Source organism: Vicia villosa, unplaced genomic scaffold (genome assembly GCF_029867415.1).
Source record: "Vicia villosa cultivar HV-30 ecotype Madison, WI unplaced genomic scaffold, Vvil1.0 ctg.001753F_1_1, whole genome shotgun sequence".
Classification (NCBI taxonomy): Eukaryota; Viridiplantae; Streptophyta; class Magnoliopsida; order Fabales; family Fabaceae; genus Vicia; species Vicia villosa.
Window position 1 is genome coordinate 180,662 of NW_026705716.1, and position 72,089 is coordinate 252,750.

The 72,089-nt window shown below is 35.1% G+C and overlaps 2 protein-coding genes across 2 annotated transcripts; one reads left to right on the forward strand and one right to left on the reverse strand.

The window, feature by feature from the left end:
- Nucleotides 1-25,468: 25,468 nt before the first annotated feature.
- Nucleotides 25,469-33,890, reverse strand: LOC131636468 (fatty acyl-CoA reductase 1-like). The gene is made up of 8 exons (XM_058907073.1): nt 33,798-33,890; nt 33,055-33,257; nt 32,857-32,957; nt 32,590-32,791; nt 32,330-32,491; nt 26,071-26,152; nt 25,719-25,988; nt 25,469-25,630 (listed from the first exon to the last, which is right to left on the reverse strand). The coding sequence occupies exons 1-8, from the start codon at nt 33,822-33,824 to the stop codon at nt 25,469-25,471; spliced, it is 1,209 nt and encodes a 402-aa protein (XP_058763056.1). The 5' UTR covers nt 33,825-33,890.
- Nucleotides 33,891-47,140: 13,250 nt separating this feature from the next.
- Nucleotides 47,141-56,769, forward strand: LOC131636469 (fatty acyl-CoA reductase 1-like). Its single transcript, XM_058907074.1, has 10 exons — nt 47,141-47,242; nt 47,331-47,434; nt 47,571-47,773; nt 47,872-47,972; nt 48,076-48,277; nt 48,398-48,559; nt 49,198-49,279; nt 56,048-56,305; nt 56,392-56,519; nt 56,613-56,769. The coding sequence occupies exons 1-10, from the start codon at nt 47,164-47,166 to the stop codon at nt 56,767-56,769; spliced, it is 1,476 nt and encodes a 491-aa protein (XP_058763057.1). The 5' UTR covers nt 47,141-47,163.
- The last annotated feature ends 15,320 nt before the right edge of the window (nt 56,770-72,089 follow it).

Consider the following 72,089-nt stretch of genomic DNA (forward strand, 5'->3'; position numbering starts at 1 on the left):
CATGGTATTGGTGCTATTATTATCACTCCGCAAGGTTCACATGTTCCTTTCACTGCAAGGATATGTTTTGACTGTACAAACAATATTGCTGAGTATGAAGCTTGCATCATGGGACTTGAAGAAGCCATTAATCTGAGAATTAAGATTCTTTATGTTTATGGAGATTCTGCGCTTGTGATTAATCAGATTAAAGGAGAATGGGAAACTCGTCATCCTGGTTTGATCCCTTACAAAGATTACGCCAGAAGGCTGTTGACGTTCTTTAACAAAGTTGAATTCCACCACATCCCTCGAGATGAGAATCAGATGGCTGATGCATTAGCCACATTGTCCTCCATGTATTTGCAGTTGAGGAATCAGCAAATGAGAAGCCTTGGTACTTCGATATTAAGCATTTTCTTCAGACCCAAGAGTACCCACTTGGGGCATCAAATAAGGATAAGAAAACTTTGAGGAGACTGGCTGGTAGTTTCTTCATCAATGCTGATGTTTTGTATAAAAGGAATTATGACATGGTTTTGCTCAGATGCGTGGATAGACACGAAGAAGACATGTTAGTGCATGAAATCCATGAAGGTTCTTTTGGTACTCATTCCAATGGACATTCGATGGCTAAAAAGATGCTTAGAGCAGGTTACTATTGGCTGACAATGGAATCTCATTGCTTCAAGTTTGTAAAGAAGTGTCACAAGTGTCAGGTGTATGCTGCATGATTCATGTGCCTCCGACACTTCTCAATGTTATTTCTTCTCCATGGCCTTTCTCTATGTGGGGTATTGATATGATTGGCATGATTGAACCCAAGGCTTCGAATGGTCATCGATTCATCCTGGTAGCAATTATTTACTTTACCAAGTGGGTAGAAGCTGCTTCATATGCTAATGTGACAAAGCAAGTTGTGGTAAGATTTATCAAGAACAACATCATCTGCAGATATGGTGTACCGAGCAAGATCATTACTGATAATGGCTCGAATCTGAATAATAGTATGATGAGAGAACTGTGTGAAAGTTTCAAAATTGAACATCACAACTCTTCGCCTTATAGGCCAAAGATGAATGGAGTTGTTGAATCAGCAAATAAGAATATTAAAAGGATTGTGCAAAAGATGGTTGTTACGTACAAGGACTGGCATGAGGTGCTCCCATTTGCTTTGCATGGGTACCGCACATCTGTTCGTACTTCAACAGGGGCAACTCCCTTTTCTTTGGTTTATGGTATGGAAGCAGTGCTCCCTATTGAGGTTGAGATTCCATCGTTGAGAATTTTAATGGAAACCAAGTTATCTGAGGCTGAGTGGTGTTAGAGCAGGTTTAATCAATTGAATTTGATAGAAGAAAAGAGAATGACGGCTTTATGCCATGGTCAATTGTACCAGAAAAGAATGAAGAAAGCTTTTGATAAGAAGGTTCGACCTCGTGTATTCAGAGAAGGCGACCTCGTGCTCAAAAGGATCTTGTCTTTCACCTCCGATTCAAGGGGCAAGTGGACTCCTAATTTCGAAGGACCCTACGTTGTTAAGAAAGCCTTCTCTGGCGGTGCATTAATTCTTGCAACTATGGATGGAGAGGAGCTCCCACGTCCCGTGAATGCTGGTGTAGTCAAGAAATACTTCGCCTAAAAATAATAAAAGAACAACTCGCTAAGTTGAAAACCCGAAAGGACGGCTTAGGCAAAAAGGAGCGTCTCGGTGGATTGAAAACCCGAAAGGGCGGTCCAGGAAAAAATTAGAGACATAAACAGAATAAAATACCCGGTGGACTGAAAAACCGAAAGGGCGGTCCAGGCAAAAGTTAGGGATTCATGGCAAGTAACTACATCAGACAAGACTTGATCATCAGCAGTCATCTGTTTATCATGAAGAAGTTCAACACATTTCAACGGAAGCCTTTGCTTAGGAATTCCAAGTTGAGAGAGAGGACGGGGTCATTACATTTCAATGTACCTTTTCCACAAAATTACCACTTTCCAAACTTTGTAATCATCTATGGGGTCTTGCCTTTTGCAAGCTACCATTCTATTAAAAAAGTTTGAGCCTTTACCCTTTATTGGCAATCTTATTTCTTTCATATCTCTCAAAATGTCATTTATTGTTGATAGTAATTTTTGAAACAAAAAGAAAATTGATCTCAACAAAATCTTTTTGAAAAATAAAAAAGAAATTTTGTTTTGATTTATGAGTGCATTACAAGGAATGGATATGTTGATGTATTCATATACAAAAGGGGAAGAATATAGCCCACCTAATGTACTTTTGGCCTGGTTCGAATATGATGAAGAACTCAGTTATTTTTGTTCTCTCAGCTCCAATGTTCCCTTAGTATTGGGTAGCATTTATTCCGAGGCCATCAAAAGACTGTTATAGCAGTTTCTGCTCTAGTGATTCAGCTCGAGACATGCTTGATTGTTATTTTGTACTCTATCTCTTGAGTTACTCCTTGTGCTAAGTTTTGGCAGCATATGCATCATTAACATGCATCAAAAACAGTCATGCATTCACATTTGATATCATAAAGTTTACTGTCAATCAGATTGCTCTTTCATTTAGAGTGTCTTAAGCAGAAAAAGCTCACTTTCCTTGAAAATCCCCACTGAATTTGTTTCTAGGTGGATAATATGTATCAGTTATTCTGTTCAGATGTCTACAAACAGAAGACCAGTGAGTTTTTCCCTCACTTGGTCCAGTCTTTTTGGGGCAGCTTCTTTCCATTTGGTCATGGATTGAATTTTGGTTGCTGGACGATGAATATTGAGATTATGCATGTGTGTTTGCATCCTCAAATCTTTGAAAAAGTATTATTGATTGCTCTTCACCATCAGTGATACGAAGGGGCATCTCTTTCTACCTCCAGTGGGACATTGGTAGTTCACCTTCAGTGGAACGTTGGTGTATTTTGTTATCTTCATCGTCAGTGGTACGTCGATGTATTTCTCTTCAATACCTTCAGTGGAACGTTGGTATGTGTTATTGTTAGTGGTACGGCGATACATCTCTTTCTACCTCCAGTGGGACGTTGGTAGTTCACCTTCAGTGGAACGTTGGTGTATTTTGTTATCTTCATTGTCAGTGGTACGTGGATGTATTTCTCTTCAATACCTTCAGTGGAACGTTGGTATGTGTTATCGTTAGTGGCACGGCGATACATCTCTTTCTACCTCCAGTGGGACGTTGGTAGTTCACCTTCAGTGGAACGTTGGTGTATTTTGTTATATCTTCATCGTCAGTGGTACGTCGATGTATTTCTCTTCAATACCTTCAGTGGAACGTTGGTATGTGTTATCGTTAGTGGTACGGCGATACATCTCTTTCTACCTCCAGTGGGACGTTGGTAGTTCACCTTCAGTGGAACGTTGGTGTATTTTGTTATATCTTCATCGTCAGTGGTACGTCGATGTATTTCTCTTCAATACCTTCAGTGGAACGTTGGTATGTGTTATCGTTAGTGGTACGGCGATACATCTCTTTCTACCTCCAGTGGGACGTTGGAAGTTCACCTTCAGTGGAACGTGGGTGTATTTTGTTATATCTTCATCGTCAGTGGTACATCGATGCATTTCTATTCATATCATCAGTGGAACGATGGTGTGTTCTCTGCTAACGAAGGATGGGTATTCTGATTCCCCAGTGAAAGAGGATGCATATTTTCTCATCCCCATTGAAAGAGGATGTCCCCTTTTCTCATCCCTAGTGAAAGATGATGCTTTGACCTCTCTGGTGCGAAATGCTTTCCTCAGTGAAGTTTCTTTCCTCAGCAGAGTTTCGTCTCTCCAATAGATTCTTATCTTCCCTAGTGGAATTCTTCCCACAAAGACATTTTGTGTTCCCAGTGGATTTCCTTTGCATCCCTAGTGTTACTATGTTTCATCATCATCATATGCATTCATTAAACATTGCATTGCATCTTAGGATCAAAAAATGTGTGTTTTATATATTTAAGTCTCTTCAATCTCGTCAAAACGAAGATTTGCAATCATCGTACCTCCGGATCGAAGAAACCTAAATAGGGGCATCTGTCATACCCCAATTTTTGACCCTAAGATCATATATCATTCATATCCCAATCATTAATCAAGAGCTTCACTTGGAAGTTTTGTTTGTGGTGTTGCACTCACCTCATCAATAAGAGGGACCATCAAGCACCATTGATTGTTTATCTTGTATGCATATTATACTAACCCAAACACCAAAAATATTGCTTTGTTTCTTTGTAGGCTTTTGTTTTGTAGGTACCAAGCCAAGACATACAATAAACAAGGCATTTTCCACATTTTGGACTGATGAAATCGATTTCCCTCTTGGGTAAATCGATTTCCCTACAGCAATTTTCAACAAAATCACATTCTGGACAGCATGAAATCGATTTCCCTCCTGGGTAACTCGATTTCCCTAGTGTATTTTGCGCCAAATTCTCTTCTGGAACAGAGTGAAATCGATTTCACTCCTGGGGGAAATCGATTTCCTTAAGGCGAAATTAAAACAAAATAGAGAGGGAAGCTTGATTTGATTTTGGCACCTATTTTCTTTGACCATTTTTGTCATTTTACCAATTTTCCACCTCACCAAAATAATTCCCTTCATTAATTCCATTTTAACCTCATTTTACCATTTTTACCATTTAAATGCCACTTTAATCACCAATTAAACACAAGTTAATTAACCAAGAGAAAATGACCAAATTGCCACTACTCTTGCTCTCATCCTATAAATAGAGACCACTACTCTCTCATTTCTCAAGCTTGGAGAGCCAAAAAAATGCTTGCAAATTCATTTCTCACCCTTTCCAAAACCCTCACCCAAAGTTCATTTTCATAAGATTAGTGAGATTCACATTGAATCTTGCTAATTTTGAACTAAACCTCCTACATTTCTCTCTTTTCTTTGGTTGGTCATCTCCAAATTTGAAGGATCTACACACTTTGTGCTTGCTCTTGAAGCTACTCCAAGATTTTTGTTCAAGAAGTGGTAATTTGCTAGATCCATGATGTAGATCTTTATTGCTTGTGATCAATGCATCTTTGATGCTTTATTGATGATATTTGCTGGTTTTGTGATGGAAATTTCGTGCTCAAGTTGATGTGTGATCATAAGGTGTTTGTATATTTGTTCAAATCAAGTTTCATGCTTTTAAATGATGTTTTTGCTGAAATTTACACTGATGAAATCGATTTCCTTAAGGCTGAAATCGATTTCCTGCTGAACGTAACTTGTTTTTTTTTAAAACTGCACTATGGAAATCGATTTCCCCCTACATGAAATCGATTTCCTGCTGGCAGAATGTGGTTTTTTGCCTTTTTTATGCTTGTTTTGGCTTCCTTCTTCCTCCACTTCATTAATATCATTGGATCTAGGATGTTGATAGGTTTGAAATGACCTAATCCATAATATTAGATGAATGATATTAATGATAGTGTGAGTTGATTATCTTTTGTGAATTTTATTCTTCTTCCTCCACTTCATTAATATCATTGGATCTAGGATGTTGATAGGTTTGAAAGGACCAAATCCATAATATTAGATGAATGATATTAATGATAGTGTGAGTTGATTTTACTTTATGCATTTTATCTTCTTATTCTCCTTTATTTCTTTTGATCGATGAAAGTCTTAACACTTTAAGAATTCTTAGTAAAGACTAGATCGTTACCTATTCTCTTTTTGTGCGGTATTGCTTTCGGAGAATGATCTACATATCATTTCTCTCGCATGCATTAGCACATAAAGTTTTAACCGGCCTCGTTGTCGGGTGATTTCTACATAAATCACTTGGCGATCTGCTTAACATAGCGCAATATTTCGTGTCCCGAATAAAAAAAGATCAAACATGGAAGAGAATTGAATGCGGTTGATTTAAGACTTATGGAGGTTTATCGTGTAGTCGCTATGATTTTATCAAGCTTCTGATAAATGTCCATTGAATTTAAATCCGAGAACATCCTTCACTCAGCATCGATCTTCATTACTAACTTTGATAACATACTTGACATGTTTCAAGATGGTTATCTTTAACATCTCACAACTAACTTTAATTTCCGCACTTTATTATACCGCTCTTTATATTTCTCGCTTTATCGCTTTATTTTATCATTTCATCATATTTACATTCCGCTATTTTTCCTTTGTCCATTTGGACGTTTATATTCTGCTATTTTCTCTTTGTCCATTTGGACATATGTTTATGTTTCCGCCATTTTCTCTTTTGTCCGCTTGGACCATACTTTATTTTTATGCTAAAACACTAATAATAACAAAAATCTAAAAAAACACTTAAGGCTCTCTTTTGGACTATTAGTTACTATCCCTAGCATTTTGGAGATTCGGACTTATGGACTTAAGACCTCTGGACCCTTATTCTGTTGTTACTCTGCTGTTATTCTGTCTGTCTGGCATTGGATTGTTGTCTGTTTGTATGTGCAGGTATTTCCTTGAAAGCCCTTGATGGTTAATTCCAAGACATTGAGATAAGGATTTTACCCGAAAACAGCCGTTACTCTGCCCGATTTTTGTCAGAATTTTAATGTGCTTAATGCAAAGTGGTGCTAAAACAATAAGTTCATCTGGATCCCCAAGTGGTAATGTGTTGGTTTGGTATTGATAAGTCCAAAGGATGGGAAATATAGCTTGACTCATAATGTCGAGTGTTGGCTTCTTCTTCGGTTAGACCGTTTCTTTCCTTAGCTTTTATTTTACGCAATAGGATAGCCTCTTCATCTCCTCCCCTTCTTTAATTTTCAAAATCTTCTCCCTTTTTCAAAAACCTTTTTATGTTTGCAACCTTTTCAAAACCTTTTCTTTAAAAAATATCTTTTGCCCTTAGTGGCCTTTTCCTCTTCTTCTTCAAAAGTTTAGACACTATTAGTTTTCGAAATGAGTGGTTATACCCCACGATTTTGAAATTGATTGATATAATGAGATCTTTTCCGCGTGAGAGAGCTAGTGGCATGCTCGTTGATTTTATCCGAGTTGGAGCCCTTCTTTCATTTGCGAAGCAAAGAACTCATTTGTTCTCATGCTCAAAATCAATGGCTGAGTATTTCTCTCCGACGATGATAAAGTGTTTATTCGTTTTTAAAACGTTTTTCCCTTTAAGCGGAAGTGCATTAGCTCTGACTTCTCCATTGCACCGAGGAGGTATGTAGGCACAAGACTTAACGTCTTGCCGAGCTTATTTTAAAAATAAAACAAATCTTTTTCTAGCACACACGACACAGATTTTCAAAATGGTTCCTGTGGAGTACCACAGATATGAGGGGTGCTTAAAACCTTCCCCTTGTATAATCAACACTCGAACCTGAGTTCTCTTTCTTGTTTTAAAAACAAAACTTTGGGTTTTTCGTTCTTTTCCCTTTTGCTTTGAAAAAATAAAGCGCGGTGGCGATTTCAAACGAAATATTGATTCGAGTCAATCCCATGGCTTCGATATCAGATTTTCCCCGCTACACATGTATGCTTTTCCATATCTTTTACATGTATATGTTGTTCATCATTACTCATAATAGATCATGTTTAAGCATCCAAATGGTAAAATAAGCATACATCAAACATTCATAGGTCTATCCATTGCAATTTTAACAATTTTAGACATTTTAGGTCGACCTTCTATGCATTTGAGTCGACCTGTTGAAGCAATTTTAAAAAATTCACAAAACAACTTCCAGTTACGTCGACCTACCCATTTTTTAGGTCGACCAATTTCTGAAATTTTTCCTATTGCTTCTGCTAGGTCGACGCAGCCTTAATGTAGGTCGACCTACTGAGACATAAATGTGAAACATTGGGCCTTTAGGTCGACCCGACCCATCCCCATACATACATATGCATCCATGTTCATTCTCATTCACTCTCAAACACTTTGTCTACGGCCAACTCTAATCTTCCAAGATCAATTTCATCAAATTCTCATCAATCTCATTCAAAATCATCTCAAATCATGCCCCCAAAATCCAGAAAAGGGAAGGAAGTTGCCTCCGGATCATCCTCTCAACCGGTAAGTGCTCTAGCTCTTGTTCATCCTGACTGTAGAGACAATTTTGAAAACTGGCAGATGAAAAGAAAAATTATCAAACAATATGTGTATAATCCTAAGGTAGCAGACCGTATGCATATACCCGAAGTTACTACTCTGATTAGGCATCAAAATGTCCATCCACTATTGGAATGTGACACTCCTTACTGTGAGAATATTGTTAGAGCGTTTTATACGGGGTTACAAATGGGGGAAGGTGGTTGTTTCAGATTCAAAATGGGTTCTAGAGCGCACGTGGTTGACAAAAGAGTTTGGGGCAGTATATTTGGTCTTACAATTGTAGGAAATGAACTCTGCATCGAAGACGGTGAGGTTCCAGCCAACTATGACCACTTGGCCTACATGAGATCAATTCTCAAAGACCCCTCCGTTATGGAAAAACCAAATGAAACGATAACAGCAGGGCACTTGAAAAGAGATCCTAGGCTCTTGAATTGGATCATCTCAAGGATCATTCGACCACGAGCAGGCGGATACTCTAGAATTGAATGCAATGAAATTCTGTTAATGTATCTACTTCAAAACAGAACCCGAGTGAACTGGCCACACTTTCTCGTGAACAAGTTCTACGAGGTAAAGCAGAAAACTACTGCTCTATGCTATGGATCAATTATCCAAACAATCGTTAATCATTTCGGTATGAAGCTTGATGGACCGCCTTACATTAGAGTCAAACAGCCTTAAGATTTCTCTCAGACTACCTTAAATCTCATGGGATATCACTGGGATCCTTATAGGCAAACCTACTATCTCATCCAAAAAGGAACTGGAAAAGTTATTTACAATTATGATGATCCAGCAGAATTTTGTCATATTGGTGGTAATGAAGAAGAAGAAGGACATGATCATGACATGCCAAATGATGATGATCACCCAATGGAAGATGTTCCTCAAGATACGGACTTAAATTGGCAATATGTTCCTCCTCAAGAAGAGGAAATCCCTTAGGGATACACAGCCCCGCCTCAGCCGGATCAATCCAACACCATTTCCATGTTAGAGAACATGCAGCTTCGTCAACAACAAAACTTTGAAGCACAATAGCTTCAATTTCAGAATATGCAACAGCTCCAAGAGGATCGTTATAATGCTCAACAACTCCAGTATGAAAATCTTCATCGCTTGGCTCAAGAGAACAAAAATGATTTTGAGACCTTTGCATCCAATATGATTGCAAGACAGAATCAGTTTGAAGAATCAGCAAACAATCGGCACGCCAGTTTGAGCCAACGATTCAACATTCTCAACACATCCGTCTATGAACTGATGGAACAAGTTGAAGAGGATCGTCCTCAAGGTTTCCAAAGAGGAAGAGGAAGACGGGGCAGACGTTAGCGACCATTGCATTACCTCATTTCATTAACATTGCATCTCATTTCTGTCATGACATTATATTTTCACTTACATTTCAGTTTGGTGTGTTCCTTTAAAACATGTTTGAATTTTGTGCTCTATGTCTTTATTATTATGCTATGCAAGACTATGTTTTGGTTTATATTATTATGTTATTCTCGTCTACTATTCTCCTGCCTTCTATCTTTTGATGTTGTCAAAGGGGGAGATAAATTGAGAGAGTACGGGGGAGATAAATTGAGAAAGTAAGGGGGAGCTTAAGCATACAAGTCCAGGGGAGCCTTGGTCATTTAAATGTTTGCCATCATCAAAAAGGGGGAGTATGTAAGTACAAGCTTACACTCACTAAGGAGATTTTTTGACTCATGGCAAACAAATACAAAAGCACAAGTGTATGACTCAAGGAAAAGCAAGCTTTGGCCATCTTTGCATCTGTTAGGACGACCTAGTTCATCATCAGGTCGACCCAAACTGAAGCAAATAAATGATATCTCTGCTAGGTCGACCTAGCCCACAATCATGTCGAATCAAACTGAAGCAAAAACAACATGTGTCTGTTAGGTCGACTCATTCACGTTCCCAAGTCGACCTAAACTGAAGAAAAGTCTCAAGAATGGATTCTAACTGATTTTAGGTCGACCTAGACTCCCAACAGGTCGACCCAACTGGCAACAAATTCAAACTTGCTTAATATACTCCATTTAGGTCGACCTAATCAATGAAGTAGGTCAACCTATCTCCTCAAAAAGTGCCAAATTGAATGTTTGCTCAGCACCAACATACCAGCTCCTTATATATCATCTTACGTTAATTATTTTCTCATCGAACACCAAAAACTGAAAGACACACAAAGGCTTCTCATCTTCGATCTTTATCTCCACTCCAACACAACTACACACAATCATTTTTGCATTGAGGGTTTGCGATCAAGAACGATAACGTCCATGGAACGGAATTGAAGATTCCTAGTGGGTGAAGATTTGTGGGGTTTTTGGTGAGTAAAATCTGCGGATTTTGTCCTCCAAGATTGGTGAATTTTGGGGGTTTTTATCAAGAGGCTTTATCACAGATTCAGCTGAGTGTGAAGGTTGAAGAACAAGGGAATCAAAGTGAAGCTCTTGGAAGATACTTGATCTGGCTCAAGATCAAGGGGAAGAAGATTCAAAGGATCAACATATTTGGTTTATCATTATCGCTTTGTTATCTTCTTTGTATAAACTGTTTTCAATCATAATGAAAGACATCCCAATTCCCGTTTGGAATTGGGGGCAGATGTAGTCGTAGCGAGGACGATCAACGAACTGCCTGAACAAATATCGTGTTCTTACCGCTTTTATCTTTTCGTTTACATTTTGCTTTATTCTGGTTATAATTGCAAATTGATCAAAGGTTCAAGCGTTAAACTTGTGTGTTAAAACCTAACGCAAACATCACAAGTCACCACACATTGAATCATAATCAATTTGGTTATTATCACCAAGTGTTTGATATATTGCTTCAACTATTATCAAGTCATTGCAAACAAGTTAATCAAGCGAGTAGTTTAATCGATTTACATTAGCATAACTATTTGATTCTCTAAGCAATATCTTCATCAATAATCCTTAACTATTTTGTGGTTTTATCACATATCCGATTCTTTCAATAGAGGTTCGGAATAGACGCAAGTCGATCCCGATACGCTTTCGCCTAAGTTTGAAATAATTCTGAAAAATTCTGAGGCATCTATTCACCCCCCCTCTAGATCCTCAAGCCTAGCGTCTAACACATACAAGAACGCATGCTTTCATGTTTTGAAGCTTGGTCTATTTTTAGAGCTTGGTATGTTACCGTTGGAGTTTAGCCGTTGAGATTTGAATATTGCTTTGAAAGCCTTTGTCTCGATTTGCTCATGAATGACAAATGTTGCTCTTGGCAGAACCTTATCTTGAACATGATGATTATCGTGGATGGCGTGTTTCTTTGTTTAAGCTTGTCTTTCCAATGCGCTGCATGTGGCTTGCTTCTTCAATCAAACTTAAGAGTTTTCCACTTAATATTGTAACCATTTTGCTTATGATGAATTTTCTAACGGCTCTCCCTTTGATTCTAAGCTCTTTGTGTTTTATTCAATTTGTATGTTGAGCTGTAGATTCTTCATTGGCTTGTACGTGACTTTTACTGATGTTTATATCTGCGTCGTAGCATCAAAGCTTGTAACTTCAGATCTTCTGATCTTTCTGCGTGCGTGATATTCTAATGTTGTAAAGCTTCTTGTAATGATCTTCCTTGTTCATTTCCATGCAGCTTCTAATGTACTTTCTGATTGAGGTTTATTTGATATGATGACTTTTAGCTTTCTTCCATCTTCTGAATGTTAGATTCTTCTTTCATATTTGATTCAGTTTCTGATATAGTTTTTGTACTGTGATTCTGATGCAACTTGTATAAGACTTATAGCGTAATATTTGCACACTAAATGAAACCATTAGTAATAAAATTATTACTCACAAAATATGTGCTTGTTATCATCAAAACCAGATTCTGAACATGGATTCCCAATCTTGTTCTAACAATCTCCCCCTTTTTGATGATGACAAAAACTATGTATTTTAATGGAACAATTTTATGAGAGGATAATAATTAAGCAAGTAAACTTCATCTCATTTTTCATGTTCAATTAAGCAACTTTATTTTTCATCAAAATGTACTATTCTTTCTCCCCATTTTTGTCATAATCAAAAAGTGTTTAAGAGGGTTGGATGAATATGGTGAATTAAGGTGGTATTCTCCTCCTGAGCTAGATTGTCCTATTAATTTCTGAAGTACAACTCCCCCTGAATTAAGTATTCCTATTTGTTTCTGATTCAGCTACTCTTGAGTTCTAACAATCTCCCCTTGATATGAATATTTGAAAGGAAAGTATGCTACTGGCTTCTTGAGTAATTTTCTATTCTGCCTATTTCTTTCAGAAGATTGTCGGATATAGCATTTTATCAGTGCACAAATCTTCTTTAGAAGTTCTGTCAGGAATGATGCTTGGAATACAAACTTCTTTTAACATAGATTTTTAAACATAGATAATATTTGAAAATTTTAATTTTACTTGCGTCATGTCGATGTGTTACTCATAATCAGGTGATTCTGTTCTGTTATCACAAATAAGGTATGTTGTAAGCATTTAAAGGTATTCAACAGGCAGAAAAACAGATTAAGCACATCAATAGATAAACATACATTCTGTTATATTTTGTTCAGAGGATTATGTGATTAGAATATGCATGTGGTTTTAGAATATGCCAGGAATAAACTTTAATAGACTTAATTATAGTTACAGCTGAGGATGATTATAAACAAACTCTTCACACTTATATCTAGACAAAATGTTACTCCTAGCTAGTGCGGTTTGCCTAAGATGGGTGAGAACTTCAGCTTTCTCAATTAACTCATAAATGACTCGCCCATAAGGTTTATAGCATGTCTCCTGAGAATTTCTTGAAATTCTGGTCGCTTCCTTTAGGTGAGAAAAAATGAAGGCTGGCAAATTAATCTTGTGACTTTGACGAAAACTGTTTACTAAATATTTATCACGTTCGGATAGAATATTAAGGCAGGTTCCTCTCGGCATAAGATTAGACATTGAGAAGTTTACCCAGGCTCTAAAGATGGGCTTCAGGTTTTCAGGGTTGTTGGATTGACGTCTCAAAGTCGCTGATAATTTTGTTCTTCTAAAGAATTGTTGTCTAGCAACATAATCCAAGAATTCTAATGGCATGCGACTTGGATCAGATGGACATTTAATGGCTTCAGCAATGAATGCTTGAGTGATGGTTATATCATGGCTGGGTATGCTAGATGAGATACGGTATCCATTATTGCTGACAGATGCATGCACCAAGAAACTTTTGCCAAGATTTGGATGGATTGACTTGTTTAGAATTTCCTTGTTTCCATTCCATTCTTGGTATGCAAAAAAACTGTGAAGATAGTGTTTATCATTTGATTCACTGATGCGTTTCTCGTTTATGATTTCGAGCATACTTTCGTTTCCATGAAAAATTTTGACAGCGATGGAGTTGGTGTTAGATTTGGGTAAGGGATGAAATAGAGAGGTTTTGGGTGGAGAGGATGGATACGAGTAATGAGGTTTTAGATTTGGTTATGAAGGCTTTTTATAGAGATGAATAGGCAGTGGAACCGTTTTATGGAGAGATGTTTGAGGTAGATAATTTTCAAGGGAGACGAACCTAGAGTATAGTGTTAATTATTACACAGAGACGCATGGAGGAAGTTAAGATGATTTTTCAACTTTTGTGCTGCTCGAGATCATCATAACTAATATCTTGCATGGTACCTAGGAAGGACCATTACTCGCTGTTGATTGTGTGTTAGTTTAGAAACACTGATGTGGTTGGGATTTTCTAAGTCTTCTAAATACTCTTTTTATTTTTGAACTCTTTCCAGGCATTAGATAACATATTCCCATGATTTTAAATTTTTGGATGGTATAAATATTGTGAAGATGAATATTGAATTAAATCTTGATATATTCCTATATTGAGTTAATCTAATAGTTTTAGACAGAAGGAATGACTTAATCATTGATTTTACTAAGAACATAAGGTACATATTTGATCATCAGACCACTATAATCCTAGACTTAGATTAACTCTTCTTCTTCTTCTTCTAGTCCTGGTTGAGCATATTATAATTTGAACTTCAACGTGAACTTCTCCGTGAGAAAAATTAGTGCTCGAGTTCTTCTATCTTTTCAACCCGATCACATCTTTCAGATGTGAGTGCTCTTTTTGGTCCGGCTAGACTAACAAATCTAAAGATATCATCGTTCATGATTAGCTCAGAATTTACTCTTCCATAAGGTATGTGAAAGTGATCCTGATTTTTGGATATGTTGATGGCGTCTTTAAGGTAACTGGAGATTATTTTAGGAAGGTTAATCATGTGATGGTGTGTCGGTAGAAACACCAATACTCGGTCATTGTGGGTCAGGACATCCCTAACTAGAATTCTAGGACGAAGGTTTGTTAAGATGAATTTGAACCAGATTTTTGGATAATGGATAAGGTTTTCAGGATTGTTTGGATCATAAGGAACATAATCATTGAAAAAAATTTTGAAGACTTTAACTAATCTTAAATCTGATTGGAATTCTTCAAGGGTGACTCTAGAGGAGACACAACCTATAGCTTTGACAACAGATGAAAGGGTAACATAAATTGATTCTAGCAAATTTCCAGAATTCTTTTACCAGAACATGGTAAACAGGACCTCGAAGCATGGTGAAGTAATTTTCCCAGTTTTCAATTTGAAAGATTGATATGAATTCTCTTGCATCTTGCAGGAGAAAGGAAAGATTTGGATCCTTCTCGATTATGACCTTCAGATAGTTTACATCTCCATTGTAAGTCATAGTTGACATGTTTGATAGATATGAGAGAGTTTTAAAGAGAATTTTGTTTGGGAGAATGAGAGGTTTTGATGAGAACAATTTAGGTCAAGGTTTGTATGTGTAGGGAGTGAAAAAGGAAATGTTAGTCATGATGAGACAGGGTTCTGATGCATACTTTAAGGTTTAGTCTTTTCTTAATATCTTGTGAGCATGCATGAATAGATGAAAGATTCTGGCAAATGTTAGGTTCTAGTTTGACTAAGAGTAGGTAACTACAACTATCCTATTGTAAATCTCCTAAGGTGTATGGGGAGCAGAGCTGATGATAAGGTAGGTAAGTATGTCTGTACAAGAATCCTTTATGAAGACGCTTAGAAATGATAAATGCATTTAATACACAATATACAAGAGAAATTTTAAACAATAAATAATCACACATATTACCAGGATAATAAAAAGGTAATGTTTAGAAAGATCTGACCATCGTTGAAAATAATCCTTTCTTCTGAGTATGAGTATCTTTTGATGTAGAGGTTCTGTCTTTTTCTTCCTCTGATCTTTGTCTCGAAGTGTCTTCATTTGAGGAGACGCTCTGTCTTTCCTTGCTTCAGAGTTTTCATTCTTACAATCTTGTTCTTCCTTATCTTCTTCCTCTGATTGGCGCTAATGAGTCTAAGATGATCTCTTGTCATGAGTCATCTACACTTATTCATCTTTAAATATTTCCATTGAGCACATATTCTTCATTATGATGTCTTGAGCTTTGTCGAATATTATTTTGTTGATTTTCAAACTCCTTTTGATTTTACTGAGTGTTGGAGTATGTCATCTATTTTCAACTCAATGTGGTTCTTCTCTTTCTTGATCTCTTTACACGGTTAAGTGTTTGATCTTGAGATCAATACAGAGCCATGCTCTGATACCAATTGAAGGTGAAGAAAAACACAAGAAAGGGGGGATTGAATTGTGTTCTTTATCAATTAAAATTCACTTTCTTTTTATTTAACGTCTTTTCTTTCTTTTATTTTATCATCTATTGGATTATGCTTTTGATGTCGCGGAAGCATGAAGATGTAGAACTACATAACCAATAAGATGTTCATTTTAACTTCTAAAAGATATCAGAACTTCTGACTTGCTAAGTACAGTTCTGCAGGGCTTTTGCTTGATGCTTCTAAGTTAAAATGAATAGTGCAGAAAGTAAAAGACACATTCATTTTTATCCTGGTTCACCTTCTGAATAAGGCTACTTCTAGTCCACCTTCTTCATGTGATTTGCCTCTCAACACAGGCCTTAATCCACTATAATCAAATCATGAATACAACTGCACGATCCTTCGTCGTGACTATCAACTTGCACAACCAACTGCTGTGACTAACCCTGCACAAGCTACCCGCGAGTGACTAACCCCTATATGACTGAACCGTTTGGTGATCCCTTCTAGATATAACATTCATCAATCTAGTAACCTGCACAACAACGCGTTGTGACTAACTCCCTGCATAACTACCTACTGTGACTGACTGCAATGGACTATTCAGTGATCTCCATGAGATATAACATCCATTGACTCTTGGACTATATCATCACTCGCGTTGTAGAGTATCATGCTGATAACGTGTTATGGAATTAACAAAAACAATATAGAGATGAAGTAAAAAAAAGTAAGAGAGAAAGTGATATTCTATTAGCTTCTTCAAGAAGTATTCTTTACATTGGAAAGTGGACCTTATTTATAGTATATTAGGAAGGTGAAAAATCATAACCTTACTATACCATTTAATAGGGAATATGAAGATGAAAGATAAGAATACATATGGACATCCATAATAATATTTATTCATAACAGTTTTTTTTATAATAATTGTATTTACAATAAAATTAGTGGGAGAAATTAAAATATACTTTTATTATAAAATTAGTGAGAGAATTTAAAATATATCTCTAATTAGTGAGGGAATTGAAATATGTCACTACTTTGTGAGGGAATTGAAATATGTCACTATTTAGTGAAGGAATTGACATCTCTGACTAATTAGTGACAAAATTTTGAGAAAAAAAGTTATAGGTTTTGTCATTATTAAGTGACGGATATTTTATTTTGTGATGGCTTACTTCCGTTGCAATTTGTGAGGGATTACTAATTCCCTCACTAATATTTTGCGACTTTGAAATTGGAACGAATTTTGGGTCGTCGTAAAATCCGTCATTAAAAGCGTTTGTGACGGAATTCTAATATATTTGTGACGTATTACTTCCCTCTCTAAATTTGATTTTTTTAGTAGTGAATGACTATTGCATTTCCATGTTCTTTTTTTACACAGCTACTATATATAGATTCATTTCATCTATATTATGTTTTGTTAATATAGATTTAACAATCCTCATTCGAATTTTTAAACTTCTTTTTTTGTGTTTGTAATACATTATTCATCTTAAGATTTGACTTATCCGTGCGGACGTAAGGGTCTTCTACTAGTTCATATTAGTAGTTATTAAATAAGTTGTCTATCCAAATAAGACTTACGTTTGATTTCATCAAGAAAAATGTTGGCAATTGCAAGGTTGTACTTTCTGAATAACTAAAGAACTAACATAAGATGTGGCTAGTGGTTATCATTTTGAAGTATAAGTAATCAACAATTGATAACACTATCGATTTTAAGTCAGTTAGAGTCGTAATTGTCACTTTGAGTATTAGTTGTATGGAAAATGTGTGTATCCTTTCATCTATGATTGTCTCCTTTATACAATGGTATTGATCTACTCCATATTTAAAACTCATAAAGGCATTTAAGTGATTGTCTTCTTTTGATGGATCTTAATGGTAGCTCTTAATGCCATATTTCCGATCATATTGTCCCTATTGATTTGAATTGCCCCTCCATGTTGGTTCTAGAGCGGTCTGGTCTACTTTGCTAGATAGTTTGCCCAAATCAGTCATGCACTTCTGGATAGGTTAGAAATTTGGGATGTTGTATTTGTCACAACTTTGCTTCATCATCTATTTTATGGGATTTTATCATAATATTCCTTTCTTTGTAAACCATAAAGTAAATCGCCTGAGATCTTGGTCTTTTTTGTTCGCTCTTTATCTCTAATGAGCTGTAACAATTCAGGTTGGATCGCTTGCGGTGGTTGTTTTAAGGCGCAAAGACCTTTAAGAGGTGGTAGAAAATATATGCAGGACATTGCACAAGTAATTGCCTTGAACATGGTAAATATCTGCATGCCTCTTGATTAGCCAGGATGGACCTGAGATTTGGAAATAATTTTTGGGATTTCTTTGCTTGTAAACTAATATGTTATAGTATATACTTGTTGTTCTTTGTTGGAAACAGTTTGTTAGATAGAATAGAAGCGTTGTTGATTCAAACGAGGGTTATGTAGGGGACTTTTACTCACCTACCCACCAACAAGCCCTTTTGTTCACACCGTCACTCCCCTTTGCCCTTGCACCACTATCGAGTACAGAATATTTATCAATGTGACTTTAGAGGGATTACAATTTTCTTTCCTATCATTATGTTCTAATGGGGCAAAGTATTTCTAGTGCAGGTTATTGGATTATCATCGAATGGCATAGACAACTGGGGACATGTAAGTGTCATACTCTAAGTTTGACCCTAAGAATCCTCAATCATATTGCATTCATGCAACATATAGAGATCTTAATCTTAGTGAGGCTCTTAGTTTTGGCTTCTTTTAGTGTTGCCTTTGAGGGATCACCAGTCATCCATGTTTGTTTATCTTGTGAATACATGGTTTTATACTAACCAAAATAAAAAAAATGTTTTGTTTCTCTTCATACTTTGAGGGATCACCAGGCATTCAATGGTTTAAATTCCAAAAGAACATTCTCATCATCAAAGTATTTCTGATTTTATGAATATTTTTTCATATTTTTATTTTATCATTTGATTTTTAAAATATTTTTTCTCATTTTCTATGTTTTTAAATGCTTTAAAAAAGATTTGAAGTGTCTAAAAAATCTAGAAAAATTTAGAGATGATTCTATGATGGTCCTTGATCTATAGTGATCTTTGGTTTGAATTTGTTTGATGTTTAGATCTATGACTTGAGTTTTTTTTCTTTGATTGTACCTGACCAGAAAGATCGTCGTGGTCTACAACGTGTTGAACTTCTGTGAACTGGGTGGTGTACCTACAAGGTACTCTGATGCCAAAGTGAGAAGAGAGAGCAATAAGAGTACAAGTACAAGGTAAGAGTTAGAATGAATGAAGTTACCCGACCCTCTTGGACTGGATGCCCAGGCTGTAACGCCCCAAATTTAATTAATTAAGGATTTAATTATTGGAAATTGTCGAAGTTGGGATTTATCAGTATGATTCTAAGAGGCGTAATTGGATTAATATGTTAATTGGAACTGTTAACTTTAAAGTCGAATTATTTAGTCGATTAGTCGGAGAATTCATTTGAGAAAGAATATTAGTTTATTGGACTATTTATTTAATTAAATTGGATTTAGTTGTTGTTTGATAGATAGTAATTGGAGGTGAGCAAATAATAGACCCATTAAGGCTATAACGAAAATATTATTATTTGGAGAGGTGGAATAAAATAAGAGGGATTAGAAGTATCAGTAGGTTTTAGAAGTACTATCAAAAAAGAGGAAATACGTGAGAAGCATAGAGGCGGGGGGGCACAACAAGAGGGGCGGGCGCCCATTTAGAGGAAGTGGGACGAGGTTCCCACTTGTGAAGGGTGGGACGGACGTCCCTTATGGAAAAGGCGGGGGCCACATAAATTATTCTTAGTATTTCTTTTTGTAGATACCCTGTAACATGGATTCTTGAATTCTTATATAACCTTTAGTGAATATATATAGATTGTGGTAATAATTAGTGTTAATATTATTTGACAATGAAATGTAGTACTTTATCAAATTGAAAATTAAATTGTTAGTTATTTAGATTAGCAACGGTATCGAATAGTAACAGGTGGGTAATGACAATAGAAGAGTATGGAACTCTAGTGGCAGGTTTGGGATTAGTTTTAAAATAACAGTGCAGAGCTAATATCAATAGCATAGTCGTGTGCTTATCAGTGCAAGTACCTATTTACATAACAGAAACAAAAAAGATGTAGTAGGAGATACCTTGAGTAATTTTAATAACAAAGAAGAATAACACCAGTAACATATAGATATTTAGGAGGGACCGTTTCGAGAAATATACCGTTAACCACTATTTTCCTTGCGATGTATTGTGATGTTTGTGTGGACTAATTGTGTTGATCTGTCGTTGTTGAATCGTTGTCGTGGATTGGTTGTTGTGATATATTGCAATGTGTTGATGCGACTACTTTGTGAATTGTTGTGAAGTGTAGGAAATAAAGTAATGATGAATTACCTCTAATTATTGGTAATATTCGTGATATAGGCGTATGCCTCCTGACGATTTCGGTGTGATGATATTTGTGGTGTTACATTCATCGAGTCACATATGATTGCATTTTGTGACAGCCTGGATTGGCAAACAGTGACGAAAGCTTATGCCCATTTTGATGCCTCTATTAATTGGAAATTGGTGATGGGAGCTGAAGTCCTGGGTACCACATGCATCTGCATTTGTAGAGTGTCATTCCATTTTGCGTGTATGTGATTTGTCGTGACTTGATTTATGAACTTATGTGATTTGTTGTGACTTGATTTATGAACTCATGTGATTTGCCGGGACTTAAAAATAGGAATTCATGTGTAGTATTATAACGTGTGTCGTTTTGGTTGGAATAACGATGTGAATTAAAGTATAATAATTATACTGCAACGTGATGAATTTTATGACTTGTAACTCTAATATACTGTTCACCATAAATTTATTTATATGGTTTGATATCTCACCATTTATTTGTTTCGCCGTTGCCTTTATATTGGTAACGTGCAGGTGAATCAAGACTAAAAACTTAGTCGTTGTTAGATAAAGTCGATGTAACTGCTTTGATACGTAGCACTGGGATAAACGATAGTTGTTTCTTTTGTGGTTTCATTTGTTGTTATTACCTTAGATGTTAAATTAAAAGTTGAAGTTGATGAAAGTATATTATTCTTGTTTTATACTATGCTGAATTTGAAACACGATGTTATGAATTATATTAAGTTGAATTAGTTGATTCCGCTGCATAGTAATAATAATTTGTTTTGTTTTCAAAAAGATTAATACAGGTTGTTTAAGATTCATATAAATGTGTTGTGCTATGTATCTATGTGCTAAATGTGATTAATTGTCGTTGTTTTTAAGTTGAAAATGTATCATCCCATGTTGTGTTCGAAATTTTATATTTTTGATTTTACATTATTCGTTAGGTAGAATTGGGGTGTTACATTAGTGGTATTAGAGTAGGTCGGTCCGTCTGGCCAAGTTGTCGAGTCATTAGAGTTGTGCGGCAGTTGAATACCGTCAGCATGTTGTTCTTTAGTATGCAACATGTGTGTGGAACACAGTCAGTACTTGTTTGCTTTCTAATTGTTTGCTGCAAGAGTTAGTTTGAGCGGAGTGGGGGAGAAGCTTTGCTTCTCAGACATGTTCTGTTGTGCGAAGTTGGTTCAGTGTGCTGCTGATGGAGACAGTGCGAGTATCATTGACATTTCGGTGTCTCCCAAGTATGAAGGATGAGGAGCAATGTAGTGGCTGTTGATCTACGAGTATGGTGCAAATCCCCGATGTTTCTGGAAGTGACTGTTAGATGGGAAGAATGACTTTTGGGAGTTGGAATTTAGGGAGTTGTGATGTTTTAGCGCTTCCAATGGACTATGAAGTTGTCGATTAAAGTAACCTTTGTGTAAGATGGCGAAATTAGAAGCGATGCTAGGATGACAAAAGTTGTTGTAAACCTTTTTGTAGGATCCATGCAAGTAATTGTTAAAGTTCTCGGTGTTATTGGAGTGTTTTGAATAGCGAGTCAGAGTCAGAAACTTGAAGGGATAAATATAGATTTAAAGTATTGATGATTAGACAAGGAAAATTATGTTTTGGAAAGATGTTGCGAGGTGCGTTACGGTATGACGTCGGTGTTGTAAAATTCATATCTTGAGTTCTGAGTATCGAAATGATGTGACGTTTGAACCTACGAAGAGGTGAAAATATATTCTACCTTATGGAAGCGTTTTAAATACAGTAGATGGATTACGGTAGGGGTAAACTTAGAAGTTGGTTACGGAAACGTGAAGCTTTTGGGCATAGGCGGTTATTACCATAATTGTTCGAAACAAAGTCAAGTAAAACATGTTGTTGATGAATAAGTTAAGAGAGTGAGATGTTCAGTATTAAAGAAAATAATTTGAGTGTCGATGGCTTTTAAGGGAAGGTGAAATAGTAGTGAAGGAGAAATAAACCTTTAGAAGGATTAAGGTCTTGTTTGTGATGCCAAAGTAGCGGCATGCATAAAAGAAGAATTATAGAGAGTTTCTATCACCGAATCAATGTGAATAAGACGTGTTAAGGTTCCTATTGGAATAAGATTAAGATGTGAAAGAAGTTAGGAGATTTAGAGTAAAACCAAGAGATGTGAATGTTGTGAAAGTCTTCTGCCCAGATAAGGACTTTGGTTAGGACAAGGCGAATTGTGATGTACTAAGATATTAGTAAATTATGGAGTTGGAAAATACTTAATGATTGTGTAGTGCTAAGTAAGTACGAAGTAGACTGCGTAATATGTTTGTGACGATGGTGTCTCATCGAAAAGACCGAGCGAGAAGGAATTTGTGAGAGTTGTAAACCTCAGAATGAATTATTGGACAATGAAGTTGTTAATAAATTTGAATGCAAATTCTAAAAGGACGCTATTATGTAGTAACGACAATTTATGCTTTAATATGGTTGTCGGCTATCTATTGAAAAACTGAGGAACTGATCACCCTTAATATCTTGTTGGTAATAGACGGAATCGTATAGATGGGATAAGCTTGTCTTGTTATCTTAATAGTATGAAAGAGATGAACACTAAACCGTGAAGATAATCACTCATCATGTTATGTGAACTTATGAATAAGTGGATATGAAAGAGTGAAACGTATCAGACGGTGACTTAAGTTGGATAATCAGAGTTGCGCAGCGAAAGCGTGACGTGGCGCAATTGTTATGCGTACTACTCGTGGACAATGAAGGATTGATATGTCAGATGCCTACGGAAACGATATGTCTCGATTTATATGTTGGATTTAGAAGATTGTTGGTATAAGGACGTCGTGCCAGAGAACAAGAAATAAACTGAGTAATTGCTAAATTAGTATGTATGCTACTGTGGTGTTTGTAGATAGTGAGTATGTATTTGATGAAGTTAAGACGTTGAGTTGATACTATATGGTGCTATAATACTTTTGTTACCGTTGATGAGGTGTTGCTGTTGTAGATTACCGTATATAACGAGGAATTATACTCCATAATATGACGAAGTCGAGCATGATAGCTATGTTAATGTCACTATAAGAGTGATACGAAGAAATTTGATATTATATTTATATCTATCTTCACAATTATCATTAGTCACCCATATATCCAACCCTTTCATAAAAATAACCCTTGATATGACAACACATATTTGTACATGAAATAACTCGTGATATATATATATATATATATATATATATATATATATATATATATATATATATGTATATATATATATATATATATATATATATATATATATATATATATATATATATATATATATATAGAGAGAGAGAGAGAGAGAGAGAGAGAGGATACATCCAACATGTTTGAGTGAGACTTTTATTAATAGTTGTGCAAATGAAACAACCAAAGGAAATTTGTGTCTTTTAAATTTGAAAGGAAATCTTTTATCAGAAGGATAATTAAAAATATAAAAAAATAATTAATTAAAAATATATATATTTTAGAGTTGTTACTCAAGTTTGATTGTCTCTTGGAAGTCATCATATACGTAAAAATTTATACACAAATATTAATTATACCGCTTATGTAAAACATCATAAAAGAATAAATTATACATTTTTTATATTTAACATTTTTTGTTGATAGATAATTACGAAATTTTAGTTAATATAATACTGTAGACAATCTTTTGTTCAAACATAATACATGTTTCTTCAATATACACTTTATATGATATGATTTATAAGATGAAAGAGAAAAAAAATATAATGATATCACCAAAATTTGAGAAATCATTATACTTTTTCTTGGAGCAATAGAAACTTTTATTAATCCAAAAACCATGAATTACAAACCTATCCTCTAGGATCCAGGAACCAAGAAAACTATCCAACTACTCAAAAACTATTTAATACATAGAGTTTCTCTATTGATGTGAGTGCAATCTTCCTATATCCTAGACATCTCAAAACTATAATTTTCTTTTTCATATTTGTAATTGTATCATCCATTATGTGTTGGTTGAAAATCAATTCGTTGCACATTCTCCAAACAACATAAACTGTCTCTGCAATGGCAACTTTGAGAATGTCTCATCTCCATCCTTTCTTCCCCGTCTCAGTGATGAGTCATGTGCTCTCATTAGTCCAAGTGGAAGGGACCCTGCTATATGCAACCCAAGTACGAATGTTACGCCATATTTCACTTGTTTTGCTGCACTTAAACAATTGATGATTCATTGTTTCCTCTACTGAGCAAAAAACACAGTTAGCATCAACATTAATACCATATCGTATCAGCCTGTCCTTTGTTTGAAGTATCCCCCTAGTTGTAAGCCAAAGAATAAACACTGCTCTTGGTCTTGCATAGTTGGAGAAGAACAGCTTCTTCCAATCCATGTGTTATAAATCTCCTCTCAGTTCTTGGTACATATTTGAAGTAATAAATTTTCCCCTCTGCACAGCAGCTTCCCAATATGTAGTGTGTCGCACTTGATCCCTCACCTTCAGGATCTTCTTTAGCATCCACGAGTTTACAAAGAATTATTAAATACTATTTTTTAATTAACTAATATTTTTTCTTTAAATTTATACATTTTAAATTATCAAAGTAATTTTTTTTCTAATCTATTGTCTTTCACATTAATAAAATAGTACTATTATTGCAAACATAATCTAAATGACCTATACGATAATTCTATATGCTTTCACGTTATAAAATTAATAGTATAATTGCAAACATAATTTAAATGGCCTTATTTTATATGAAAATAAAAAATTAAATATCAACTATTTTAAAAAATATATAATTTTATTTCTAATACATCATTGCGAAGCACGTGGTGATGTGTCGGTGATCTTGTTTTTCAAACAATAAGTTCTAAATTGACGTGTCTCTAAATTCATATTTAAATCTTTGTAATTTATCAAATAGTACAATCCATTCTCAATATTTTCAAACAACAAGCTCTAAAGAGCAATATCTCTAAGTCCATATTTGGATAATCTTTATGAAGTAACAGCCCTTATATTATCAATAACAATATTCAAATAACAAAATCTAAGGTGAAATTTCCAACCATTTTGAACTAGTAGTTATTTTGAAATTACTACATTGTGTACTTGATGAGACCAGGAATGTGTGTATTCATCATGTAGTCTTCCCAATTAATGCTACTAGGGTCAAACTCTAGTCTCTCATTCTCCATATTATACCCCCTTGTGTCCTTTCGTATGTTTTCAGTGTTAGTATCGTCAAAGCTGTAAAAAAAAAATCATATTTTCATGAGTATGAAGATTTAAAAATGTAGATAAAATTTATCGTATTAATATAGAAAAAAGGGTATGAAAATTACGTACATTGCCTTAAAAAACACATAAGGTTTGTACAGTTTTGCAAGTTGTTTCACAATTCTTATTTTCTTGAAGTTATCAGCATAAACATCTTGGTAGGAATGACAACTCATCTTGTTCACCAAATTTAAGACCTTGAATACATGCCAAAAAATGATTAATTAATAAAAACACTATATATTACTTTTCTATAATATCCGATTAATGTTTATTTTAGCAAACCTTAAGTGGCATGACATATTTGATCTCTGTATAAATGTTGAAAGCAGCCAAACTTTTCAAGGCAATTCCTTTGGAGATGACTATTGGCTTTCCATTTTTGTTTTGGCAAGGGTTTTTCTTGAAATATTGATGTGAAATGTTGTGTACATCAGAAATTTTGAGAGGATTTGTTAATGAAGAAGAAACATTGTAGATGAAGTTTTCAGGAGCGTGTTTTGAGTTGAGCACGATGGCTGCGATCACACAATTGATGACCAAATCAGCGGGGATCTGTGTATCATATTATAGATCGATTAGTTAAGCAAAAATGGAACAAATAGAACAATAATCTGAATAAGCCCTGCTAACTTACTATATCTAAAACTGTCTTGGGATGGCCAAGAAAACATGGCAGCTTCCCTTTGCCAAAGGCACATATCATACTATCAACAGTTCTGCAATCACAAATTAAATCAATTATCACTACATATAAAATACAATTATCACCAATAAAATATATATATATATATATATATATATATATATATATATATATATATATATATATATATATATATATATATATATATATATATATATATATATATATATATATATATATATATATATATATATATATATATATATCAACCGAGACGGGATGGTGTAACTTTCGGGTTTGTAAAGGAATTTTGGAACGATATCAAAATTGAGTTCTTGAGGGCAAATTATTCTTGGATAGTGCTGATCCAAAAGAAACAAAATATGGTGAAAATCTTAGATTGTAGACCGATTTCATTAATTTGGCTGTATTTAAAAGGTATTAACGAATGTGTTGGCAAATAGACTAAAAAAAGTGATCTACTCAGGATTATCTAAAACACAATTTGTATTCTACTCAGGATTATCTAAAACACAATTTGTATTCGTGTCTTGAAGAAAAATATATTAGATGGTGTTCTTATTGCAAACGAGACCGTAAGTGACGCCAAGAAAAAAGAAAAAAAAAAGGAAGTTGTAATATTATATTTTCTTTCCCTCATGGAATATGAAGGTTTTAACATGGTGATGGAGAAGTGCATGATAATGGGACGTGAAAACAATACTAAAAATAGTTTTTCCACTCAGAATCCAACAATAATATAATTTATCACATACCACCTCTAGAATACCACCAATAGAGTGGTATCAGAGCTGCAGATCCTTGCAGCTACAACAAAAACAACAAAAGCTATGGCTTCCACAAATAACTCTTCTGCAATTTATAACAATGTTAAAGTTTCTTTGTTTGAAGGAGAGAATTATAATTTTTGGGTTGTTAAAATGGAGACTCTATTCACCTCTTTGGATGTTCGGGAGTTTGTCCAAAACTGGTATGAAGAACCAGCACCAACAGAGGCTAGAAAATCAAAAGAAAAGGCTCAATAATCAAGCCAACAACTTGAAGAGTTGAAGAAAATGATCACAAATGCTCGAGTTCTCGGGATGATTCAAAGATGAGTCTCTCTATCTATTTTCCCAAGGATTATGAGAGGAAAAACATCAGAGGAACATGAAATATTCCACAGCAAGAGTTTGAAGAAGACTCAAAGGTGTGAACGGTGAAGCTTCAATCTCTTAAGAGAGTTTATGAAAATGAAAGGAAGAAGGAGAACGAGATCCTGAACGAATACTTCAACAGACTCTCCGAGTTGGTGAATCAGATGAAGTCGCATGGTGATACGATGAGTTTGATAACAAGATTTGACTCAATGGTGGTTGTGATAGAAGAAACCAAGGATATATCAACCATGACTATTCAAGGGTTCATGGGGTCTTTGAGATCCTACGAGCATAGGATATTACGACATTCTGAAAAATCAATTGAGAGTGCCTTTAAATATAAACTTAACATTCAGCCCAACAATGGTGAAAATAAGCCCCCAATACAAAATAGAGGTGAGTCTTCTAGAGGTGGCAGATTTTGAAGAGGCAGAGGTAGACGAAGAAACTTACGAGGAAGAGGAAGAGGCGCATATGGTGGAAGATGGCATGAAGGAGTATCAAACAAGTGGTGCCAAATTTGTAAAAGTAGCACTCATGACAAGAAGGATTGCTGGAACAAAGGAAAACCGCAATGCAGAAGGAGAATTTGATGAAGGAAATTATTTTTTGTTGTCAAAAAGCATTTCATGAAGAAGGTAAAATAGTTTGGTATTTAATATAGGTCAAGAACACAATATCAAAATAGGGCCAAATTTTAAATTAAATAATTGACGGCCCAACAATAATAGAGGATAACATGGCCCATTATATAATTCAACAAAGGACATGTGAGTTGGAGAAAAAAATAACATTTTATAACATGGCCCATTAAATAAAGGACATGTGAGTTGGAAATTTTTTTATGCAAATATAAAATTTTAAATATAAATGCAAAATATGAAATATTTTACTTAATTGTAAATTGAACAATCATCATATAGATTTAAGTGTGTTAAATAATCTTATGGGAGAAAAAATATATAAAAATTAAAATTTTGTCTCTCAAAATAAGATGATAATTGATTAAATTAAAATAGATATTATGTTGATAGCAACGTGAGCTTTCCACTATCTTTCAATCATGAGAAAAATGTAAGCATGATGGCTAGAGAAGAGAATGACTCATGTTTATGGTTCATGAGACTTGGGCATTTGAATTACGAATGACTCATGTTTAACAAGTATTTTGTCTTATTTATTGACGACTTTACCCGCATGACTTGGGTATATTTCATGAGACAAAAATTTAAAGCATTTGTAATCTTTAAGAAATTTAAAGCATTAGTTGAAAAACAAAGTGGCAGATTTATAAAGATGATGAGAAGTGATCGAGGGAAGAAGTACACCTCAAATGAATTTCAAAAATTTTGTGAAGATGAAGGTGTCAAAACACAACTCATTGTTGGTTACACAACACAGCAAAATGGTGTGTTAGAAAGAAAAAAGTAAACAGTGATGGAGATGGCATAATCTATACGACTTGAAAAAGGTTTCCTAAAACCTTTTGGTCCGAGGCCGTTAACACTCATGTGTATTTGATGAACATGTGTCAGACAAAGGTTGCATGGAAAAAAGACTCCATTTGAAGCCTGGAGTGGAAGAACACTGTAAGTGACCAATCTTAAAATTTTTGGGTGTGTGTGCTATGCTCTGATTCATAAACAGAACAAAACGAGGCTGGAGGAAACGAGTGAAAAATGTACTTTCATTGGCTACAGTTCCATGTCAAAAGGCTACAGATTGTACAATTTAAAAATAGGAAAAGTCATCATCAGTCAAGACGTTATATTCGATGAGAAAACCTCCTGGAATTGGGAAGAAAACTAAGAAAACAAAGAAAAAACAAACCCTCCAATGTTGGAACAAGAGAATCCAGCAGCTGAAGTGAGCACTAGCCCCAAGTTCATTGAGTTCCTCAAATTCAGTAAGTCCCCCAAGTTCACCAAGTTCGAGTTCAGCATCTCCTAGTTCAACTCTTGTAAAAATGAAACATTTAAGTGATGTTTATACAAGATGCAATTTTTGTGTTGTCGAACCGAAAATTTATGAAGAAGCAATAAAATAAAATATTTGGGAGAATGCTATGTATGAAGAAATAGCTGCAATTGAAAAAAAACACATGGAAGCTCGTAGAAAAACCAAATGACAAAGAGACCATTGGTGTAAAATCGGTTTACAAGCTGAAGCATAATCCAAATGGGTCAATTCAAAGAACCAAGGCCAGATTGGTAGTAAAAGGCTATGCACAACAACCTCGAATTAACTATAATGAAACTTTTGCCACAGTTGCAAGATTGGATACTATACAAACAATTGTTGGAGTAGCGGCTCAGAAAAGGTGGAACCAGCTAGTACCAGCTTGATGTGTAACCAGCCCTCCTAAACGGAGAATTTGAAAAAGTCTATGTGCAGCAACCTCAAGGCTTTGGAACTCACGGCATAGAGGAGAAGATTTACAACCTAGTCAAAGTGAGCCAACCTTGTATGTGAAACGACAATATTCTTCTTGTTACTTTATATGTTATTGATTTAGTGTACACAAGCAATAACGAAAAAATGATTGAAAATTTCAAAATTGAAATGATGAAAAAATACGAGATGAGTGATCTTGGCCTGTTGCATCATTTTCTTGGTATCGAGGTATATCAAGAAAAATATGGAATATTTATTTGTCAAAGAAGGTATGTTGAAAATATTCTCAAAACATTCAGCATGTATGACTGCAAAACAGTTGATATTCCCTTAGTAGTAAATGAAAAGAAGGAAGAAGTCGGAAAATTGGTAGATGAAAGCTTGTACATAAGCTTTGTCAGAAGTCTATTTTATCAAACAACTATACAACCCAACTTAATGTTTGTTGCTGGTTTACGTACTTTCAAGTTTTATGAGTAAGGCGAGTCACTTACCCTCTAGAGCAGCAAAGAGAGTTCAGAGGTACATAATGGGCACTTAGGAGCACAAAATAAAATTTAAAAAGAATGCTAAAATCGAAGTTAAAGGCTACTGTGACCGTGATTGGGCTGGAAGTGTTGATGACATGAAAATCACTTCTGCTTATGTGTTAGCCTGGGTTGAGGAGTAATTTCTTGGTGATCGAAGAAACAAGACACTATAGTGCAATCTTCAGTTGAAGCAAAAATTTTGGAAGCTTGTTTGGCTACACAACAATAATTGTGGTTGAGAAGAATACTTGAAGACATCGAACAAAAGAAAGAAGAAAGTTTGCTACTCCACTATGACAATAAATCAGCAATAACCATGGGAAGAATCCTGTTTTCCACACTCGAACAAGACATATTATAACAAAGCATCACTTCATTCGAAGTGCGACGAATATGGAGATGTGATGTTAGTGTTCTGCAGTTCACAATAGCAACCTGCAGACATTTTCACAAAAGCACTACCAAGATGATGATTTCAGCAACTTAGAGAAGCAATGGGAGTTAAAGAGCAACACATTTAGGAGGAGTGTTAAAATTACTGTGCTGTAACCACCACTATCTTTAGAAAGCATTATGAGAGAATTATAATCATCACATTATAATTATTGTCTTTATTTAGATTTATGGTAGAGTTGTATCATTAAGGTTGAGAGAATCAAAGAGTTTACATCTTGATTACCAACCTAATGTATTCTCTGTAAGTTTCCTTCAAGCCTATATAAAGGCTTTGTAATTCTAAGTTGTAAGCAAGGTGTGTGTGATGAATTCAATAAAACCAGAGTATTTCAATGTTCATCTACGAGTAGAAGTATAGTGCAAAACAAGACTAAAAATAGTTTTTCCACTCAAAATTCTGCAACAATATAATTTATCACATTCCACCTCTAGAATACCACCAACAATATTTTGATATATTCATGGAACTGATAAATAGAGGCAGAATTTAATCTCAACGAGTAATTGGGGTCTGGTTTGCCTTTATCTTGAGCATTTAGGCAATAAATGGAAAGTTATCTCATAATATTGAATTATTCTTGGAAAATTTGCTTGAAAAAGTGAAGGTGTCGTCATGGAAGTGACTCAACATCAAAAGTAATAGCCATTGCGACTTGCGAGAGATGTAGGCAAAAGCGATAATTTGTTTCGTTGCAGAGATGTGTTGGGATTCTCTGATTTTCATGTTTGTTGTATTGGTTAGGTCTTGAGGCTACTATTTTCGAATTTGTCATTGGTGATGTTTTATGATTTTGGTATTTTTTAGAATTGATTTTTGTTTATACTATTGTAAGTGTAGTTCTGCATTATTGTTAGTTTTGATGTTAATGACTACACTATTATTCTGGATGTTTCATTGTTGTTAGGGGCACAACATTGCTAATTGGTTTCTTTTGTGACTTAAGTGGGAGTGTGTTCTTTTGCATGTATTGTTTGACTCTGTATGTATTATAGTACAACTTGTGTTTTGCTATTGAAAGCAATTTTGACTTTTCTCAACAAAAAAAAAAAAAAACAGTTGGATCATCATGAAGAGAAGCATTCATATTGGGTCAAATAACCTACCTAAAGGTTGGGCTAAAGATGCACCTAAAGATTAAAAACCCATCCAATTAAGTGAAAGTGATCGTATATATTCGCCTAAAACCTTAAGACAACGAGTGTTAGTCCATCCACTATGCATGTCTTTCATCCATATATGTGTTGCGTCGTTGAATGACACCCCTACAATGTCACATACACTTCACTTCAATGGAACACGATGCATGACTGTCACCATGTCAGGAAGACTTTCGATACATGGTGTAGGTCGCTGACTCGAGCCTATCTTTAATACCACTATTGGTTCATCATGATGGGGAAACATCCACGTTGGGTCAAAGACTCCCCAAAAATTAAAAAGCTCACCCAAACAAATGAGAGAATATATATACACATTTAAAACATTAAAGCAACTGTTTTTTAACTTCTCTAACTTATAAAATATAAGTGTTCAACTTCCACTTTTTAAAGCAATGTGGGAGGCTTAAAAAACTCACATTTGTTTCTCAACATTAGCCACTAAAACAGGGAAAACAAATCATGTCTCTCAAATTCTCCCATAATTACATTTTCAAAAAATTAATTTCATATTTTAATTTAAAAAATATTTGCGAGTGAAGAATGATATACCTTTGACCTTCTATCCAACCAGGAAAGGGATCCTGAATTGTACTAGTTACCATTGTTGGACGAATAATGATCAATCGTACATTATCTTTACGATGCACTAAAAGCATCTCTCCCATTGCTTTTGTGAATACGTATGTATTTGGCCAACCATGCAAATTTGCTCTATTTTTGCATTATATATAATTTAAATTAGATCACAAAAAATATATATTAGATATATAACCTAATAACCAATCATTATATTTACGAGAATAGCGAACCTTTCCATTCCATAATCTTTCAATGCAAATTTCATTGTATTTTCATCTGCATTCATTGCTTGGAGTTCAGCTATTTTATTGTCCAACAAATTCATTTCTTTGTGTATGTCTAATTTTGAGGTCCCATTTAGAGATTGATCCATCTTAAATGCTTTCTCTCTTACAATTCCATCTTCATACTTAGCATCTCCGCACACATATGCTAGAAGTTACAAATAATAATTAGTAATTAATTAAAATATATTACAAACAAAGAATGAACATTACCAGTGGATATGTGCAGAAAAGCCTTTAGTTTTTGACAATTCTTTGCAAAGTTCAATGCATGTAAAGCACCTTTTGTATTTACACCCATAGATATGTCAAATCTACAGAGAAATGAAGTATTATTATACTCAAATGATGAGATTTATTTGATTAATTATAGTATTAAACTTATCTTTTTTTAAGAAAATTAGATCGAACCTTTCATTAAATTTGGTAGTTGCAGCAGAATGGACAAGAATGTCTGTCTCTTCAAATATCTCATTTTTAAGCTTTTCATCTTTTATTCCAAAGTTTTCAATGGCAACATCTCCTGCAATTGCGACAACCTTCTTTGATATGAAAGAATTAAAACCTTCACCCAACTCGCCTTGTAGTATGCGAAATAAATCAATTTCAAAAACCTGATATGTGACAGATCACATAAATTCATGTAAGAAAACAAACACTATGCTTCTTATATTTTAGTAGTCTTTTTTTTTTTAATGAAATTATTTGTATTATGGAGAATTCAAATCATCTTTTTGATTGTTATCCTTTCACAAGTAGGATATGGAACAAAGTAGGAGATTGGTTAGGTGATGCGGTTAATTTGTCAAATGCTGAATTGAGGAATTATATGGATCACTTTGATAAAATTAAGGCGGTAGACGAAAGATTAACTGCTGGGGTAATATGGCTGGCGATTTTATGGAATTTGTGGTTGTTGAGAAATGCTATCTTGTTTAGAGGTTATATCTTTAACTTTGATGAGTGTTCTAGCGCTATAGTGCTCGTCTCCTGGAATTGGTTTAGGTCAGTTAATGCTTCTTCTATGGCTTGGATTTTTCACTTTTGAAACATTTTACCTCTGTCTTGTGTAAAGAGATAATGTTTTAACCTCTGTATCTTTTGTGATTATATACCATAAATTATTGAAAGAAAAAAAACTATAAATGATGAACCTCATTTTTCAAGCGATGTGCCGCCATCAGAGTTTGAAGCTCTTATGAGTAGATACAGTTTTTTAATCTCTGGTTGGATCCTTAGTATCTTTTCAATAAAAACTGCACATAAAGATAAATTAAAAGATGATAATATTTGCACATAAAAATAAATAAAAATATGATAGTAATGGTGAAATATATTTTAAATGATTAATTATATGACAAAAATGATTATATAGTACCTTTTGCCAAGAAACCAGTTGCGCCAGTAACTAAAACAGTCTTTCCCCTAAAGAAGTCTTGCATGTTTATAGAGTTGATTAGAGAAAAGAAGGAAAGTGATAGTCAAGTTATGATTTGGTACATTACATTAGTTCCTCGGTGCCAACATATGTGATTTGGAAATTAAAACTTTACCTAAAACCACTCTCATCCAGCTAATTAATGAGATGGAAGAATTTGTTGGTTTAATATTATTAATATTAAATGTACTACAGTAGCTGTATTTAGGGACAGAAGTATGAATGGACTGAATGGAAAGGAATTGTATTGTTGAGAGATGAATAAAAAAATAATTCGCTAGTTGGTTAACGAGTACCGATCCTAAGGCTCTGGATGTCTCATGGGAGAATCTTCAGAAGTGGATGAACTCTGAGTTTGTCAGGCTCATGAGTTTCTCAGATGCGTTAAGAAGTGCAAATGTTAAGATGGTAATTGAACGAGAAGAAGCTCGAAAGGAAAGAACCATACTGTTTAATTTTCTCAAGGAAGTTGAAGCCAAGGCTCTTCAAACTGCTGAAGAAGAGAAGCTCAGAGTTGCTGAAGAAGCTAAACTTGCCAAAGAAACTAGACTTGCCAAAGAAACTAGGCACTCCTTTGTCCTTACTTATTTTACTAAAATATTTTCGATCTCTGAATTCTAACTCTGTAAAAGTCTTTATATGTTTTAATGCACCTTTTTAACATTAGATTTGTTGAGTTCCATCGATTCTCACAATCTATCCCAACATAACCTTTATATCCAATTGTTTCATGATCAATACAGTTCTTAAATCTTCGAAACCTCGAAGGAGTACGCCTCATACCTCACCGCTGCACGAATTCTTACAACTGATTCATCAATTTCTTTCAGCCCATCCTTCCCAATAAGGTTTAGTATGTGGGCACAACACCGTGTATGAAGGTATTTTCCATTCAAAATAGGCCATTTTTAGAGATAATCCATCTTTTAAGATGTTGAATTCCAACATCATTTGAGGATGCGTTGTCCACTGTCACACTAAGCACACGATTTAGTTCCCAACCATTTAAGCACTTCTTAACTGTTTTGGCCATAATCTCTCCTGTGTTGTGGTTGACTTGAGTAAAATTCAAAATCTTCTACTGTAGCTTCCAATTATTATCAATGTAATGCCATGTGAGACACATGTAATTAGAGTCTTGGGTAGTAGATGTCCATGTGTTTGTAGTGATACAAACTCAATGACAGTTTTGTGACAAAATAATCTTCATCTTTTGCTTTCTCCGCGTCCCTATTCTTCAAAACACCGCGTGCCAACGTATCGCGTGATGGGAACTTAAATTTTGGTTGTAAGCCATAAATGAACCTATGTAAATATGGATCCTCTACCTTTTGAAACGGAAGTTCCATAACTATGAACATTTTTGTCAAGTCCATTCGACTTACTTCTTGGTCAAATTTGGAAACTGAGGGGGATGAATTAACAACCGCTTACCTATTTTCCATCGAGCTTGAAGATGGCTCATTCATTGTCACTTTCACTGCATTATCTGGATTATAACTACATCTTCTCAAATGAGCTAGCATCGCGATTGTTCCACCATTATACTTGATCAAGGAACCACAATGCTTGCATTTTGATGACTTTGACATTTTTATGCTCGACGATATTGGTGTAAAATGATTACATGCTTCTGATCGATTTTTACGCTTTTGAGGCAACAAACCAACATTATTAGAAAATGGAGGTGCAGAACCAATATGTTCTTCTGCCTCAAAGTCCATAACACTGTCATGACTATCCATATCGAAGTTGCTAGAATTTAGTTGAAAAGTTTTAAGAACCAGTCAAATTTGTAAGGAGGAGCTAGATGCAAAAGTAACAAATTGCAACCATAGTCTACAAATTGGAACTTCCTGATCCTAACACTTTCAAATAAAAAAGTAATTCACAAATACAAATGGAGTGACTGAAACTAATCATAATATCAATTCCAAACAGCAGTCGGCTTATAAAACTCAAACATAAAGCATAACAAAACTCTGAACTTAATTCCATACTACGACGGTCATATGGTTGCGACAGTCATAAAATAGATAGTTCACCCTTTAGATCACCACCTCTCAAGTCTTTCCAGTCTTTTTCAGTTATTATATGTAAATGGTAATCATCATTGGTACAAAATCACAACGGATTCAGAACTCAACATCTTCACAAGATTCTATTACACATGCTTCTCGGGTTATCTAGAGTTGCACTTAAATTTGTCATTCTTACTAACTGATTCATTCGTCAAACTAACCATCTAGGAGGTTCAATTCTTAGCGTAGTTTATCGTTTATTTAATTGCTAACGATGTACTACGTAAGATTAGCTTTTGTTAGAATTGGTGCCTAATCGAACTTTAGTGGTGATTAAATTCTAAGAAACTATTGAGGTTAGAATTCATTTAAATTGAATCATTGTATAATAATTTCTCGTAAAGTATACAATTGAATCAATTGATTGCATTTATGTATCATCAATTAATCATCTTTGGTATTTGTGAAATGATTAAGTGTTAACGTGACTAGGTTTTAGTAAAAGTATAATTCTCATATTTTCGCTATAAACCTTCCGCGCGCATTTTTTAAAAACCTCTAATATTCTCTTTTTGGAAAATCATTCGGAATTTTATAAAAGAATTTTTTTAGTCTATTTACCTCCTCTAGATTGTTTTCCTACTCCATATTTTCACCCAACAACAAGTTTGTACCACATATAAATAAATTTATTAAATGATGTGCATACTATTTGTTATGATCATCAAGAAGAAATAGGGGTGTTCAAAACCAAACCGGTCCAATAGAAAACTGCAATACCGAACCAAACCAAACCGAAATTGCAAAAAACCGCATTTGGTTCGGATGTGTTTGGGTCATTTTTTAACAAACCGCATTATGTTACAACCCCCCAAACTTCAATTAACTTATATCCAACCCAAACTCAAACCTATTATGCTTTTGCCTTACAATTACGAATGATTTTCTCTTCCTCACACTAAAGGTTTCAATTTAAGTCTTCTCTAAGCTCTCCTAGCGGTATTGCACCTTCTTCTCATCTTCTTTTCCAAATAAATATCACATATAATTTTCTAGTATTTCATCTCTTAAGTTCTTTCTTTTTCATTTTATTATATTTATTCTACTGTTCTTTCTCTCAATTACGTTTTCAATGTTCATCTTCTTGTCTAATTGCATTTCTTCTACTCTTTCTTTTTCATCTTCTCTAATATTTCATCTCCTCTTTCTTCTATTTCATTATAATGTTTTTGATATTATTTTATGCTACTATTTTATGTTTTTATTTCACTTTTATCTAATATTATTTTTGTATATTAAATGGAAAGTTGTTATCCAAAATGATAAATTTTGTTGTTATTTGATAACGTATAAATGACTAAATACAAAGTTATGTTGTCATCAATATGTGTATGTATGGCTCAATAATTTTTTGTAAAAAAAACCAAACCAACTGAATCAATCCAAACCGCATTGGTTTTGTTCGGTTTTATTTCTAAAAGCCAACCAAACCAAACCGAACCTGACACTTTTTCCTCTTGCGATTCAGATGATTTTTTACGTCAAAACCGCCTAAATCGCACCGCGAACACCCCTAAAAAGGAATAGGAGAAAACTAACAAGTAAATATTTTATATGACTTAGTAATATATATTTATCATACTAAAATTTTCACTTTACTTTTAAATATTTTTTATTAATATTTTTTTAACATGTAGAGATTTGGAGGAATAACATACGTTGCACGGATTTATTACCATAAAATTAAGTGGTAGGAATATTTATTTGTAACAATAATTGATTGAGATTGAATGATTAATGATTTTATTTATTTGGTGCTGAAGTTACCGTTGTGTTAGTAAAAGATTTAATATTGTAATTATTGAAGGATTGATGTTGTTTTTGTGTTATGCTAATTGCTATTAAATGTCGTTCAAATTATTAGGTGTTTAAGAATCAGTTATCTTTCATAGAAGAAGACTTTAGGACTTCAGTTTAAGTTAGAAAATTTTGCCTTTTGGTTTTGTTGGTTAATTATTTGTATTTGATTTAGTTTTGTTGTAAAAAGAAAATGAGTGTGCCATTTTAGTTTTTGTATAAACAATGTATATTTTTGTCCTGCATACCAAAGATATGGATACGAAATACAACAAATAAAAAAATTAAGTTATGTGTAAGTTAGTATAATTCTTTTAAAATACAATTGTAAAAATAAAAATAAGAATTATATTGTTCCAATTATGATAAAATATCAAAATTTAAATCGATTAGTTCAAAATGAGTCAATATCTCTCCAATAAGTTTAAAATTTTACAGTTTGAAAGTGTCAATAATTCATGGAGTCATGATTGAATATCAATATTTACCTCTCAAACATCATTAAAAAGAGCGAGTTCTAATTTAATTTATTTGAGAGAAAAACTATCAACTTCTAAAATATCAGCTCCATCAAAATGTTCTCATTCATTTAGAAAAAGATAAATATACTTATAAAAAATTTAAAAATTGTATATCAGGAGAAAAAATTCGACACGCATTACCAAATATGTACCTACTTGCCTACCAAATTAATTAAAAAAAAAACTGTACGCATACCACAACATAGTTCGTACTTTATACTGGTGCTTTGCCTAAAATCGTGTACTTGTACTTCACATGTAACTTTGGTGCATTGCGCTTGTTCCACCATTATACTTGATCAAGGAACCACAATGCTTTCATTATGGTGACTTTGACATTTTTATGCTCGAAGAAATTGGTGTAAAATGATTACATGCTTCTGATCGATTTTTACGCTTTTGAGGCAACAAACCAGCATTATTAGAAACTAGAGGTGTCGAACCTATATGTTCTTCTGCCTCAAAGTCCGTAACGGTGTCATGACTATCCATATCGAAGTTGCTACAATTTAGCTGAAAAGTTTTAAGCACCAGTCAAATCTGTATGGAGAAGCTAGAAGCAAAAGTAACAAATTGCAACCATAGTCTACAAATTGGAACTGCCTGATCCTAACACTTTCCAATAAAAAATTAATTCACAAATACAAATGTAGTCACTAAAACTAATCATAATATCAATTCCAGACAGCATTCGGCTTATAAAACGCAAACATAAAGCATATACAAAACTCCGAACATAAGTCCATATTTCGACAGTCATATGGTTGCGACAGTCATATAATAGTCAGTTCACCATTTAGATCATCGCCTTTCAAGTCTTTCTAGTCTTTTCAGTTATCATATGTAACTAGTAATCATCATTGGCACAAAATAAAAACTGATTCAGAACTCAACCTCTTCACAAGATTCTATTACACATGCTTCTCATGTTATCTGCTTCGGACAATCATCGCGCATTTTTGAAAAACCTCTAATATTCTCTTTTTGGAAAATCATTCGGAATTTTATAAAAGAATTTTTAAGTCTATTTACCTCCTCTAGATTGTTTTCCTACTCCATATTTTCACCCAACAACAAGTGCGTACCACATATAAATTAATTTATTAATTGATGTGTATACTATTTGTTATAATCATCAAGAAGGAATAAGAGAAAACTAACAAGTAAATATTTTATATGACTTAGTAATATATTTTTATCATACTAAAATGTTCACTTTACTTTGGAATATTTTTTATTAATAGTTTTTTAACATGTAGAGATTTGGAGGAATAACATACGTTGCACGGATTTATTACCATTAAATTAAGTGGTAAAAAGAATTATTTGTAACAATAATTTATTGAGATTCAATGATTAGTGATTTTATTTATTTGTTGTTGTCGCTGTCATTGTTGTGTTAGTAAAAGATTTAATATTGTTGTTATTGAAGGATTGATGTTGTTGTTGTGTTAAACTAATTGTTTTTAAATGTCGTTCAAATTATTAGGTGTTTAACAATCAGTTATCTTTCATAGAAGAAGACTTTAGGACTTCAATTTAAGTCAGACAATTTTGCCTTTTGGCTTTGTTGGTTAATGATTTGTTTTTTTTAAATAAGCAAATTGGACTTAAGGGAGCAAAAGGGATGCTCCGACCCGAAAACAAAGCGGAAAGCTCCTACCTCTCAAAACAATCAAGAGGTCGAATATTCCAAAGATAAAAGTTACAAAGATTAACCGGCTTATGATAAATAGAAGACCACCTCCAAGAAATATGAACTATCTCTGACATACACTCGGTGAAGCTAAACATCTCCTCCTTGAAAATCACCGCATTACGCTTAGACCAAATTGACCAAACCGTAGCTAGCCAAATAATCCCCACCAAACTTCTCTTATTTAAACAAGAGACTTTCTCACAATTGTAGAAGAAATCTCCAAACTCTTCGATAGTCAAAACTTCGGATATATCAATCCACATATACACCCTTCTCCAAATTCGGATAATGGGATCACAAGAAGATAATAGATGAGACATACTCTCCTCCTCCACACCACATAAAGAGCATAAAGAATCCAAACCTTCCGCCAATATACCCCTTCTCACCAATTGATCCCTCGTGGCCAAACGATTATGAATAAATCTCCATCCAAAAACTAGAATTTTTGATGGGACTTTACACTTCCAAAGGAAGTTCAAAGCCGTGATCTTGCTGCTGTCCAAAGGAGTACCAGAAAGAGATGCCATAAAAAATTCATAGCAAGACTTTACGGAAAAACAACCATTAGAATTCAAGGCCCACGAGTATCTATCCTCAATATTCTCCCTTACCGAAACACGATTGAGAGAATCGATTAAAAGCCGCAAAAAAGCCGCGAGCTGCTGCCCAGAAAGCATGGCATCGCTGGACTCACCAACAGTCCCAGCCGGAGCAGCATGGTCGCTGCTAGCAGCAGCAGAAACCTGGCTGTACCGCTGCCCACTAGAAGAGACCAACGAGTCAGCTGCGACGGCGGCCGCCGACCCCTCCCCGAACCAATCGCAAAAATTCCAATTCCAAACTCCTTCTACAAAAGAACCTGCACAATAAATGTATTCCAAATAATTTTCAAACAAAGAAAAAAGCTCGGGATGAGATTCCATCAAAGATTTTTGCCCCGTCCAAGTCGCATACCACAAAGAAGTGTGAGCTCCGTTACCAACATTACACCTAATTGCACTCGTGAAGTGGTTGAAAAGGAGTCTCTCATAATTATCCGATAACATTAAATCTCTCCACCAATGAGAATCCTTTTTATTCAAGATGGAAACATCTCCTATCAACACTTTTAATTTCGTATTACCATATCTAGCTTCTAATAATTCTTGCCACACCGCCTCCTTATCCGTAAGAATTCGCCACTTCCATTTACTTAATAATGCTACATTCATTACCTCCACATTTTTCACTCCCAATCCTCCTTCCTTTCTCGCTTTGCAAACCATATCCCATCCAACCCAATGAATGGTCTTGTTACTTTCAACTCCACCCCAAATAAACTTGCTTTGGATGGTTCTAATTTCTTGCAACACCTTCTTTGGAGCTTTGTAAAAGGATAACGAGTAAATAGGCATAGCATTTAGAACCGAATTGACCAACTCCACCCTCCCTGCCATATTAAGGAATCTACCTCTCCATACATTCAAACGCTTCCTAAGAGCCTCTAAGAGATCCTTCCACATCGATAGTTTCCTAGGACTATCACCAACTCTAACTCCAAGAAATTTGAAAGGGAGAGAACCAACCTTACAAGATAAAAAAGACGAGGCCGCATCCAAATACCAATCACCCACATTAACACCATAAAGATTGCTCTTGTGGAAATTGATCCTCAACCCCGACATCAATTCAAAACCTCTTAGAATTGCTTTCAAACTCCATAAATTCGCGGTATCCCCTTCGGCTAAAACTATAGTATCATCCACAAATTGTAACAAATCCACCTCTTTATCCTCTTTGAATTTAAAACCCCGAAATTCCCCTAACTCCTTAGATTTCTTCATTAGAGCCGTGAGGACCTCCATAACCAAAACAAACACAAACGGAGACAAAGGATCACCTTGCCTAAGACCTTTCTCCACTCTAAAATCTTTGGTCGCACTCCCATTGACAAGAACCGACAAAGAATTAGTAAAAATGCAACACTCCATCCATCTCATCCACCGAACTCCAAACCCCATCCTTTTGAACATATATCTAACAAAATCCCAACTAACTCTATCGTAGGCCTTCTCAAAATCGACTTTCAACACCACGCAACTTCTCTTTTCTCTTTTAGCCAAATCCAACAACTCATTCACAACAAGAATACCATCCGCTATATTTCTTCCTTCAATGAACACCGATTGATTATTAGACACAAGTTTCCCAATGACTCTCTTGAGTCTATTTGCCAACAACTTTGCCAATATCTTATACAAACTACCCACTAAACAAATAGGTCGATATTCATACAAAGCTTGAGGATTATTGACTTTGGGAACTAGCGTTATGAAAGAAGAAGTACAAGCTTTAGTAAGCTTTGCCTTCTCATAAAAGTCCTTCACAAATAAGAAAACATCCTCCTTTAATAACTCCCAATTCTTTTTGAAAAAATCAAGAGTAAATCCATCCGGTCCGGCACTTTTATTCCCATCACACGACCACACCGCATCTTTAATTTCTTCTTCCGAAAAGCTTCTTTCCAACCAAGACATCTCCTCTTCCTCAAGGGTGTTGAAAACAAGACCCTCCGGAATCGGTCTCTCCCTATCGTCCTCCTTATAAAAGTCACAAAAATATCTTCTAATCTCCTCCTTGATATTATCTACACCTTCTATATACCCACTAGAAACTTCCAAAGAAGTAATCGCTTTTCGCCTATTTCTCTCCTTCAAAGAGTTGTGAAAGAATTTTGTATTCTTATCCCCATCCCTCAACCAAAGGTTTCGAGATTTTAATCTGAGCATACTTTCTTTAAGATTCAATTGGGACCAAAAATCTTCAATAGCTTTCCTTCTATCCTCAACCTCCTCCTCTAACCCATCCCCCATATTCTCCTCGATTTCCTTATCAAGATCATTAATCCTTGCCACCGCATCCTCCACTCTCAAATCAATCCAACCAAACACCTCCCTATTCCACTCCCGGAGACGCTCCTTTAATTTTTTTAATTTCTCATAAAGCACAAAATCCCCCCTTCCTCTAAATACCAACTTCTTCCACTCCTCCGCAACAAAAACATTAAAATTTTCATGCTTGAACCAAGAGTTATTAAAGCAAAAGGGTTTTTTAATTTCTTAATGATTTGTATTTGATTTAGTTTTGTTGTAAAAAAAAGAATGAGTGTACCATTTTAGTTTTTGTATAAACAATGTATGTTTTTGTCCTCAATTCCAAAGATTTGGGTACGAGAGACAACATATAAAACAATTAAGATATGTGTACGATAGTATAATTCTTTTAAAATACAATTGTAAAAATAAAAATAGGAATTATATTGTTCCAATTATAATAAAGTATTAAAATTTAAAGCGATTAGTTTAGAATGAGTCAATATCTCTCCAATACTGGTTGGGCTTGGTGGGTCGATAGACTCTAATACCATATTAGAGTTTGACCTAACTCATCCTTACAAAATTAGTTGGTAAGGCGAGGAGTGTTGCTCTATTTAAACTCTTTCAATGCTCTATCTCCAACCAATGTGGGACTTTAGGATCTTCCTAATACTCAAACATAATTAAAAAGAGCGATTTCTAATTCAATTTATTTGAGAGAAAAACTATCAACTTCTAAAATATCAACTCCATGAGAATGATCTCATTCATATATCATGTAACACATGTCTACTATCTCCAACTACTGTTGTACGGTTTGCATTCATAACATTAGACCACACCAGAGCTACAATCGTATTCATTGTCATTTTCTAATTTCGATTCACATTGACATACTATTGTGTTGTACTCAGTATGCTATAAATAATATAAGAAATTATTTAACTTTATATTATTATCTCTATGTGCAGTTTCTATTGAAAAGATACTAATGATCCAACCAGAGATACAAATCGCTTGCAAAATGAGGTTCATCATTCATAGCATAATATAAAAATAAAAAGAATAATTGTATTAAAAAATAAAACTAAAAGAAACAATTTAAAATGAACGAACATAATATTTGTTTTCTTACTTAAATTTATGTAATTGTCACATATCAGATTTTTTAAATTGATTTATTTTGCGTACTACATGGCGAATTCGGTGGAAATTTTAATTCTTTTATCAAAGAAGGTTCTAACAATTGGAGGAAATGTTGCTATGAAACTTTAGGAATAAAACATGAAAAGCTTAAAAATAACATAATTTTTGAAGAGATAGATGTACTTGTCCATTCTACCTCATTTGTTTCACAATTGTTGAGACTATCACTATTATAACAAACATATATAATTTCAGCTCCAAAGTAGATTTAATCTCGATTTCACATGTGAGGTAACTATGAGGGTCATAAAAATTTACTATTTTATCTATTGATTTTGTAACAATCAAGGGGTAAATTATTCTGCACGTGGTTTCGAACTCCAATGATTTTTTTATAGAATAATTAATCATCGTGTGTCGAAAGGACCATTGACATAAAAATATTGTTTTGTTAGAAATGTCATGATGAATTGTTCGTTCATATAAGTTGCCTTTTGAAGATTAACCGGTGTGAATCATAATTCATTGATTTCTACACAAATATTAATGTCAATCCACTTGCAGTTAAATAAAGACACTTCAAAAGTAACATAATCAATCTCCAAAAACTCTTCAATGACCCCAAAGCACCCTCTAGACGCTAGTAAAGGATTGTTATCTTTGGAACTAGAGAAGTACATTAATTAAGCTTCAATTATAACCCCACTATTTTTCATAGTACTATGATCATCATTTAATTTTGTATAGAATGAAAATTTAGTAATGTCGTATGCACTCCAAATTAATACAATAAACTTAGAAATATGTGACATCTATTTAATTGTCTCTGATGCACTACTCTCTTTTAAAAAAATTATTAAATCAAGTTATGAAAATTTTGTTATGCTCAATCAACACTTTTTTTCACTCATCCAGAAGAATTTTTCCTTGATAAGACTTTTGTGAACGGACAAGTTAAGTTGAACTTCATCAACATTATTTAATATAAAGAAATGTGCTTGTAGAAATATATCTCGGTTAAATGTCTTAACATTTAAACCTTGAATACCTCTTCACCGAACGTCTTAGTATATTCTGTCTTACCTTTAATGTTGAGAAGTGTTCCAATCAAACTATCACATACATGTTTTTCCACTTGCATCTCATCAAGATAATTTCTTACATTGAGAATAGACCAATATGGAAGATCACAAAACACCGACATCTTTTTCCAAATATCTTTCTCCACTAAACCTTTTTTATTCATTTCAACACTACTACAAAAAACCCATGTTACCTCGAGTGCAAAGGGGATTTTACCTTAGTTTTACAAGTGGGGTAACGACGAGAGTCGTGAAAACTTGCCACTTTATTCCCCAGTTTCTGATTAATCGAGGAGATGGTTGAAATTGCCATTGGTTCGATGTCCAATGAATGCATTTTTATATTTTCAAAAATAGCACCAAATACCATTCTGTTCAAGACAAAAACCGAGGGGAAAGATAATTTTTTTAAAAATACAAGTTACATTTTTAAAATAAAATATTAAATCAGATTGTTTACAAATTACATTTTTTTACACAGAATATTACATTGTTTACACAAAATATTTAAGTATAAATACATAATAAATTTTGAATTTGATTCATCGTTATCACTATCAGTGAAGATGAAATGCTCTTGTTTCATTGAATTTTGGGGAAGATCGAATATTTGATATTTCATTCATTTGATTCTGATATAAAATAAATAAAGGTTAGATAAATAAAGTAAGTATACAATTATATGACTATTTAAAAACACAAATCTTGAACCCAAATATCTTTCTTCTATTGCAATTTATCATAGAGAACTGTTGCGGCGGAAAATTTGAGATCAACGCCATTGATTGACTCGACTCGTTATTTCAGTGAAAGTCGCCACCGCACTTTATTGTTTCCAAAGGAAATGGAAAAAGAGCGAAATAAACCCAAAATGAAGTTTTTGGAACAAAAAAAAAGGATCTTAGGTACGGGTGCTGATTATACAAGGGGAAGGTTTTAAAAACCCCCCATATCTGTGGTACTCTATAGGAACCTTTTTAAAAATCTGTGTTTATTAAAAAGATATTGTGTGCAAAAGAAAGGGTTTGTTTGATTTTTTTAAAATAAGCTCGGCAAAATATTACATCTTGTGCCTACATACCTCCTCAGTGTAATGGAGAAGTCAGAGCTAATATAGTTCTACTTGAAAGGGAGGATTTTAAAAAGAATAAACACTTTATCGTCGTAGGAGAAAATACTCGGCCATTAATCTTAAACATGAGAACAAATGGATTATTTGCATCATAAATGAAAGAAGGGCTCATAAAATCAACAAGTACGCCACTAGCTCTCTCAAGTGGAAAAGATTCCATTATATATATTTGGGTTGGGACTGATTTTCTATTATAGTTAATAGAGGGGCTGAGTTGGTTGTGGTGGAGTGGATTCATAACCCGTCGGAGCTTGTTGGGGTCAACTTGTAGGGAAGGAGGTTTGGGCTGTTTTTTAGCCTTTGTTTTTGTTCTTTTTGTATTGGGTTAACACTCTTTATGCTGTTTAATACAAAATTGTTTAAGACATGAGAAGTAACTGAGAGGAGAAGTGTGACATAATTTCTAATTTTGAAAATACAAAATTAATATTATTAAAAGATAGAATTCATAACCAGTGTCACTTTTCTTTTTGATTGACAGTTAAAAAAAATGACGCACTTTTCATTACACCTCATATTTTCCAGCCGAATTAAAAACATTTATTTTGTGTAGTGCATTCGTATATCGTGTAACATGTCTAGTATTCCCAACTACTATTGTACGATTCATTTTACAATTTTTAATTTTTTAATTCTGAATAACTTATATGTTGCTACCGACATACTAAATAACTATGCTGTACTCGCTATGCTATAAATAAGATACTTGGCATGCAATAAGTATTACCAAATCAAAACTTGACTATCACTTTCATTCTTTTCTATAATGAACTCTGGAAGCATGCAAGACTTCTTCAAGGGAAAAACTATTTTAGTTACTGGCGCAACTGGTTTCTTGGCAAAAGGTAATATATAATCATTTTTGTAATATATTAAATTATTAAAATATATTTAACTATATATTGTCATCTATTAATTTATCTTTATGTGCAGTTTTTATTGAAAAGATACTAAGGATCCAACCTGACATAAAAAAATTGTATCTACTCCTAAGAGCTTCAAACTCTGATTTGGCTGCACATCGCTTGCAAAATGAGGTTCATCATTTATTGTATAATATAGATTTAAAACAAATAATTCCAATAAAATTTAAAAATAAAAAAAAAACTATAAAAAATGAACAAACATAATATTTGTCTTCTTACTGAAATTTATGTAATCGTCACATATCAGGTTTTTGAAATTGATTTATTTCGAGTACTACGTGGCGAGTTGGGTGAAGATTTTGATTCTTTCGTGTCAGAGAAGGTTGTAGCAATTGCAGGAGATGTTGGTATTGAAAATTTAGGAATAAAAGATGAAAAGCTTAAAATTGAGATGTTTGAAGAGATAGACGTTATTGTCCATTCTGCTGCAACTACAAATTTTGATGAAAGGTGAAATATAATTTTCATAAAAATAACATAAGTTAAATACTATAAATTAGTCAAATAAATCTCATCATTTAGTATAATACTACTTCATTTCTGTATAGATTTGATATATCAATGGATGTTAATACAAAAGGAGCTTTACATGTATTGAACTTTGCAAAGAATTGTCAAAAACTAAAGGCTTTTGTGCACATATCCACTGGTAATTTATTGTCTTTAATTTATTTTAGAGATTAGTTTCATTTTTTGTCTTCAATTTATTTTAATCAATTACTAATTATAACATAAACCCATGTAACTTCTAGCATATGTGTGTGGAGATGCTAAGTATGAAAATGGAATTGTAAGAGAGAAAGCATTTGAGATGGATCAATCTCTAAAGGAGACCTCAAAATTAGATATACACAAAGAAATGAAATTGTTGGAGGAAAAAATAGCTGAACTCAAAACAATGAATGCAGATGAAAGTACAATGAAATTTGCATTGAAAGATTATGGAATGGAACGGTTTGTCAAATTATTATTGTGTTACATTTTTTTAATTCTTTTATTAAATTCTTTTATCAGGTTATATATCTAATATATATTTATGTGATCTGACTTAAATTATATATAATGCAAAAATAGAGCAAATTTGCATGGATGGCCAAACTCATATGTATTCACAAAAGCAATGGGAGAGATGCTTTTAGTGCACCATAAAGAAAATGTAGCATTGATCATTATACGCCCTACAATAGTAACCAGTACTTTCAATGATCCATTTCCTGGTTGGATTGAAGGTGTAAGGTATATTCACACCTACTCACAAATGTCAAAATATTAATTTTTATGTACCAATACATAGGTTTTATTATAAATAAATTCATTCTAATGTAATTTAATTGGTTAAAAAAATTTAAAAAAATTAATACTTTTTAAGGAAAATTAAGAATAAATTAAAATAATAGTGAATATTTTTGTTGTAGTTCTTAAAATTATTTTTAAAATTTAAATTTGATTAATTTTTAATATTTTGTTCTCATATAATATATTTTAGATGAGTTAGATAAGTGTTAGCTGTTGGTCTATGATTCTATTTCTGCCAACAATAACCCTTTGTATAATTGTATTTTTTTCATAATGTATTAATGTAAATAGGTTGTTGATAATTAAATCAACAACTTTTTTTTAAAAAAATAATAATATTTTATTAATTATTAAGCTTAAATGTAGTTTTAATACTCAAATTTTTTTAAATAATTTTTATTTCTCTATTTAAAAAGCCAAGTATTTAGTCCTTCCCATTAGAGCAAACATTTTCTTGCTCTATAAGAAATAATGTAAGAAGATATAAAGAGATGAAATAAGAGATATCAAAGTAGTTGGCTATACTTAATTTCTTGATATTTGTATTTGGTAACAAATTACTTAATTTTTGTTTGCAGAACTATTGACAATGTGATATATAGCTATGGTAAAGGAAAACTGAAGTCTTTTGTTGGGGACCCCATAACAATTCTAGATGCAGTAAGTATATATATATATATATATATATATATATATATATATATATATATATATATATATATATATATATATATATATATATATATATATATATATATATATATATATATATATATATATATATATATATATATATATATATATATATAAAAGTTGGATATTAATTTTTCATAAAACTCACCTTTAAGTATTATTTAATTATGAATATATTAATCAATTATTTTTAATCTAAGTATTGTGATGGCTTCAATTTCTTTTCTAAGCAATGTACTTCAATTTTTTTCTTACACAATATTGGAAACTAACTATGTAAAGTGTAAACTAAGTAATATTAGACTTAGTTTTTTCTCAATTAACATATTAACACACTTAATTTTCTAACAATATATAATTTATAAAAAATTTCAAATTCATCCTCATAAAAATCACCTTTAAGTATTATTTAATTATGAATATATTAATCAATTATTTTTAATCTAAGTATTGTGATGGCTTCAATTTCTTTTCTAAGCAATGTACTTCAATTTTTTCTTACACAATATTGGAAACTAACTATGTAAAGTTTAAACTAAGTAATATTAGACTTAGTTTTTTCTCAATTAACATATTAACACACTTAATTTTCTAACAATATATAATTTATAAAAAATTTCAAATTCATCCTCATATTAAATATTTGACATGTTCTAAAAATCGATGTGGATATCAAAATTTTTTTCAATAAGCAATGAATATATGAATCGCACTAGGGGTGCAACCCTTACATCAAGAGAACACTAATAAGTGTTGGTACATAAAAGTGGTATTTTATACCAATTGTAAAAATTACTCCTAATGCTTGCTTCAATGTTACAAACCCATCTCCAAGAATAAAACAAAATATTTGAGATCACCACATCGAAGCTAAAAATAACGTTTTCGAATATGATTGCATTCCTCATGATCCAAATGCACCAAATTAAAGCCAACCAAATTGTGTTTAATTTGTCTCTAAAGTTGTTGTTTTTCACCTTGTCTTGTATGCACCCGAAGTTCTTGAAGTCTTCAAAAGAAAGAGCCACCTCGTTTCCCAACCAAAGAAAAATTCTCTTCCAAACCGCTAAAGAAACATGGCATTGGAAGAAAAGGTGTTCCATAGATTCCGGGTGGTTAGAGCAAAAAGGGCAATCAAGAGATGAGAGATTAGACACACCTCTATTAGCAAGGAGAACTTTGAGCGGGAGTCTATTGATAAAAAATCTCCAAGAATAGATCTTGATCTTAGCCGGTAAGATTAGCTTCCAAATAACATCCAACAACTTTATGGTGAAAGTTGGCCACGCTATCTCCTTATCGTTAGACACCAAATGTGACACACTAGCCACCGAGAAAATACCGTTAGGATTAAGTTTCCAATGAAAGTCGTCCTTTACCAAAATGTCCGGCTCTACACCTTCTAAACGCGTCTTTAATTCCCTCAATTCATTGTGAAAGATGGAATTATTCGGATCCGGTGAGACCAAAAGATTATCTCCAAAAATAGCCTCCAAGTTTCTAAGTGCTATTCCCGTTATTCCAAGTGATTACCTCTTCAACCGCACAAAGCTTATTGGTCGATCGATCAAACAAAAACGGAAAGCAAGTACGAAGAGGTTGATCTCCCAACCAACAACTATGCCAAAAAAGAGTGTTGTTTCCTTGCTTGAAGTCACAAGAGACCCAATCGGTAAAACCATCTCCCAAATCGTCTTCTTTGAAATCGTTTAGAATTAAATCTCTCCACCAACTAGAATCATCCCGGTTAAGGGAATCCTTGCAAGAAGCTAGAACTTTAAGTTTCGGGTTTTTATATCTCAAAAGCAAAAATCTACTCCAAATTTCCTTGTCCTCCTTCAAAATTCTCCACTTCCACTTAAGGAGAAGGGATTTATTCATCTCTCCAACATCTCTTATTCCTAAACCCCCTTTCCCTTTAGGCTTGCAAACATTCTCCCATTTCACCCAATGAATGCATCTTTTATTTACATTTCCACACCACAAAAAATTACTAAGATGCCCTCTTATTTCTTGGATAATACAACTCGGAGCTTTATAGAAAGAGAGGGTGAAAATAGGTATAGCATTAAGGACGGATCCAATAAGAGTCACTCTTCCACCAATTGAGATGTTTCTACCCTTCCACTTTGATAATCTCGAAGTAATGCTATCCACCACGTCCTTCCACGTTCTTTTCTTATTAGCTCCATCACCCACCCAAATTCCAAGAAATTTAAACGGAAAGGACCCTCTTTTGCAAGCAAGGAAGGAAGTGGCCGATTTTGAGAACCAATCTCCTATTCGGATTCCAAAAAATTTGCTTTTATGGAAATTGATTTTCAACCCGGAGACCATCTCAAAGCCTCTCAACAACACTTTCAAACTCCAAAGGTTGTCATAAGAGGGTTCACCAAGAATGACGGTGTCATCCGCGAATTGGAGGATGTCCACAAAGTCATTATCTCCATACTTGAACGGCTTAAAATCTCCCCTAGCCACCGAATTCTTGGTTAAAGCGGTTAAGCCTTCCATACAATCACAAAAAGAAAAGGTGAAATAGGATCCCCTTGACGTAAACCTCTTTGAACCTTGAAGTCTTTTGTTGCACTACCGTTGACCAACACCGACAAGTCAGTAGTAAAAATACAAGATTCCATCCATTTCATCCATCTCTTTCCAAAACCCATTTTACCCAATATCCATTTAACGTAATTCCAAGAAATTGAGTCGTATGCCTTTTCAAAATCTACTTTAAGAAGTAAGCATCCCTTCTTCTTCCTTCTAGCCCAATCAAGAATCTCGTTAACCATTAACACCCCGCCCATCATACTCCTACCCGGGACAAAAGAGGTTTGATTTGGAGAAACCAACTTGTCCACCACCCTCCTCAAACGAGCCGCCAAGATCTTAGCAATTATCTTATAAATACTCCCCACTAAACAAATAGGTCTATATTCAAACAAGTCTTGCGGATTCTTCTTTTTAAGGATAAGGGCAAGAAAAGAAGAAGTGATAGATTTTACAAGAGTACCTTTGTGGTAGAAATCGTGACAACACTTCATCAAGTCCTCTTTTATAAGTAACCAATATCTTTTAAAGAATTCCAAAGAGAATCCATCTGGACCCGGACTCTTGCTACCATCACACGACCAAATAGCTTCCTTGACTTCATCCTCGGAAAAGCAATTCTCAAGCTCCAAAGACTCTTCATTCGACAAAGAATTCAAATGGATCCCAAAAGGTTCCGGTCTAGTGCACTCCTCTTCTTTGTAGAAATTCTCAAAATGATTGAAAGTGAACGCTTTTACTTCCTCGACTCCTTCCACTCTTCCCTCCGATGTGTCAAAAGAGCAAATAGAATTCCTTATTCTTCTATCTTTTAGAGAATTATGAAAGTAACTAGTGTTGTCGTCACCTTCGGAAAGCCAAAGTTGTCTAGATTTGAGTCTAAGTAATCCCTCTTTTTTGTTAATGTTGTCCCAAAAACTCTCCGCCACCTTACTTCTACTTTTGATCACATCTTCCGGAGCGTTACCTGCAAAATGAACAAACAAGTTATCAAGAAAATGCATCTCTCTGCCCACTTTGTCAATTTTGAGGTCTATCCAACCGTAGACCGTTTTGTTCCACCAAGAGAGCCGATTTTTAAGAGTTTTCAACTTTTCAACCAAGCAATAATCTCCTCTCCCTTTGACTTCAATCTTTTTCCACTCCTCTTCCACAAAACTATCAAACTCCTCATGCTTGAACCACATATTGTTAAACTTAAAAGGTTTAGGCCCCCAATCCTTTCTATTATCTTTCAACCAAATTGGAGCATGGTCGGACATGTCCCTCTCTCCAATATATTGTCCATCCACCTTCCAATCTTCAACAAGACTTTCCGATAAAAGAAATCTATCAATCCGACTCATTGCCTTCCCATTACTGTTAATCCAAGTAAACTTGCCACCAATCGTAGGAAGATCCACCAATTCCATTTCCTCTATGAAATCATTGAAAACATTTATCTCCCTTCTAAAACAACGGTTTGATACTCCAATTCTTTCGTCAATGGAAGAGATAGAGTTGAAATCTCCTCCTATACACCAAGAACCGTTGATGTTGTTGTTTTTGAGCTCGCATAGCCTTTCCCAAGTTCTTTTTATAGAGGCTATGTCATACGAAGCATAAACATTCACAAAGTTAATAATTTTGCCCTCCTTTTCAACACAAAGAACCAAGAAACCCTCTCCTCTAAAACTATAGATGAGAGAGAAAAAATCTTTTTTCCATATAGTTAGAATGCCTCCCGAAGCCCCATTTGCATCCAAATGAGACCATTCAACTTGATCATCACCCCACATATCTTTATCCAATTTGAAGTCCATGTCGGTCAATTTTGTTTCTTGAATAAAGTAAATATCTACATACCCTCTTTGAATGTGGTAACCTACTCTCTTTCTTTTTGCCCGACTACCTCCTCCTCTCAAGATTAAGGAGAAAATAATCATGGAGGTACATTGTTGTTAGCCCCCTTCGACACCGCCTTCCCTTTGTGATCCCTTAAATCCATATCCTTCAATCTAGATATTGGGTCAAAGTTGTCTGAAACATTTTTGATGCCCAATTTAAGCATAGAATTCCAAATGCCCTCTGCTGCCTTGTTCAACACTCCATTTGTTATTCTATTATTACAATTTGCAATATCGGCACTAGAGATAGAATCACAAGTTAGTTGCATGGTGATCCGCATGGCCCACTTCCAAAACACTATTTTTTTTAATACAATAAAATTCTTTTGCTGAGTCACCCAAAGTAGCCGTTTCAAAACCATACGTGGGGTCCACATGGTCCACATTTTCCACTTTCTCTAAAATGGGATGACCAACTATTTCCTTGTCCTTTTCGTGACTTAACCTTTCTTCCTGTACTGACCTTTTGCCTAAAGAATAATTAAAAATAACTAGTCCCGCTGGCCCCACCTGCGCCACATCCTTGTTCCTTATATTCTGCTTGCAAGTGACCTCTATATCTTCCCCTTCTCTATATTTCGTGTCTTTACTTTTCGTAATCATGGATATAGAATCAGAGTAGCGGTGTAGATCTGGAACTATGCAAGGTTTATCCCCCAAAGAGGTTTCGCAATTAATGTTCGAGTCGTTTCCGGTCCACCTTCTTGTGCTTTCATTTTCAACTTTCTGGGAATCCTCAGCCCAGTCACCATCACCATTAATGTTTTGTTTCGATTCCCTAGGCAATTTTGAGGACGGCAAGTGGTGCGGCGGAAGATCTTCTTCACCGTCCAGAAAACCCTGCGAAGACGAGGAGTCGCCCCCTTCGCCCCCTTCCGACGAGGTAAAACTATGATTTGCATCCACATCTTCCTTTTCCATCGTTATCTCTTCAATGATTAGGATGTTGTGCCATATACCATCCACACATACTCTAACCCTGTTCCTGATTAGATCCAGATGATTTGTTTAAATCATGGTGAAAGATACATCTAATCTGCTGGTTTTGTTGTTCAGCGATTGGGGGTTTATCACAGATCCTACATCTGCTAGAATTGTTGTGATGAATTTGTCGTTTCTAATGTAACAGGGCACTCTGTAGATAGAGATGTGGGCCACTCTAGTGCATTCCGCATCCTCCTTCTTCCAATCCCTAACGTCTTCGAACCATAACGAAAGCCAATCTCCTCCCTCTTGAATCAACGTCTCTAACTCTCCTCCTTCACTCTCCTCCAAAAGACAGAGATTTGGTCCCAAGGCTGTAGCAGAGATGGTGAAAATTCCCTCTTCTGTTAAACTTTGAGCGACTCCGTACGCGTATCCTGGTCTTTTCATAACTCCCACCTTAGCTTTGGCATATCTCCTCTTTTCTGCATCATTTGAAGTGTAAAACAGAGACTTACAAGCCTCCTTGGACACCTCAAGTTTCTTCACTACACCCCCTGTGATGGCTTCAGCGTAGGATTTTGAAGTTCCCACTCCGCCTCCGAACTCAGTAACAGACAGGTTATTCCTTCCCTTTAGATCTGGAAAAGACTTTACTTCTGTGTTGTATGATTTCCTAGGTACCACACTATTAACTTGTTTGCTATGCAGGTTTTGTTCTCTCCTCTTTATCTTGGAGATGTTGGCTTTTATCTTGCCGCCATCGAGCCAGATATTGTCCATCTTCGTCTCCAAAATCTTCTCATCAGCCACATCCAAAAATCTGACGAAACTGAATCTCTTGCCTCTCCAGTCACGTTTAGGCGGTATAACTATTTCTTCTATCAAACCTAGATCCTTGAATTCGATGTACAGGTCCCTAGCACTCCATTTGTCCTCAAAGTCAGAAATGAAGATAGTAACCACCTCCCTCCTTGTTGCCCGAGGCTCCTTTCTCAAAATATCCCACTTTGCTCCTCCTGGCTTCCTGTTAACCCTGCTCTTTACCTTGCTCCAAGCTCCTTCCACGGAGATGCTGGTTGAAAAGACTTAAACTCAGAAAAGAACGGTTTCTGGTGAAACTCTCACTCTCTCTTGTTTCTCTCTCATCTCTCCTGATTTGCCCTAGTGGTAAAAAATTCTAATTATGTGGATATCAATTTTTAGTTGTTTAAACATTAAAATTAGTGATATTGTTTTAAGGTGTACATGAAAAAATCAATTTTATTAACTGTATCACTTTCAATTAGATCAATTGTCTCATTGTTTTAAATGCAGCCTTTTCAATTCATATTATTTCTTTGAATTGTATATTTCTTTGAATTGTATAATGCAGATACCTGCAGACATGGTCATCAATTGTGTAATTGCAGCTATCTTTATTCATTCAAATCAACCTCCTAAGAATTTCATCTACCATGTTTCTTCATCAATAAGAAATCCTCTCAGATATTCTGATATTCGCAATTTTTGCCATTGGTATTTCACGAAAAACCCTTGCATAAATCAAAATGGAAAGCCAATAGTTGTATCGAATCCATTTCGGGTGAATAATTTTGATGCTTTCAACATTTATATGTCAGCCACTCAGAGGGTATGCTAAATTTATTTCATTGATTTCCATTATCATTTGTTACAAATTATTATACTAATAATTAATCACTTTTACATTTTCGAAAGGTCTTAAATTTGGTGAGCAAAATATGTCCCAATAGCCTCCAAGATGTTTATGATAAGAAAAGTAGACAAATTAGAATGATGCATCGACTGGGAACATTATACAAACCATATGTCTATTTTAAGTCAGTGTAAGTAATTTCTTCTGTAGCAATTTTTCTAAACCGTAAAACAATATTTATTTATAATAATGAAATATTATTTATACTTATTTTTCATTTCAGCTTTGATGATACCAACACAGAAATTTTGAGGATGGCAACAAAGGGTCATCCTAAGATAGAAAATGTAGAATTAAACTTTGACCCCACTAGCATTGACTGGACTGACTATATGATGAATACACACATTCCTGGCCTCGTCAAGTATCAGACGAAATAGTCTTTAAAACAGTTGGCTACGTCTCTTATTACTTTATAACTCTTAGTTTTTGAATAAAACTAGTGTTTGTGTGCATTGAAATTGTGTGTATTGAAAAAACCACCCAAGTCTTGATTTTGTGTGGGTGCTGAAATTTTGAGTAAGTATTGAATATTTGAAATGTAATTGTATTGTTTCTTAAATTAGACTCTTTAAGCTTTCTTTCATGATTTCCTCATAATTCCTCTTTTAATTATTTCGTTCCTAATTTGTAATTTGTTTAAAATAAGCCTCCAACCGCAGATAAGGAGTTTGAATAGAAAACTCCAAAATCTGCTCTTTATCTAAAACATGCCTAGAATTACACCAGGAATTCAACGACACAGAGTTGTCTCTAACAGAGAAACAACCATTGTTGCGCCATCGCACAAAATTGCCTGCTACTTCATTATTAGGTTGAACAAAACGAAGAGAATCTAGCAACACAACTAGATGAGTGCAATCCTCAATAGACAAGTCGGACTTGTTAAGGCCAAGATTCCAAGTCCAAAGTTCATCAATTCAAGCACTTGAGTTATGCACATTAGAAATTGGTGTAATTGAACAAGCAAAGATGCTAGAAAGTTGAATTATTAAAGGATCAGCTCAAAGCCAGTAATGATGCTAAAAAGCTAAGTCCATACCATTTACAAGTTTACAAGAAATGGAATTGGAAAACCAGTGCCTAAGCTCCCCGTCCCCTAACTAATCCACGGAGAAACTATCCTTCCACCTACGCTACCTCAACTCAAAATAGAAGAGTCTAATATTTTTGCTTTAACATCACTATATATGCAAGTAAATCAGACTACATTGCATCATTCTCAGACAAAAATCTCTATTTCCACTTACTTAGCAGAGCTTGATTGAATCTCCCACAGTAATTGACCCTGAGCCCTCACCTACCTTTGGCAAGCAAATTTTGTTCTAGCTAATCCAATTAATTTTCTTCTTCTCCAATAATACTGTCGTCCTCGGTTTTTTTCATGGGATACGAACTGACTCTTCTTTTTATTTTTGAGTTGTGAAAATCAGAGAGTCGCCACCGACTTTTATTTTATCCAATTAAGGAAAGGTTTATAAAAGAAACAGAAAAAGATCTTAAAGAGGTTTTGGGTTCGGGGGTAGGTTATACAAAGGGAAGGTGTTAGCACCCCTTTGTATCCATGATTATCCATGGGCTCTTAATTGCTTAGCTCACTTGTTTGAATCGTTTGTCTTGCTTTGAAATGCTTGTATGTGGTTTTAAATACTTTTGTAAAGAATTAACTTTGTAATGATCCTTGTATAGATGTATACAAAGTGTTTATCTTTCGAAAGATATTTTGATGGTTCAAAAAAAGATTTTTTAACTTCGTAATGATCCTTGTTTGGATGTATACAAAGTGTTGTCTTTTTGAAAATTTTGTTTTGGAAAAACAGTGATATGTGAAAAGCTTTTGTTGTCTTTGATTGAGCAAGCAATTAGGAGATCTACCCTAAGTTTGTAAGGTCCTTTTCTTATTTCTTTTAGAAAATTTTCTTTGACTGGATACAGAAAGAAATTATTTGAATCGCCTTTGAAACAGTAGAGTTGATTTTGAAAAGAGTAACAGAGGGATTACCCTAAGAGGTGCAAATGTGATTGTGTTTGGTTTCAGATATTTTTTGTCTTTGAAATTAGTGATCTAGCGCTTCAGTTATTATTCTTGCCATACACGCAGTTTTATATGTACATAAATTAAAGTGCGGGAATGTAAAATGCGGAAAATAAATCTACGCTATTACATCGATTGTGCGAGAAATGTAAACTACGCTATTTACATGAATTTGACAACCTATACACTTATCTATGAATTTAAATTGCAATAAGATAAAAGGAAAATATTTTTGGATTTTTGGATGGTTGATTTTAATTAAAATTAATGCATAGTTAATTTAATTAAAAGGTTAGGAATTAGAAATAAAATTTAAACCTAAAAAATTAAGTCTAAAATATGTCCAAGTTGTTTGTTAATTAATTTTAAAATAAAATTAATTTTTTTGGGATTTTTGAAATTGTTTTGGAGATTATTAAGCTAATTAACATATAATTATACAAATAATTATACATATAAATTAAACTTAAAGAGAAAAATATTCTAAATATGTACAAAATTAGTTTATAATATATAAACCTAATTTAAATAAATGAAAATATTTTTTTCTGATTTTTTGATGGGTTAGAAATAATTAAAAGATAAATATAACAATATTATCTAATTAATTAAACAAAATATTTTAATTATGAAGAAAAACAAAATATTTTTGTGTCAAAAATTAATTAAACATTTTATCACCCTAAAAATATTTTTAATATAATTTTTTTATTTTTAAAACTATTTTAAATTAATTTTACAAGGAAAACTAAATAAAATAGAAAATAAAAAATAAGTGATCAAGTGTGGTTGGCTGGAGAGTCCATAGTATGGACTAGCGTGTCATGGGCGTTGGATGAGCTGGCAAGTTGATCTGATGGTGATTGGAGTGAAGGCGCGTGGTAACAATAGGACCTACAAAGCAATGAATCAAATATTATTTTAAAAATTAAACGCGCGCGCCCTCTAGCCAATAGGAGGGAGACACGTCTCGTCTTCTTCATCAGATGGGCTTTTTACACCGCTCGTTTACAGGGTGCTGTAAAAACTTATATCTATTACACCTGTGCAACACGAATAGGGGTTAGACTAAAAATAAATTTGGCGCGAGATCATGGTTTCGTTGCAAATGTTTCACTGATCACAACCATGGCCTTAGTTTGGTCTAATTTTGCATCTAACGAAAAACCCCAAAATAGAGCTTAAGAACCCTAAAATGGTATCTTCGTGAATACGTGACCAAACTCTAATTAACTATCTAGAAACGATCAGAGAGGCAAACTAAACTCAAATATATGTTTACATCATGTTAAATATGCATGTATAATTATATTTTGGTAGGTTTTGGTTTGAACAAACCGTGAGCTATAGTGTTCGATTCAGTGAGTTTCAAAGCTTGAAATTGATTTGGATAGGTTCAGTGATGCTTATGGATCGTGTTTGAGTGTTTAGTTTGGATTGAAATTAGCTTAAACTCAGAATTCGAAATTCAAATTTCTTTGAAAATTTCAAGTTGATACAAGAGTGATACAAGCATATGTTTGGTTCTGAATTCGTGTCCTCTATCTTACTGAAGTATGCTAAGCTATTTATGAGCAATAAGAGTGCTGCAAACTTAAGCTAACAATTATTGATTGTCTTTGAACTTTTGAATTTTTTAATATAAAAAGCTTTGAATTCTTTGGCCATGGCTTTATTTTTCTTCACCCCTCTTGCTCTAGGCCTGTTATACATCTCTATGCTGCAGAAGTTAAGCTATCTTGGTGACTCAAGCTAAGGACAAAAGCTTTGGATAATTGTCTTGAACCATTTCTTTTTTAATTTAATTTTAAATGTAATAAAATCAAATTAAAAAAAGAAACAAAAATGTCATGGGCCAAATGTTGGTCATGGGAGCCCTTTAACATCATTAGAAACAAGTTTGGATCATGAATGCTTGGCCTCTTTTGGAAAAAAAACATTTTTGATCAATGTTGGTTTCATGCATTTTTCCAAAAAATAGCCAACTTCAACAAGGCATAACTCCCTCAATTTTGATCATATGAAGGAGTTCTTGTACTTTTAAGAAACCTCAAGATGTCCTCTTCAAGCTACTTTGGAAAGTTTTTTGCATTTGGAGAAGTTATCTTGATGTTATGGGCTTTGACAAAAAACCACTTCTTATTGACTTTGAAAATGACCTGTAATGTCTTGGCTCATATTTTCCAAATGGTAAATCCAATGACCATGGGACCAATTTCATTTGAAAGATAATTGAATTTCCTTCAAAATAAGCTTTGGTTGGAATTTTTTGGATGAACAAGGAGAGAGTTATGGCCAGTCAAAGTTCAGTTGACTTTTTAGGAGAAAACCCTAATTTTGAAACTTAGGATTTTGTTGATTTCTGAAATTTTCTTGATGAATTATGATCAACCATTGATCAAATGATGAATCTTTTGACAAAATATGGATGTTGACAAAAAAAATCATTTTTGACTGTTTGTTGACTTTTCGGTCAAACTGGTCGTCTGTTGACTGTTTGAGCTGCTGACTGTGCGCCCGAGCAAATCGAAGTTTGAAAATTTATCTGGTGGTACTTTGAGACATATGGAGATCCATGAAATCCATTTGAGATCTCAAAAAACTTGTTCTCCTAAAAAAAACAAAAACCCTGATTAGTGTTGAGTCTCTGCTGATCATGTGATTATCAGAAGACTTCTAGAACAAAAATCTTGGAATTTTGAAATGCAAAAGATTGATTTGAATGGTGATATAAAACACGGAGAATCGTGCTGTCAGCGGGTTTGACTGTTAACTGGCTGTCCGGGAATTAACATAACAGTTAAAGTGAAAACTTAGCAGTTAAAGTTAATTTTTCTTTTTGTTTTTTGTTGTGTTAATGGTGAAAACTTATTTACCTGAGTTGTTAGAAAAACACAAACATAATAAATAATTAAAATATACCGTACGCGAACGAAATTACCGATAATAATCTTGAAAAATATTTAATGCACAGAAAAATAAATATTTAACTAGCAATAAACACACATAACACTATCTTGATAATTAAACGACGGTACGACAGACAATACAATATTTAATACTGACAGTATAAATATATCGAACAGTACGACAAATAAAATGAACGGTACATTATTTGAAAGCGAAAGATACGACAAACTTTAAGTATGACGATTAAAAACCCATGCTATAAATAACAACATAAAGATGCACGGGAGTGTAAGCATCCCAGGTCCGCATTTTTCAGGACTATGCAAACAGAAAAAGGACATGATCACCACCAAAACAGTGATGACCATAAGAAAAAACGTATCCATCCACTTTGCCATTTTTGCCGGGGAAGAAGAGAAAATAATTATGAGATAGAAATTTGGGAAATGAGTGAAATTTGATGTGAGAATTTATGGAAAAATGAGGGGTATTTATAGAGTGAAAAGAAGGATGGAGACGTTGGGGAATGAAGTGATACCGTACAAAAAAGGAAAATTTGAGTGGTAGTAGGATTTGAAAGAAAGTGTATGGTAGGGTTTGAAAAGAAAGATGTATGGAATAAAGTTAGGATTTGATTTGAAAGAAAGAGATTTTAAAAGAAAGGAAAATATTTGAAAACAATAGTATAGTACAAAAATTAGTGGGAAACAAAAACTAATAATAATTTAATTGTTACCAGTACAGTCTGAATCCCCGGACTTTGCGCCTGCAAAATTTAATTCTATACTAATTGCGTCAGTACTATTTATCTGCATATAAATCTCAAATAAATAGCGTGTGAAGTGATAAACAGTATTTGGCGTTTGCGTAAGAATAAATTCAACAGCGAATCAAAATACCGTATAAAAATATTCTAAAAAACGGAGTATTCATAAAATCAGGATATTTATGAAATAAAATCCAAGATTATATGAAACTCCCAATTTTTAGACAGAAGTCTGTTGCCTTCTCTCTGAAAAAGATGCGGGCAAATTTTGGGGTATAACAGTTTCCCCTATTCAATCTTCTTAAACCTGAAGAGACCGATTGAAATCTGAAGGTAGAAGATGATTGAATACTTAGATGCCCTGAAAATTTGCACTTACCTCCACCGGAAGTGATGCTGGAATTTGTATTGAATGCGGCTTGATAAATATTGTTGGCGGATCAAAACATTACCTGAGATGGGCTTTCAGATGCCATCTAGCGAATGTGTTGATGGTTTGTTCATCAGAATGAATCCATTGATTATATCTTGCTGAAGGATTTGAAAACCTCTGCGTTGACCGTTACGGAACCGTCTGAGGTTACCGCTTTAAATCTTGGAGGCTGATTGTTATGGAACTGTCCAAAGTTTTTCCGATTTAGATTTTGAAAGTTGATCTTTGTGGAACCGTCTGAGGTATCCGCCTTAGATCTTTGAAGGCTGATCTTTGTGGAGCCGTCTGAGGTATCTGTTTTTAGATCTTGAAGGTTGATTGCTTTAAGGAACCGTCTGAGGTATCGACTTAGTTCTGAAGGTAGATCATTAAGGAAACGTCCAAGGTATCAACTTAGATCTGAAGGTAGATCATTAAGGAACAGTCCAAGGTATCGACTTAGATCTGCGTTGCTTGTTTTGAGTTGATAGGTGGTTTGAAAAGAGAGAACTCTTCAGTTTGAATCTTTGGTTCTGAGAAGAATGCCTGTCTGAATAGAACCCAGGAAAATATTGCATGCGATCGAGAATAACTTGCTGAGGATATTCGTTTACCTGAAAACCAAGTTAGTGACATGCAATACCATGATGTATGTAATTTATATGTTGACATTCTCAAACTAAGTTAGAATCGTGCATGTTATGTATGCGTTTGTCATGAATCATTATATGTTATGCATGAATATGTGTATGATGTATGCAGTATGGACATGAATTATGCAGTTTAGAGCGTATCAAACTTCTGGTTGGGAAAATAAATCCCTGTTTGTTATTTTGGAAATGAAGGCATTATGACCGTTGATGATCTTTGCTATCTTGTTCGAGTATTCTCAGTTGGGGAACTTCCTTACGGACCAGGGTGCTCTGTTGAGGGATCTTTGACTACCGCTCGAGGATGAAGGTAATTTGAAAGTTTTGATTTTGATGCACCTTGAATGGGAATAAGAAAGATGTGTAATCCTCCGATGCACTATTGGATCAAACCTTGGTGTGGAGGATCACGCCTTCTGGGGATAGTGATCTTGAACAGCCCTGCTGGGGAATAAGGTTTCTCGAATCACTTTGTTGAAGAGAAAAATCTCATTGAGGATTTTGTTGAGGAACGTATCTCTGTTGGGGAACTTTTCTTCTGATGCTGGTTTCGGGATGATGTCCAGATGATTGGGACATTACCTGAATGCTACTCCTGTTTTTCTTATAAACATCAATCATATTCAAATGCATATGTTCATTCAAAATTATTATTGGGACGTTTACGCGTTCAAAACAGAAAAAGTGAAAACATTGATTTTGAGCATGAACTGTATTGATTTTGAAAGAGAGCCATAATAGGCGGATTAGTACAAGGAGACAAAAATCCTAGTAGTAGGAATTTGTCATAAAACTTCGAAAAGTACTTATAAAGGAAAATAGCTATGTGAACAATCCAGTCAAGTTTCAACTCTGCTATTGCCAATCTGTCTTCGAGTATCTCATCCCTCACTTGTTGGAAGAAAATGATTGGAATAATTGGTGCCTTTGATGTGTTGAACCTTGAAGGTGAGTAGGTAACCAAACAGGACATAGTCGTACGCTTTATTCCCTAACTTTTGCTTAGGCTGCCTTTTCAGGTTTTCAGCCTAACGGGATAATTATTATTTCTAGTCTCTAATTTTTGCCTGGATCGCCCTTTTAGGTTTTCAATCCACCGAGACGCTCATTTTTGCCTAAGTTGCACTTTCAGTTTTTCAACTTAGCGAGCTTTTCTTTAAGCGAAGTACTTTTTGACTATGTCCGCATTTACAGGGTGTGGGAAATCTTCGCCATCCATAGTGGTAAGCAACATGGCTCCGCCGGAGAATACTTTCTTGATTACAAATGGTTCCTCATAAGTGGGAGTCCACTTGCCCCTGGGGTCGCCCTGTGGTAAGATGATGCGTTTTACAACCAAATCACCGATTTGATACGCCTGACTTTTGACTTTCTTGTTGAAGGCTTTGATCATACGATTCTGGTATAACTGACCATGACAAATAGTCGCAAGCCTCTTCTCATCAATCAAATATATCTGGTCCAACCGAGTCTGAATCCATTCGTCTTCGTCTAGATCAGCTTCTTTCATAATCCTTAGGGAAGGAATCTGGATTTCAATTGGAAGAACTGCCTCCATACCATAGACTAAGGAAAATGTTGTTGCCCCTGTTGAAGTACGCGCTGATGTGCGATAACCATGAAGAGCAAAAGGTAGCATCTCATGCCAGTCTTTGTAGGTTACTGTCATCTTTTGTATGATCTTCTTGATGTTCTTGTTGGCAGCTTCCACGGCGCCATTCATCTTTGGTCGATATGGGGATGAATTATGATGTTTGATCTGGAACTGCGTGCAGAGTTTGGTAATCATCCTTTTGTTTAAATTTGTGCCATTGTCTGTGATGATCCTTTCAGGGATGCCATACCGACAAATGAGATTATGCTTGATAAACCGGGCCACCACATTCTTGGTGACTAAAGCAAACGAGGCTGCCTCTACCCATTTTGTGAAGTAGTCAATAGCGACCAGTATAAAACGATGTCCATTTGAAGCAGTAGGCTTGATTTCTCCAATCATATCGATTCCCCACATTGCAAAAGGCCACGGAACTGTTAGAACGTTTAATAGGACTGGAGGTACATGTACTTTGTCGGCATATATCTGGCATTTGTGACAAGTTCTGGAGTGATGATGGCAGTCTGTCTCCATGGTAGACCAGTAGTAACCTGCTCTCAGAATCTTTTTAGCCATTGTATGTCCACTTGAATGAGTACCAAAGGCACCATCGTGTATGTCTTCCATAATCTGCTCTGCTTCCTTCTTGTTCACACAATGAAGCAAAGTCGAGTCATGGTTGCGTTTGTACAAGATTCCATTACTTAGAAAGAATTTGACAGCAAATCTTCTTAGAAACTTTCTATCATTAATGGATGCCCTTCAGGATACTCCTGGGCTTCGAGGTATCTTTTTACTTCATGGAACCATGGTTTTTCTTCCACTTCTTCGGTATCAATCTCATTGCAATAGGCTGGTTCATCTTGTCTGTAAATGGTGATCATTGGCGCCTCATTGTCCCACCTGACTTTGAACATAGATGACATGGTAGCTAGGGCATCAGCTAGTTGATTTTCTTCTCGCGGGATATGTTCAAAAGTGATTTCTTCAAAGTAAGGAATCAAACTCAGCACATATTCTTTGTAAGGAATTAGATTCGGGTGCTTCGTGTCCCATTCGCCTTTGACTTGATAAATTACAAGGGACGAGTCTCCATAGACCTCCAGGAACTTGATTCTCAGATCGATTGCAGCTTTGAGACCCAGAATACATGCTTCATACTCGGCTATATTGTTAGTGCAGTTGAAACATAATCTGGCAATGAATGGTGTATGTCCTCCTGTAGGAGAAATGATTATAGCTCCGATGCCATTGCAAAGCGCATTAGAGGCTCCATCAAAAACCATAGTCCATCGGGATCGTGGCTCGGGTCCTTCCTCCGGTCTGGGCTGTTCGTAGTCAGTAACTAGCATAATATCTTCATCTGGGAAGTCAAAGTTCAATTCTTGATAATCATCCACTGCTTGATGAGCCAGATGATCAGCTACCACACTTCCTTTGATCGCCTTTTGTGAAGTGTACTGGATGTCATACTCTGTTAAGATCATTTGCCACCTTGCTATTCTTCCAGAGAGAGCAGATTTTTCGAACACATATTTGATAGGATCCATTTTGGAGATCAGCAAAGTGGTATGGTTTAGCATATACTGTCTTAGTCGGCGAGCCGCCCATGCCAAGGCACAACAAGTTTTCTCGAGCAGTGAGTATCTTGTTTCACAATCGGTAAACTTTTTGCTAAGATAGTAGATTGCATGCTCTTTTCGGCCAGACTTGTCATGTTGCCCCAGTACACACCCCATTGAATCTTCTAACACTGTTAGCTACATTATCAGAGGTTTTCCTTCCACTGGTGGTAACAAGATTGGTGGTTTTTGATGATATTCTTTGATCTTGTCAAAGGCTAATTGGCATTTATCGTTCCATCTTTCCACTTGATCTTTCTTCAACAATTTGAAAATTGGCACACAAGTAGTAGTCAGATGGGCAATAAATCTGGCGATGTAGTTCAGACGTCCCAAGAATCCTCTGACTTGTTTCTCGGTACGGGGTATGGGCATTTCTTGAATGGCTTTGACCTTGGCAGGATCAACTTCAATACCCTTGCTGCTGACGATGAAACCTAAGAGTTTACGGGATCTTACTCCAAAGGTACACTTGTTCGGATTCAGTCGCAACCTGTACTTCCTGAGTCTGTCAAACAGCTTGTGCAGATGACCCAGATGTTCTTCTTTGGTGTTGGACTTTGCAATCATATCATCCACATAAACCTCTATTTCCTGATGAATCATATCATGGAACAGGGCTACCATTGCACGCTGATACGTTGCTCCTGCATTCTTTAAACCAAAGGGCATCACTTTGTAACAAAAGGTTCCCCAGGATGTTGTGAAGGTTGTTTTTTTCCATGTCGTCGGGCGCCATCTTGATTTGATTGTAACCTGAGAATCCGTCCATAAAGGAAAATATCTTGCATTGTGCAATACTGTCAACCAGTACATCGATGTGAGGTAAAGGGAAATCATCTTTGGGGCTTGCCCGATTCAGATCTCTGTAGTCAACACACATTCTGACTTTCCCGTCTTTTTTAGGCACGGGCACGATGTTAGCTATACATGGAGGATAACTCACAACTTTTAGAAAACCAGCGTTGAATTGCTTCTCAACCTCGTCTTTAATCTTCTTGGACATATCAGGCCTACTTCTCCGCAGTTTCTGCTTAACTGGAGTGCTTCCTTCTTTGATCGGCAAGCGATGGACCACAATATCCGTGTCGAGGCCAGGCATATCTTCAAAGGACCTAGCGAATATCTCAACATATTATTGTAACATTTGAATCAGTCTTTGCTTGACACTGTCTTCTAAATCAGCCCCTATCTTGACTTTTTTCTTTTCTTCGTCACTGCCCAGGTTGATAACCTCAATTGGCTCTTCATGCGGCTGTATAGTCTTTTCTTCTTGTTCTAATAGCCTTGCAAGTTCCCTAGGTACTTCACAATCTTCCTCACTTTCGTCCTCAGTTTGGTAGATCAGATTTTCAAAGTCATGACTGGCAATAGTAGAATCGTTATCAACAGGATCCAGAGTGAATGTGAATCTGCATTTATTATGTGGGTGTGTGTAAGAACACATAGCTATTTGAAAATGAATAAAGTAAAGAAAGAAAAAAGGATCACAAAATTTGAATATGCAAACGTCCCATGATTTTATTGAATGAACATATGATCATGGCATGACAAACCCTTATAAAAAGGACCAGTGTGCTTCGGGCAAGGCACATGGCTTTAAAGTTCATGGTTCGATAGTACAGGAACCATTTTTATTTTTGAACATATAAACAACGCAAACAGGAAATTGCATTTACTCCTGATCAAAGGAGATAACATCTTCAGCTTCCCAGTTGTTCAATCCATTGTTATGAGTAGGGAATATCCAGTTGCAGTTGTCTTCTTCGTCTTCCATAACATTGATTTCTTTGGTGAAGAGGTGAGCTGTAGATCCTTCAGGATGAGCAAGATGCTCTTCTAGATATGAGAGCCCAGGCTGAGGCGCCTCTGTTGGCTGAGAGAGATACTCGATAAGATCGTCCCATCCAGTCGGGATGATGTCTTTGATAGAGACTTGTGCACTCTGGGTAGTAGTGTACTTTGTTAGAAAATCATTCTCGTTATTTGGTGTTTCCCAGAATTCTTCAGGAGTGACAGGGCTTGTGAGTGTCATATTGTCTTCGAAATGTTCATCCCATCCAGTTGGGGTGATGTCTTCAATGGCGATCTGCGAACTCAGGGGAGCGGAATACTTCACCATAAAGTCATACTTACCACTTGGTTCTCCCAGCGTATCCCAAACTTCTTTTGGACTAGGTGGACTTTGGTATTGCTTAGTAATGGAACTTGTGAGACTTTTGTAATCTTCGAACTGATCATCCCATCCAGTTGGGACAATGTCTTCAATGGCAATAAAAGAACTCTGAGGAGCAGTGTACTTCACTAGAAAGTCGTACTTGCCGCTTGGTTCTCCCAAAGTATCCTAAACCTCCTTGGAAATGGGTGGAACTTTGTCGTCTTCAATAGCATTTACTCCTTGGCTGATGAAATGTGACATTAATCCTCCAGAACGGGGACTTTGATCATTCTTCGGAGTTCCATTAGCATAGCCCAGACCTAGCTTATCGAACTTGTAAGGTACGTCAAGGAGTTGTCCCCATACTGTGCAACCACCCTCTTCGATCACTGCTTTAGCATCTTTGAGAGAAGCCATAGTTGGAGTTATTCTTGTAGCAGGAGTAGCAGAACTATGTTTGGCAGTAGAGATAGCTGGAGGGACCACCTCAAAAGATTGGCAGGGAGTTTCGATGAATTCGCCATCCATCTCAACATACTTGGAGTTACTCAAGTGGCTAACCACATATTCTTCTTCGCCATAAATTGTGACGACCTTGCCTTTTACCGGATATTTTAACTTCTGATGCAGGGTAGAAGTTACAGCGCTTGCCCCATGTATCCAAGGGCGTCCTAGTAAATAGGAGTATGCTGGATGAATTTCCATCACGTAAATGGTAGAATCAAAGATCTGAGAACCCACTCTGATTGGGAGCTTCACTTCTCCGTATACTGTTCTTGTTGACCTGTCGAAGGCTCTTACCACAACATCGCTTGGTTGTAACACAACTCCTTCGAAGTCAAGTTTTTCCAGTACTACTTTTGGTAACACGTTTAACGAGGAACCATTGTCTACCAGCACATGAGACAAAGTGGTGCCGTTACATTCTATAGAGATGTGCAGGGCTTTATTGTGATTTTTCCCAGCAGGGGTTAAATCAGCATCAGAGAAACCGAGAGCGTTATCCACTGTTAGACTGGAAACACAATTTTCAAATTGGTCGACTGAAATCTCCTGTGGTACATGTGCAGCTTTCAAGAACTTCAGCAGGGCCTTGGCATGAGCTTCTGAATACTTCAGCAGAGACAGCATTGAAATCTTTGAAGCAGTGTGCCTTAGTTGTTCGACAATATCGTAATCACTTTTGCAGATGATTTTCAATATTTCCTCCATTTTTTGCCTCGAAGGATCTTCAACCGTGACTTCAACAGGTAATTGAACTGGTTCAATTAGTGGCTCTTTGCCTCGAGCATTGACATCTTGATTAGGAACTGGGACCTGGATTGGATTAGTAGTAACATTTGGAGAAATTTCTGGTGAAAAGATCCTTCCACTTCTTGTAATCTTACTAGTCCCCACAATATTATCAACAGCTGGATTAGTAAAATTCACGGCCTCTTCAGTCAAGGTGTCTTGTTTAACTCCATGGACATAAACACTAGCGTCATAACTCCACGGGACAGCTTTGTCTGAGGAATATGGAAATGGAGCCGAATTGGTGATGATTATAGATGCTACTCTGGGTGCAGCAGAAATCTTGAAGGGAGCCTTGGTAGGGATTTTCAATGGTATGTTAGAAATCACTGAGACGTCCTCTATCTTCATCCCATTTGAAAAAACTTCGCACAAATTGTCTATAGAAGGAAGTTTCTCAAACATAATGATACGACGATCCATCCACTTTTGAATTCCTCCTTTCAAATCTTCACAACCATTGGGTAGGTGTGCGCAATAAAAGCTATCAGGGTCATAACCTGGAAATAGACCAGCTTGTATTAGCTTTCTTTTGACTTCAAGGAGCGGAGTTGACAGCTCTCTCACATCATAGATATAAACAGTGTCTATGATAGCATTAACAGTCTTGTCGTGTTTTGGCATAGGCGCAGTGATGACATTTGGAGTTTCTGGAGGATCGAATTCAATTTCCCCAGCATCTATCATGTCTTGGATTTTATTTTTCAGGGCCCAACAGTGATCTGCGTCATGTCCAAGACAGTTGGAATGGTACGCACATGTTGCGTCGGGGCGATAACTAGGAGAGGAAGTGTTGACATTCTTCGGAGGATCTTTCAATGTAATCATATTTGCTTTTAACAAGTGTTGCAATGCTTGAGAGATTGGCATATTGATTCTAGTGAAGTTTCTTTTCGGTGCATCTGGTTGACGCGTATACTTCGGTGGTTGATCTTTTTGAGGTGCAGATGCAGAGATCAGAATAGCCCCTACAGATTGGTGATGCTCACTTTTGTGACTTTTCTGACTGTGTACTGTATTGACTTCATTTCTCCCACTGATGGGCCTCTTTGTAGTACCAGAGGAGGAGCCTACTTGAATTTTTCCACTTTGAATGCCGCTTTCGACACGCTCTCCAATTAGTATCAGGTCAGTGAAACCTGACGACGAGCTTCCCAGCAAATGACTGTAGAAAGGGCCGGTTAAAGTGCCCATGAACATGTCGACCAGCTCGCGATCAGATAAAGGTGGTTGAACCCTTCCAGCTAGATCACTCCACTTTTATGCATATTCTTTGAAACTTTCTTTTGGTGCCATAGTCATGCCCCGTAGTTGAGTACGGGTTGGTGCAAGGTCAGCGTTGTATTGATACTGTTTGTAGAAAGCAGCAGCCAGATCTTCCCAGGTGTGAACTTTTTCACTTTCCAATTGATAGTACCACTCGAGTTGTGTACCCGACAGACTTTCTTGGAAGAAATGAATCCACAATTTGTTATCTGCCGTATGAGGTAGTATCTTTCTCACATAGGACCTTAGATGTAGTTTTGGGCAAGAGACTCCATCATACTTTGCAAAGACAGGAACTTTGAACTTTGGAGGAATAACAACATCTGAGACTAGTCCAAGATCGTTGAAGTCTAAACCAGGTATTTTTTTGTATCTCCATATCTTTCATGCGTTCTTCCAACTGCTGGTATTTGCTATCACCCTGTTCGTCTTCGGAGTGATAATCTTCTTCATCAGGAGAGAGAGAGAGAGAGAGAGAGAGAGAGAGAGAGAGAGTTTGGCAGAACCTTGGTTGCTGTGGTTGTCTTCTTGATCACCTTCACCGACTACTTTAGGGATTGGCGCTTTTCTGGGCATCCTGGCTGGGACTCTGACTTTCCTCACGAGGTGACTTAAACCTACAGATCCCTTGGGCTTCTTTTTCTTCTTGGTCATTAGGGCTTTCAGTTCCTGTTGCCCCTTTGCTAGCTCTAGAATTGCTATCTGAACTTGAGCGTTCTGTGCCTCGAGATTCTTGATGCTTGCTTCGGAATCCATCCCTTCTAACTGAAATAAACAGCGAGAAGATGAGAAACCTGTTATGTGAACCTATTATGCAATGTTTATGAATGAAATGTATATGCAATGTTTTCAAGGATCTTAGAATTTAGATTTGTTTAAACAAGAGAGAAACAAACATTTATTAGTCAAACAATTTATTTCTTTTTTTTTCTTGTCTCTTTTTTTTCTTTTTCTTTTCTCTGCCTCTTTCGGGCATACAAGATAAAGCAAAAAT

What these genes read in the sequence shown, in the direction of transcription:
- LOC131636468 (XM_058907073.1), bottom strand. Translation starts at nt 33,824, where the DNA reads ATGGCGGCACATCGCTTGAAAAATGAG. An exon ending in GGTTGGATAGAAGGTCAAAG is followed by an intron (nt 26,153 to 32,329) that starts GTATATCATTCT and finishes TTGTGATTGCAG; the next exon opens with AACTGTTGATAGTATGATAT. An exon ending in CCAAGACAGTTTTAGATATA is followed by an intron (nt 25,989 to 26,070) that starts GTAAGTTAGCAG and finishes TATGATACACAG; the next exon opens with ATCCCCGCTGATTTGGTCAT.
- LOC131636469 (XM_058907074.1), top strand. Translation starts at nt 47,164, where the DNA reads ATGAACTCTGGAAGCATGCAAGACTTCTTCAAGGGAAAAACTATTTTA. An exon ending in CCATAACAATTCTAGATGCA is followed by an intron (nt 49,280 to 56,047) that starts GTAAGTATATAT and finishes TGTATAATGCAG; the next exon opens with ATACCTGCAGACATGGTCAT. An exon ending in TATGTCTATTTTAAGTCAGT is followed by an intron (nt 56,520 to 56,612) that starts GTAAGTAATTTC and finishes TTTTCATTTCAG; the next exon opens with CTTTGATGATACCAACACAG.